General features: G+C 42.8%; 2 protein-coding genes and 1 long non-coding RNA gene across 5 annotated transcripts; 1 reads left to right on the forward strand and 2 right to left on the reverse strand.

Annotated features, from left to right (window-relative positions):
- Positions 1–1,317: 1,317 nt before the first annotated feature.
- LOC133883652 (GDSL esterase/lipase At5g45910-like) lies at positions 1,318–4,685 on the forward strand. Its single transcript, XM_062323025.1, has 5 exons — positions 1,318–1,933; positions 2,038–2,253; positions 2,383–2,531; positions 2,604–2,877; positions 4,214–4,685. Exons 1-5 carry the CDS (start codon positions 1,639–1,641, stop codon positions 4,438–4,440), a joined length of 1,161 nt encoding a protein of 386 aa, XP_062179009.1. The 5' UTR covers positions 1,318–1,638; the 3' UTR covers positions 4,441–4,685.
- Positions 4,686–20,966: 16,281 nt separating this feature from the next.
- Positions 20,967–23,820, reverse strand: LOC133930027 (uncharacterized). 3 transcript variants are annotated; one of them, XR_009911706.1, is made up of 4 exons: positions 23,074–23,819; positions 22,795–22,981; positions 22,126–22,211; positions 20,967–22,043 (listed from the first exon to the last, which is right to left on the reverse strand). It is a non-coding gene; the product is annotated as an uncharacterized LOC133930027 (long non-coding RNA). The 3 variants fall into 3 exon arrangements; XR_009911705.1 differs by having other exon boundaries at positions 22,126–22,225; positions 22,795–23,820; XR_009911704.1 differs by having other exon boundaries at positions 22,795–23,819.
- Positions 23,821–37,160: 13,340 nt separating this feature from the next.
- LOC133883653 (protein PLASTID MOVEMENT IMPAIRED 1-like) lies at positions 37,161–38,955 on the reverse strand. Its single transcript, XM_062323026.1, has one exon. The coding sequence runs from the start codon at positions 38,895–38,897 to the stop codon at positions 37,311–37,313; it is 1,587 nt and encodes a 528-aa protein (XP_062179010.1). The 5' UTR covers positions 38,898–38,955; the 3' UTR covers positions 37,161–37,310.
- Positions 38,956–72,089: the final 33,134 nt, after the last annotated feature.

A 72,089-nucleotide genomic window follows, 5' to 3' on the forward strand; every position in this document is an offset into this window, starting at 1 on the left:
TCAATTTCTGTTGATCTATCTGAACATAGCATCACATTGGGGGAATGCAACCTGCCAAATGGCAAGCGACATCACAACAGTAGTAGTAGTTGAGAAAAATAAGCATGTGAACACAAAAATTAACTATCGAACAGCAGCAACAGTTCAATTCAATAGTTCAAAAAATAGCAGTTCAGTTCAGCTTTAGCAGCTCTGTTTATCAGCAACAACAGTTCAGTTCAATAGTTCACACAATCACACTCACTAACTCACACAAGTCTTGTAGATAGAGATAGAAAACAACGATAACATGATTTTAACTTTAAATTCTAAATGACACAGATATTTAAGGACTTCTCCTTGATTTACTTATTGCTTCGTCTCAAAAGGTCATCAAGCCCAATTTACACCTTCAGGATAACAAGAAGTATTTTAGGTAAATACAGATTATAATATATGGTTTGAAACTTGTAAGTTTGAAAAAGAGAGGAGACATATATATTTATTAGTTGCTTGTGACCACACATGTTGGAAACTGCACGGACTCAATGTCATTGTTGTCAGCTTGTTTTCGGAGAGAATGCAAAATTAGCTGCTAATAGACAGTATATACTGATACCCCTAACTACATGCTATCGAAACTTAATTATATACTTAAAACTCCCAGTATTAGGGGAGATGAGCTGGGAGATGATAGGGGATTAGCCGATTAGGGGGCTTCTGCACTTGGGGTTGCTCTTTTTGAAATCTTGGGCTATTGGGCCAGATTGGTTGTAGGCTTATGGCTATGTAGCTGGGCCTAAGCGAATGTGCTAACTCGCAAGTACCTTGTTTACCTCGTGAGTTGGCTCGAGCCAGCTCGTTAATTTAAACGAGCAAAAATTCTGGCTCGACTCATTATTACTGAGGCATGACTACCAAATGCAATACCGAGTTCATTGCCGAATCTAGAGCGCCCATCAATGTATCCAACGGGACGGCTGCTGAGCGCTAGAGTGCGATGATCTCTAGAAGAAAATTCTATAGGACTATATGTAAAAAGATTTTTTAAGATCCTATCTATATATCTATCTCATAATTTAATAGCTGGACTGAAAAAAAAAAGAAAAAATAGACACGTGTTATCGTATAAAAGAGGAGAGTAGTATAAAATTAGGTTGTATAATCTCTCTCGAATCGGGAACTAATTTACTGAACGCCATTTACCACGCCCCTTCGTCCGCCCGGCCGTCCCACGGCCACATTCAATGCCAGTGGCACTCTCTCAGTCAATGCATCACGCACACCCTGTTCCTAGCTTCCACACGTGCGTCCGTCCAGCTCCAGCCGTAGCCCCCCTTCGCCACCTCCGCTTCCAAGCCCGTAACGGTATCAAACGCCCAGCAGCGCAGCGCCGTGCAAGCATCCAATCAGCCAGCCACGCGCAGGCGCAGGCGCAGCCGCAGCCGCAAGAAGAATCCAAGCTCCCCCACCCGAACTCCACAGTCCGTGGTCACTCGCAGCGGCCTACAAAGAGCAAGCGGACAAGCGCCACGGGTATCTATTGTGACCTCATTCACGGGCCCGGGCGCCCGGCCAAGCAAAGAAGCCAACCCAAACCGCCTTTCTTCTTCTCCTGCTCCGGCGTCCTCCACGCGCCAGTTCCAGGACTACCACGCCATGGGGGAAGGAGGAGGGGGAGTGGGAGTGGGAGTGGGAGTAGCGGCGGCGAGGCCGAGGAGAATTTACGCGGTTCTCGCGGTGCTTCCGCTTCTCGCGGCGGTGGCGGCGGCGAAGTCGGGGGGAAGGTACCGCGCGGTGTTCAATTTCGGGGACTCGCTGGTGGACGCCGGCAACCTGGTCACGGAGGCCATCCCGGACTACCTCGCCACCGCGCGCCTGCCCTACGGCCAGACATACTTCGGCTACCCCACCGGCCGATGCTCCGACGGACGCCTCGTCGTCGACTTCATCGGTAAATTATGCGGCTTGTTGGGTTCTCTAATCTTTCGCCTGCGTTCTTGGTTACAGAATTTGATGGATCTGTGCATCTCGGGTTTGTTTGGGTTTCTTCGGTAGCGCAAGAGTTGGGGCTGCCGCTGCTGCCGCCGTCCAAGGCCAAGAACGCCAGCTTCGCGCAGGGCGCCAACTTCGCCATCACCGGCGCCACGGCGCTCGACACCGAGTTCTTCGAGAAGCGGGGGCTCGGTAAGACCGTCTGGAACTCCGGCTCCCTCTTCACACAAATCCACTGGCTGCGCGACCTCAAGCCCTCACTTTGCAACTCCGCCCAAGGTACACCCAAAAATGGAAGATTCACCAATTCTTTACCTTCTTAAAGTGAATTCCGATTCGCTCAATGGATTTTAATGTGATTTTGATGTTGATATCTCCTCTTTCCCCTTAATTTCCTCGGTTCTGAAGAATGCAAGGAGTTCTTTGCCAAGTCCCTGTTTATTGTTGGTGAATTTGGCGGAAATGACTACAACGCACCCCTGTTCGCTGGCAAGGACATCAAGGAGGCCTACAAGCTGATGCCCCATGTAATTCAGGGTATCTCCGATGGCGTTGAGGTAACGGTCACGTCTTTTTTCAGTTGTTCATCATGCTTGTTGTGTTGCTCTAATTACTTGTGCACGCCGCAGCAATTGATTGCTGAGGGGGCAAAGGATTTGATTGTGCCTGGAGTGATGCCATCCGGGTGCTTTCCGGTGTACTTGACCATGTACGCTGACCCAAAGGAGGGGCATGGCTCGCGTACCGGCTGCCTGAAACGATTCAACACATTCTCATGGGTGCACAATGCGATGCTCAAGCGCGCGCTGGAGAAGCTCCGTGCAAAGCACCCTGGGGTGAGGATCATGTATGGCGATTACTTCACGCCAGTTATTCAGTTCATACTTCAGCCCGAGAAATTTGGTGAGTTCCTCAGTTTTCTGTTTTGTGCTATCATTAGATCATATAGATATAATAATGTGCATTTGTTGATATGATCAGTTGAATCACTGAGCTGAGGAGTCTATAGCAGACTGGTATGACTAAGGATAAGCTTTTTAGTGCTAATTGTCAGAGACAGGTCTAACGTTTCCGAACATAATTCAACTTCACTGTGGAGTCAAACTGTCACCCTTTCGTTCTATTGAGATGCAATAAACTTCAGATCTAGATGTAGGTTCACCAAAGTTCTTCCCAAGTGGAGTACAATTAATCTTCTATGTGTTAAAGATGGTAAACGAAGTTACTTAAGTTATCATGTAGAATCTCTTATCCACTTCCAGAACGACTAGTAATTACTGCTCATGCTACAAACTGTATGAAAGCTCGTGTTCTTATTTGTGGTACGGGTTTTCTTCCTCTTTTCTTTATAGCTACATGAACCAAGAGCTCACCTGAAAATGAAATATATATATGGAAATGTTTATGTTGCTTTGGTACCATTTGCAAGAGAAGCTTTAACCTATTGTTAGAAAAACTTAAGAGCTGTAAAATATCTACATATTTTTGTAGGGGGTAGTACATTAAAGAAACGTGTGCCATGCCCATACCAATATTTGCTGCATGGCTGTATTACTGAATTGGGAGTTTCAATGGAAAAATGAAAATTATTCAAAGCAACATCTTGATTTCGTTAACTGCAAATATTGAGGGCTATGTAACCCTGGGGCTAACTGTTCTCTGTTGCTTTTTTAACATGTCTGAAGAACATCTTTTCTTGAAGTCCTATCACAAGGAGTATAAAGGCTAGGAAATAATTCGACTAGCTGACCCATCTGTGACCGACCTATATTTTTGGTATCTTAGTTTGTTTCATATGTCGTATTTATTGCTACTCTGTTAGCTACTCATTGGGGCATCGCATCGTAGAGCCCCCCTTTTCTCCAGAAATTTCTGAACAACATTCTGAATAAATAGAAAGGCATTGGGCTCATATTTGGTGACACGTCTTCAGCATGGTATCATATCGGTGAGACATCTGTGTCAGAAGGAGAATCTTCCATGTTATGCATTGTTTTGTTTTTCTGGACATCAAGCCATGGGCAAATTTGTCCATCCTTATCATCTCTGTATGATTGGCACAAGAGCTGCGTGGCCATCCTTTATTTTCTATAAAATAGAGTTTTGTGTGACCACAAGTTGATAAGAAGACACAATACCGCATTTATAAACAGGATGTGCATTTACGTCTAGCGATTAACATATGATCTTTTTCTCTCAAGTGAATGAAAGATCCTAATAAATTCTGCTCTCAATGCAGGTTTTTACAAACAACTACCTAGAGCATGCTGCGGTGCTCCCGGTAGAGGCCCTTACAACTTCAACCTAACAGCCAAATGTGGTGAGCCTGGTGCCTCGGCATGTGCTGATCCCAAGACACACTGGAGCTGGGATGGAATTCACCTGACGGAGGCTGCATATGGACACATTGCCAGAGGTTGGCTGCATGGCCCGTTCGGAGACCAACCTATCGTACAGTCATCTTGAGCGCGCAACCATTTCTTCTGTTGTACCTCCAGAGTGTATTAAAATAGCACACAAGAATGGAGCTGATAAGGTAGTTCCATATACTTACATGTATATGTCCTTTCCATTTCTTCGATTCCGTTACAGTCTGGTAAAGAGCTAAGATAGAGGCTATTAAAGCATGATTTCTTCATTCATCAGATGGTATAAGTACAAAATGTAATGCACAGAACAGTTAAATATGATACAGATTGCATTCCTCGGTAGTCCATGACTTCCTAATTGAAAATTAGTATGGTCCTCAACTGCAAGTTTTGTCCAAATATATTCTGTACCCTTTATGCACTTTCTACACAAAGTGGACACAACGATTTCCCTTTGATGTATGGGGTGAACATAGAGCGGGCTAAATGGGCTGGGTCTAATGGGTTGGCACCTGGTTTGGTACTGTGGGCATGGATCAAGCACGGCACAACCCATTTATAATCGTATTGTGTTGGGATGGCATGACGAGCTAGGCCGTGCTTGTGCTGGAACAATGACACGTTGGGCCCACATGACATGGCACACGACATGTCTGGCACAGCACGGCACGGCTTGACCTATCAGCAATGGTCAGCACGACACAACTTTAGGCAATTGGGCTAGAAATAGCCATGCAGCATACCAGCACACCACGAGCAATTGGGCTAGAAGTGGCAGTAGCAGGGCTCATAGGGATGGTCCGATGGAACATGTGAGCCCGAAGGCTCAAAGCTTGGCCTATAAATAGGCCACCACACCCAACCATCCACCATGGTCATACATCTCTATCTTGCTATTTTTTTTTCTACTTGCTAGTCACTTTAACAAATCAATTCCATTCATGGATCAAGATACCGAGGACTCACGAGCATGATCATTAATATGATAACATTATGAAAATATCTACAAAGAAATAGACATGAAAGAGGTAAGATTTGCTAAGTATAATATATGCAGTAATGAAATATGTGCAAGGTCTACAAGTGGAATGGGGCACTTGAAGAAGCACATTGCATGTTGCAAGAAAAAAATTTAAAGTTCATAATAAAATTATGTAATTTTTGGATCATAGGTTATACTCTTTTTTCTTCTAGTAGAAAGGTTTTTAACTAGACAGCCAATCAATAAAGCTCATTTTTAACTATTTTTCATATTATCATTGATTTTTTTTGAATTTTTTTCTATGCTTTTCGTAAATTTTCTTGAGTTTCTTTGATTTTTTCTGATATTTTCCTGGTATTTTTATTTTTATTTTGATTTTTCACATCCTAATATACTTAGCGGGCCAAAATAGACTTATCGGACCTACCATACCATAGACCTAAATGGGTCGTGCCTTGGATCGACTACTCGACACGTGAGCTAGCACGATACAATCCGTTTAGCTAACGGGTCAAACCGGACCATACCTAAACGGATTGTGCCACTTTCGGGCCTGGACCATGCCGTGATGGTCCATCCCTTTGGCCAGCTATAGGTGAACATGGCATGATTCCCGGAGAAAATCTATATTATTAAACTTGCTAGTGACTTGTATGGAGATTGTGTTCACGCGTGCTCTTCAGTTGAAAGTTACAAGTCTGAACATGATCTGTATGGTCTCTATTATATTCCATGCTTACTTGCCATATGTTGAACAGCTCACAGCCTAGAGTTTAGTGGGAAGACAAGAAGCTTCAGTAGCAGACTACCGTGGATCCCACCTTTTCTTTTTCCTAAGTGATTAGCTGTAGTGAAGTTTATCACATACTGATGGTGCTCATGTTTTGATAACCTTCAGCAAACAGAGAAAACTACAACTTTATTGATTTTTGTTAGTGCGTGCTTAGAAGAAGTAAGGCTAAAATTATGCATGGGAGAAACGGGAGAGATGATCAAATATCAAGTTACAAAGCCCAACTCAATCGTTTTGAATATTTGGCAAGGTTGGTAGTTTCTTAATTTATTTTCTTCTTTCCCATAAAAAGAAATACTACCTTCAGTCATAAGTACATGACGTTTTGAAGAAGCTTATGGTCAAACTTTTAAAGCTTTGTATAACTATATAACTTTTTAACGAATCCAGCATCAGATTTGTATCTATGCATTATTACATAATAGAGAAGGTGATAAAAAAGGTACAAAGCGGTCGAGGTCAAGAGAAACAAAACCGAGAGAAAGGGGAAGGCGTAAAAAAGATTGAAAACTTAAAAAATATATGAATAGATTTGTCTTAAAGTGCACTTTCATAATATCATAACTCTATTAGATTTATAAATATATCCAACAGAAGTATTGATCAAATATATTCGAAGCACCTCTCACGACAGGAGATGGCCTAGAATGGGATTAAACAAGCTCGATACACCCTGACTCATCTCCTCATGGTTCGTGGACAAACCATACAGGTCGGTCAGCTTGCGTGGTCCCACTAGGGCTGGCAATTGGACTCGTGGGTTCCTTACCTGCGGGTTCTGGGTTTGACGGGTTCAGATTCGGGTCTAAATTTTCACTCACGGGTCTGAAGGGCCAGGTACAGAATAGGATCGGGTCGGGTTTGAGTTTTAGATTTCGCCTATGGGTACCCACGGGTTGCCTAATCAGGCTGTGTAAACTGGAAATCCAAGCCACCGTAGTTCTGCACGGAGCCACAGACGCACGGTCACACGGTCACAGACTCACACATTGCAGGCCTACAACCACCCACAGACCCACTCCCGGTGGTCGTCGCCCCATGTTCACCAATCATCGCCGCGTCGCGTCGCTTCCTCCCCTGTCCGCGCCTGCCCTTGCCCGGCGATCTCACATCGCCAGAAGCAACCAGGTGTCGAGTGGAGCCGCAGCCTCCCTCCTCTAACCTTGTGTCGACGGCCCAGATCTGCAAAGCTGTCGTCACCCCGCCGCTGTCGGAGCTCGGATTAGCCTCACCGCGACCCTCCTCACCTCTCCCCAGCCTGATTCCACTGTTTTCCCCACCGGACTAAGCTCCCCAGGGTGTTCTTCCCCGATTACAGTGGCTCTACTTTGACCTCACCGACGAGCCGCCATGTCCTAGCTCCTCCGCTCGAATTGAGAGCACGGTGAGCTTCCCCGTACCCTCCTCGATCTTTCACGCACGCAAATTCATCCTTGGCATGATGTTGGCCTGGCTCTCCACGGGAGCCGAGCACCACTACACCTTCATGCTCGCCTCCGGCCACTCTCTAGGTAGGCCTACTGACTGAGAATCCCCCAAACAAATTCCTCTCCTAGTGTCGAGCCTTCTGCTACCCTTCCCTAGCCCAATGGCACTCCTGCTCGCCGCCGACAAGAGCAGACCATGCCGACCTCTCTTGTCACCTGAACCTGACGAGCACCCGAAACCTGATGAGTTTGGGTGCTAGTTTTTCCCGTTTGGTAATTTAGGTTTATGTCAGGTTGGGGCTATCGGGTTTCTGGTCGGGCATGGTTTTGCTCCACCCGGACTTGACCCGACTGTAGTGAAAATGACCCTATTAGGCCATGATTATGATTTTGGTGATTAACAATAACATAGTCAATGGGACTAACATGTTTGTCAAGAATATATGTTGGTAGGTCTCATGGATGTAATACATGAAGAAGCAACCGCAGTCGGGACAAAGTAGGACTGAATTGGAGAAGTCACAAGAAGATTTGCCTCATCGGATAGTCCAGTGCTCTGGGTGTTAAATTTACTGGAGCATATTTTACAAAGAGGAGAGAGGCCTAAAGACCTCACCGGAAGGTCTGGTGATAAGAGAAGATACATACCAGAACATTTTGTCCAGAGAAGGTTGCAACAATTGAAGTTGAAGATCAAAGCACTGGATGGTCCGGTGATCAATGTGTTGCACACATCGGACGATGAACAGTGCAAAGAGGCAAAACGAAGTTCAACGCATCAGATGGTCCGGTGATGAAGGCTGTGTACACTGGAGCATTATTTCCAGAGAGGGTTGCATTGGCTCGGTTGGATGAAGTCAACTCACCGGATAGTTGGGTGATGAAGTGATGTGCACAAGATGCTTTCACCGGAGCAGTTTACACAGAGAAGAAGGGAAGACTTGGATGGCTCAGGATAACTCACTAGATAGTCTGGTGATGGAGATGAATTATACACCGGATTGTCTGGTGTTCACAGTGTCTTGAGTGGGGTTCCAACGGCTAGTTTGTGAGAGTATACTCATCGGATGACCAGGTGTTAGTACTATTGTTCTCACTAGATCATCCGGTGTTAACAACTTTTCTGAGTTGTTGGGTTAAAGGCTAGTGCGCAGGTTTGAGAATATAAATACCTATCCACTTAGTTATTTGAAGTTGTGGCACGCCGCTAGAGTCTAGAGTAAGCCCATACACACTTGAGAAGACATCCAAGCCACTAAAATGCTTAAAGTGATTATCCAAGGTGACTAAGCACAAGATCACAGAGTGTTTAGTGCTTATAGGCCTAGAGAGAGTGTTGCTAGGTGATTGCTGCCTAGAGAATGGATCAAGGAGTGATCCAACCTTGTACCAAATGGTACAACAGCACCTTGGAGTCTTAGTGACTCGTAGGCAAGTTTGTTGACCCTGCGACTTGGTCTGGAGCGGCGGCAAGGCAATTGTGCGGAGACGCGAAGACCCTTGTCTTGGTGAACTCAAGCTCCGAAGTGATCACGACGGTAAGGAACCGGAAGAGAGGCTAGTAGTGAGACCTTGCCTTCGTGGCTTGGTGGCTCATCTAGGTGGAGGCCTTGTCTTTATGACTTGGTGGCTCAAGAGCCGTGACCGGGTGCCGACTGGGAGCATATCCTTTGTGGAGCTCTAATATAGACTAGGGGTGACATTCATATCATCGATACCACGGAAAAAAAATCCTTGTGCGGAGTTTACTCTCTCTACCTTATTTATGTTTCTACATTTACATTCTTGCAATTTACCTTCTTAAACAGGTTACAAGTACTTTGATCAGCAGAGTAGACACACTAGATAAACCTAGAGCACATTTAGATGGAATTTGATATAGGTTTATCTTGTATTGTTTTTGGAGCCAAAATAGTTATAAGTGTCCTAATTCACCCCCCTCTTGGGCCATTCTATCCCTTCACCGACCCATTGCCAGCCCTAGGTCCCACCCACTACGATCGGTCCATACTATCGTCTATCCCAATCCCTCTTAGCTTTCAGTGCTCGAGAATCATTTGGTCTGTATGCTGCTCGAAGCAGTTCACTGCACTGACACACCCCCACTTTAGTGCCTAACAGTTGATCCCGCTTAACAACTGTCTTCCTCCTCGCGTGATGGCTTGCCGCAGAGACGTCGTTGCTTGAGTTAGTTTTTTAGGTTAGGGTTATAGGGCTAAGATAGGGATTACATGGGTTAGGATGTAAACTGAGCATAACTTAGCCTTAGGGACCACTCGGTTGGTTGTCAACTTAGTATCAGGTGCATCAATGTGATAGGCAGATGGTAGGGCCTCGGTGACCAAATTGTGACTCAAAACATAACTACCCTTGATAAAAGAATGAGATACTCCCGAATCAAAAAGAACAACTATGGGATGAGAGTTCACAAGTAGCATACCAACGAGCACGCTGTAGTCCTCTCGAGCCTTTTCATTGGTGATGTGACGCACTTTGGCACGTTTGGGGACAAGCGTAGCCTGGGAGGCTTGAGGAGTGGGTTGAGTGGGTGGCGGCCTTGGGGCAGTCAGCATGGCTCCCGGCTTTAGATAAGGGCAATCTTGTGTAAAGTGGTCGATGCACCCACAGTTGTAATACGAGCCGCTGGGGCCACTGGTCACACTCCCCTAAGAACCAGTAGGTCTTGGAGGTTGTCCTTGTGGAGATGAGAAAGATGGGCATCACACCATCCACATTGATCGTGGAGCAGTCAAGGTCGACATGTGAGATGGAGGAGGCTGACTCTCTGTTCGTGCACATTGAGAGCTCCCGCCCGTGGAAGGTGACAGAACCCTCTTGTGCTTCTTATCCTCTTGGTGGTTCTTTAGCTTGAACTCCACTGTGAGACAGGTGCTCACTAGCTTGTTGAAGCTGGTGAACTCATGCACTGACATTTTGGAATTGAGGCCATTCACAAAGCGATTTTGCTTCCACTCGTTAGTGTTGACCTCATCCTGAGCATACTATGCAAGGTGGTTGAACACCTGCACATACTCCATCACTGATCTACCTTCTTGCATGAGGTCTAGGAACTCCTGCCTCTTGATCTCCATAATCCCCTTGGGGATGTGAAAATAATGAAAGGCTTGGCGGAACTCTGCCCAAGAGATGTAGTGATTGGTGGCGTGCTTGGCCAAATAGTTGGTCCACCATGCACTGACCACACCTTGGAGTTGATGGGTGGCGAAGAGTGCCTTCTCGTGGTCCTCGCACCAAAGAAGAGCGATCTTCTACTTGATAGTCCGAAGCCAATGATCGGCATCAAGAGGATCCTCGGCACATGTCAAGGTGGGTGGCTGAGTCTGGAGAAAATCCGAGAAGTCATCGCGACGCCCGGCTCCACCTCCTCCTTGGCGGGCCATGTTATGCATGAGAGCTTCGAGGAGCATTGTCTGAGCTTGATGGCACTGTTCAATTTGCATAAGCACATCCTCCATACTTGGCGGTGAAGGCGGTGGTGGGTTGTTCTCATTATATGCTATGATATATAATAGTACGTCTGCACTTTATGTATTTCTAAGTGAAACAACATCAAGGGCATGTTTCTCTCACACGAAATAGATAGTCTTGCCTGACTTGCCTCCTCACAATCTCCAGGACAAACTGGGATCTTCACAGAAAGACTCTTGAAGCCATCCATGAGATCTTCAGATGACACAACCAAAAGGAGTGGTGGTCTACAAGACCTATAACCAACTCGGGGGCATGCCAAGAATCGATGCCCCAAAAGAAGTCATGGAGGAACTCGTAAGTCTCCTCGAATACGAGAATGCGTGGATGGATCCAATCCGCAAGTTTATTCCAGATCGAGTTATGCCTAAAGATGATACACTATCCGAGCAAATATCCCATTGATCCAGGATGTACACCTTGGTGGATGGTGTCCCCTATCAAAAAGCTGCCCACGAGTACTCATGAAGTGCATCTCTCAGAAGCAGGGTAGAGAACTACTCGAAGAAATCCATGGAGGGTTATGTAGAGCTCATGCTTCCTTTTTAACCATGGTCGAAAATGCATTCAGACAAGGTTTTTATTGGTCTACGACTCTCCTAAGCCTTACAGACCATCCCCTTGGTGTGGTCATTCGTGACTTAGGGTTGGATATTTTGGGGCCCTTCCTGGTAGAGCCCGGGGGATTCAAGTTCCTTTTTGTCATAATCAATACCTTCACCAAGTGGATTAAAGCTGAGCCGGCCTAGAGGATCACCTTAGAAGCAGCTAGGAACTTCATCATGAAAAATTTCATGACAAGGTTCGGCATCCTGAGTAGGATCGTCACTGCCAATGGAACTCAATTCTAAAGTGGGGCCTTCATCGATTATTGCGAGGGACTTGGTACTACGATTTGCTTCGCGTCTGTAGCTCATCACCAGAGCAATGGACAAGTCGAGCAGGCTAATGGTCTAGTGCTGCAAGGAATTAACACCTACGTCTTCAATCACTTATCCACCTACTCTAATGCCTGGGAGTCTGAATTGCCTAACATACTCTAGACACTCCGAACAACATCTAGCGGGGCAACAGGTGAAACACGTTTGTTAATGATTTGTGAACATCTGATTTAACAAACTTGTTAAACAATTGGGGATGCTTTGAGTAGACGAATCACAAGGGAACACACAAGATTTTTTTATACATGTTTGGGCCTCCATAAGGATAATAACCCTATGCCATGTTTGTATTTTATTGATTGGAGTCTGTTATAAGGGGGTTTGTGGCTAGCCTAGATAAATCTAAACCTAGTCGGTGACTTCCTTGCTTGGCTTATGTTGGCTTGTCTTATCTTGTGTAGCTCATAATGACTTGTCCTCCATAGGGCACCTTGACTTCTTATATATATAGGGGTGTCGTACATCCTCTAGACTCCTCCTTCCTATTTTTGGAGATAAACTTTCTCGGTTACAGGACACTTTAGGTATCTATGGGTAGTTTCTTTCATTTATGGATCCCCTTCCAGAGATATAGATATGCTCCAAGAGTTATGGGGAACACTGGGTTGCCTGGATATGGTAACTATCCATTATTTATTGTCAAGCCCCCCATCAATACGTGAAATGGGGCTCCGATGGATTAAGTACATGGCTAGCAAATATAAGTTTTTTGTCCGACCATGCCATTGAGTAAGACTCGGGTCCCTGATTAGGTTGAAGCATCTAACTGGGTTCTTAGGGTACTTAGATCACCTATTCAGGATTTTGAACACCTCTAAGTTCTCAAGTGAATCCTTGATAATGTGTTCTATTCGAGTAGATTTTCTAATCGGCCCATAAATATTATCTCGTCCTTGCAAAGGTACGAGAGAGATAAGACCCATCGCTAGCCAAGCTCAAAAGTTGAACTGTTGTAGCGGAAATTTTATATAGTGGCGAAAATATTCTTTCCTCCTTTTCTGGCAAAAGATCATGATATAGTGCACATTTGTCGGTGTAGTGCACCAGCTCTCCTGGTATTTCGTACTAATATCCTCCGCGAGCGGTGGAAGAGATCTCGAACAGAAAATGTGATGGGACCCTGGCAAAAAAGATCGAATGGCCCAAGGGGGTGAATTGGGCAATTGAAACTTCTACCAAATTCTAGAACAATTACCAACCTTAGCCTAGAAGAAAGTAAATGCGACTACATGAACAAGCTAGGAGAACACAACACAACTAGCAAGCAAAGACACTATGGAAATGCGAAATTGAAAGCTTGCAAGATTGTAAATTCTCAAATTAATTTGCAAAATGGTAAAGAGATGGACAAGAGAATACCAAATTTTTTCCCAAGGTATCAAGGAGTTGGCACTCCCCCTAGTCCTCATTGGAGCATCCACCAATGATATCGCTCACCCTTGAGTCACCAAGACTCAAGTGCTCCATCAGGATTGCCACTTCTCCATCTCCAGATTGGCGGGCATCCAACCAAGTACATAGCTCTTCACGGGGCTCTCACAAGAACTCCAAGAGCTCATCGAGACACCACCAAACACCAAAGACTAGCTAGGTGTTGCCAACCACTAAGAGTAATAAGCTAATAGTGTTACTTGACCAAGATCAAGCTTAGACTATTGCTAGATGGACACTTGCTGCTCTCTCTTGCATCTTGATGACAAACTAAGTGTATTAGCTTCTCTGAGTACGCAAGAGAGTAAACTAAAACCAAGTGAGGGGATATTATTAGGATAGAGATCGAAATCTAGCCATTGCGCAACAACCCAACTTTCTGTGAATGCTGGAAGGTCTGGTGTGCAATGGCTCACCCACGCCAGACTATCCGACGTGTACATTTTCAGAGCCCCAAACTGTGCCAGCTAATATTAGCCGTTACTGCGAGGAATAGTCTAGCGAAGCCTCCGATTCACACGGCGGACCATCCTATATGTACAAACACATAAACCAATATGAAATTTCTTTTCTGCAGAAATTGCTCTGACGATGTCATCCAGTGAAGGCCAGGCCATCTGGCGTGCACACTCAATTCTTCTGCCAAAAATCCTATTCTGTGTAAAATGCTCTGATGTTCTTCATCCTCAATGCCGGACCATCCGGCGTGTAGACTCGAAATTTGCCCTTCTGAGTGAAAACACTCCAGCATGTTCATCCCACAGAGCACCAGACCATCCGGCATGAACTTGTTGTTTTTCTGGACACTTCACCCAATAAACGCTTCGGTGTAAATGACTTTGTATCTCAACGGACCATCTGGTGCACTCAACAACTTTCTAAACTAAACCAAGAATACTCCGTCAAGTTCATCTTCAAGATCACCGGACCATCCGGTGTAGGTATTTTCTTCTGAACTCATCCAATTCAACCAAGTTCGAGTTCTAACTTCTCGGCAACTTATCCATGGGCTTCTCTGAGCTACTTGGTGCTAGAGTTTCACAAGTGTGCATCAACCATGTCTAGACTCACCTAGGTCAAGCTACTACTCTTAGCCCCTCTTTATAGTACAGTCAAAAGACTACCAAAAAAGGAACATATACTACTCTAAGTGTTTTTCATCTCCTTGTGACACTTAGAACTAGAAGATTATTAATCTTGATACTTAAGTCTTTTGATCGTCCATGAGTTCAACTTAGGAACCAAGAATACCCAATTAACATTGTGAACTAAATTTTTTATTCCCTTCAAAACATACATGTTAGTCACAATGATATGATTATCATTAATCACCGAAACACTTACCACTTACCTAGGAGCCTAAATGCTACAATCTCTCCCTTTTTGGTGATTGATGACAACACATATAAGAAGATAAAGATATAAAATGAAGTACACCCTATCGTACTAGGCAATTTGATAGCATATAATAATTAAGCAAGAGAAAAACTGTAGAACAACCTATCATGCAAGATGAAATAGAATTAAGCACACATAAAATTTAAACACAATGTGATGACAAACGAAACACATCCAAAGAGAGAGTCAAATAGCCTATCGTTACATCAAAAACAAAAAATAATATCCAATAAGCCGAACCAAACTACCCAAGCTCCTAAATTCCCCTGAAACTAACAAGCTCACTAGACACTCAAACTAATAAATCTCTTTCCCAACTCCTCTGAAACTAAGACTCTCCAAAAACACTCTCCCCCTTTGGCATCTAAGCACCAAAAAGGAGACACCTAAGACACATCTAAACATCTGAAGCTGGAGGAGAAGAGGAGTCTGGCACTGTAGAGATCCTGAGCCGGACTCAGAGCTAGTAGTATTGATCTCCTCGAAAGTGAAATACTGGTCAACCTATGACTATACTGCCTAAAGAGTAGAATCTACCTCATCAAGCACTGGCTACACAGTTGGAGGAGATTGAGTTGGTGGCTATGGAGTAGGGGCTGTCGGCTACGGAGAGTCCTCAAAACTGAGAGGTCTAGTGGTCAAAGGTAAAGTTAACAAAGGAAGCATTGGCCTTAAAGACGTCCTAGTAGGCTGTGAGAAAACTCCAGAGCTTAGGAGAGGAAACTCTGACACCAGAGTACCCAAAAGTCCACTAACACTACCTAGGAGTGGACTAAGAGCTAGAGCAGGCGCTTGAGGGGCAGCAAGTAGCTGAAGTCTGGTAACCTGGAACAAGAGCCCAAACAACCGATCGTTGTTCAGCCTGTCCAACTAAAGCACTAAAATCATGACTTGCTACTACTATTGAAGAGACTATAAAAGAGCCATCTGCTGCTCCTGCTGGTGTGCAAGATCTGCCTAAACCTTCGCCTGAGCCTCATCATGACGTCTCTGTGTCTCAGCTTGGAAACCCTACTGCTGTAGAAGCTGTTGCTGCTGCATCATCTATGGAAGAATAGCTGCGAACTCTGAAGGCGGTGCTGCAGGAGGTACAGGAAGTGTCGAGTCAGGTGCCAAAGGAAGCGGAGCTGAAAACTGAGGAGCAGCCTGAGAGGAACCTCTTGCCTCAGCGTCGTGTGACCTAGCGATCAGAGGAACATACTCAACATCGTCTGAGTCATTGTCACTGTCCAAGTCAAAGAGCACCTGAGGTAACACTGCCTCGGCCTCAGCTAGTATATGGTCCTCAACTACAACTCTCTCTCTCTCTATCCTTAGCTATCACCTGCTACTAAGCATAAAACATAGTATGTTGACCTGTACATCTATCTATTGGTGCAGTGGGGATGTACTGCCTGAAGGAGTGAGGAGACTGCTCGTACGTGTGCAGAAACTGAGGGAACCTGATGGCATAAGCAAGCAAGTGGGAGATGATATGCGCATAAGGCTGCTGTTTGACCATCATCATCCCATCGGCGATCACATCCTCAATCTCATACAATATCAGATCAACAATATCAAAGTGCTAGTGACTGACAATGGAAAGGAGGAGCCACTGCTGCAAACTCGTGATCGACTTTGCGTATCCAATCTGTTGCAGCAAATTGCATCTCATAGCCATGTGAATCACCTTCGCTTCAGGTGTAAGCATATCCGGCATGTGAGGTGAGCCTAGGACGAAGGGCTGTCTGAAGAGTGGCCTAATCTCATCGTCAATAGGGAAAATTCCTCCAACGAGATCACAATGAGGGGGGTTGGCGTTCAGATGAATGACCTCATGCAAAAACCTCTGACTCACCTCAACCCCCAAGGCCTCTAGCATGTTGCTCCTGTACAGCCTCATCTGCTCTCCCTCACACATGAACTGAATGAAGTTACATTCAGACTCTATCCACACTATAGCATAAAAGACCTGGACCTAGTCCTTAACATATCGGTCAACATCTGTCAGAAGAGTTGAGAGTCCAGGAAAGGTGTCAAAGTGAGCCTTAACATCCACACCTCCTGCTGCAAGTAATACCAGTTCAGTGTCTTATGCTTGCTCAGGTAGACTTTCTTCTTCTTGTAAGATGCATGGAAGCTCATCTGCAGTAACGTCCAAAACCTAGAATTTACCCCCTCATCTCTGTCCGAGGTAAACCACTCATCGACGGGCATAAAACACAACTTCTTAATCTTTGGTGACTTGAAGGAGGTCAAGTCACGCAACCGTATCTCTCTTTGAGCAGGGGGTTGCTGCTCTGACTGCTGCTGCTCCGTCTACTCCTCTGTCTACTACTCCTCCTTATCCTCTAACTCTGACTCCTAACGAGCCCTCTTCCAGCTAACCAATTGTCCAGAAGGTGTCGAGCCAAACCCCATGTCAGAACGAGTGCGACTGGACCAACAGGGCGTAGAGGAGTCATCTTTGATCTGAAAGCCATGCTGCATATCTGACGCATTGGCTGCAACAAAAGCTCTATCCCACTCCTTATGTGCCTTCGACTTCTTCTTCTTCGGCTGCTCAACAGCTTTGCCCTTGTCGTGGCATTCATGACCCGTATAGGAGATGAAACAAATGAGAAGAGATGAGCGAACGATTCAAGTTTAAGAAATTTGACCCAACTTTGAATCCTAAGCAATAATTTGTGGACAATATTGTAGAACATGCTGTGGATTTAGGTTTGCGATAGTAGGCAATGATCAATTTTAAAGGATTTGACTTTAATTTGAGGGAATTGATCAAAGGGCATATGAAATTGCAAGATTTCGACCCAAATTTGAAAGAATTGAGTAATTTGAGCACAATTTGGATCAACATGCATTAATACAGCATCAATGTAAAGGATATGGCTCTAATTGCAACAATTGGTCAAGTAATTCTCGGATTTTGGCCTGAATTTGAATGAAATTAGAGCAAAGTTGATGAAGTCAAACTAGGGCATGAGCAATTTGATGTTTTTGCTGAAGATTTGTGCTCACCACGAAGGATTGAGGGAGTAGAGGTCAACGCTGAGCTCTAGAAGAGGCTGGTGACGGTGAGAACGGCGGCAGTGGCTAGGGCACATGGCAATGATGGCTCTAAACGCTAGAGATGATGGCACTCAGTGGCTTTGCAGTGGTTTGGTGAGCGACGGTGGTGAGGGGAAGGAGCTGGGCGGTGGAGCTTGTTGGCAGAGGGAGGCGCAGGGGCGGTGTGTCAGCGGGTGACGTGAGAGGTATGGGTAGTAGCAACACAAATCAAGAATGAGAGAGCAGGAGTTGAGCGCGAAAGCTTATATGATAGGTGGGACCCGCGTAAAATTGTAAACGCCGGAAGGTCCGGCGATAATCCATTTGATCGCCGGAGAGAGTGCTGAACTAATTTTTGCAGAGAGCATGCAAACTGACCCAAAAATAACTTCTGAACGCCAGATATTCCGCTGAACATTGCACTGAACGTCGGACCTTTTCTTAGGAAATTTTCAATTTTGAACACCGGAAGGTCTGGTGTTGAACTTTTTGTACACGTCAGACTAATTTATAAAACTTCTGATAAGCTGCCACTTATATGAGCACCGAAAGGTCCGGTGATGACCTTAAGTAGATGTCGGACCATTTTCCATGGTTTAATAGGAGTGACAGAGCACTGAGTGTCAGATGATCCGCTAAGAAGAAAGAAGAGAATGCTAGATCATCCAGTGAGAAGAAAAACTTTCTGCTAAACTAAAATCTCTCACTGAGTCTCATTTTCAAATAATCAATTAACCAAAACACATATTTGGGCCAGTTTGAGTGAAGCCCTTACCTCTCAAAAACTCATTTTCAAATAATTGCACAAAAAAGGCTATATTATACATAATTTTCGCAATAGGCAATAAGAACAAAAGAAAGAGGGAGAAAACTCCAAAGGAAATGTATGAGCCATATTGCTTATGAATTCAAAAATTAAGGCTTTAAATTCATTAGGACATGACTCAATAGTTACAAAGCACATACATCTATCTAATCACACTTATAGATGTGTATGTTCACATCGAGAGCGAACAACAATATCAAAGATTGATATTTTCCTTTGTGAACTCTCTACCGCCGATGCACAAGCAATGCATGACATATGCATGAAGGTAAACATGAGTGCATACTATATGACATGCGAATGTATAGCATTAAAATAAACTATCTTTTCATATTACTTCCTTTCTTAAGCTTTTTCATGGTGAACCCAACTACATGCCTTGAGTGAAACAAAGGGGCCACCAACTCAAGCAAAACCAATGTTCACCACTATCTTGAGAAAGTTAGACAAGCGCCTATCATGAATGCATATATATGACAAATAATCACATGACGTTAGAAGCATCTATTACGTTCAACTCACTCTGCAATCTACAAAATGTGGCTTCATCTAGAGGTTTTGTGAAGATATCCACCAATTGATCTTCCGATCTTGCACCACTAAGAGAGATATCATTATTATCATGGTGTCTAAGGAAGTGATGGAGAATATCAATGTGCTTTGTGCGAGAGTGTTGAACGGGATTATTTGCAATTTTTACGGCGCTCTCAATATCACAAAGAAGTGGAACCTTCTCTAGATGAACACCAAAGTCTAACGAGGTTTGCTTCATATAAAGGATTTGAGCACAACATGCTCCGGCAGCTATGTATTCGACTTCTGCGGTGGACAAAGCTATGAAATTTTGCTTCTTAGATGATCAAGAAACTGGGGACCGTCCCCTAGCAAGTGGCACCCACCCAAAGTACTCTTACGATCCACATGGCATCCGACAAAGTCCGAATCCAAATAACCTAAGAGTAAGAGACTAGCACCTTTGGGATACCATAAGCCTATGCTAGGTGTATGCGTAAGGTATCTTAAGATTTTTTTTACGGTGCTAAGATGAGATTCTTTAGGATTAGCTTGAAAGTGAGCGTACATGCATACACTAAATATAATATCAGGCCTAGATGTGGTAAGGTAAAGAAGTGACCCAATAATAGAACGGTAAAGCTTTTGGTTAACCGATTTACCCGATTCATCCAAGTCGAGATGTCCATTGGTAGGCATTGGAGTCTTGATTGGCTTACAATCATCCATCTTGAATTTCTTGAGAATATCCTTCGTGTACTTCTCTTAATGGATGAATGTCCCTTTCTTCAATTGCTTGATCTAAAATCCAAGGAAGTAGTTGAGCTCGCCAATCATTGACATCTCGAACTCGCTTGACATAGGGAACTGAAGGTGTGGCGGCGACGGTAATTTTCCTTTTTTAAATCTAGGAATATTAGTGATATAGGGAATTTAGCAATAATAGAGAAACGTAGGTAGGAAAAATAGGAATAGATAGGGACTAGATGTAGGAAAAATAGGAATAGTTAGGAAATAAGAATAAATGAAGAAAATAGGATTATTAGAGACATAGAGGCTTAGATAGGAGATTTAGATAGGAAATAGATGTAGAAAATTTAGGTAGAAACATAGGAATAGAGATAATTCAAAATAGACATATGGATGTAGAGTAGTCCACAGATTTAGAAAATTTAGGGAAGTACGAATAGAAAAATAGGAATAGTTGCATTACAAAAGTTATAATTTTTTAGTGTAATGTTTGTTTTAATTCGGTTATAACATTTTTAAATAGTTAGATATATGCTTAGCGTGTAATTGTTATATTAGAATATTTATGAAAAATACAGTATAATGTAGGTAGAAAACCAGTTCAGAAATAAAATTTTAATATTTAGAAAATTTAGGTACAAAAGAACTATGGACAATAAATTTAGAATATGATTTTCACAGTTCATATGGAATTGGATATTTAGAGTATAGTACTTGAATTCGATTAAATAGAAATCTAGGATTACAATATTTATAGGATTTTGGAGAATTAGAGAACGATGTTTATAGTAGTTACTAGAAAATAGCGCAGCTTTGCTGCGCCGTGTGTCCTGTCACCGAGATCTATAGTTAAATTTATATTGACAATGTTACATAATGTTCGTAGAAACAGACCTGGACTTACACTATAAAAAATAAGATAATATTTTAGATTTATGTAAGTACTTATATATATATTTTTAGGAAGTACTTATATTTTTTTTTAAGGAAGTACTTATATTATTTAGAAAAGGTTTACATTTTCTCTGTCGTGACGTTATATTTCTTGTGTCCCCCAAATACACTGGTTATGCATTTCCACAAATATTCCCTTGTTGCTGAAGATTCACAACCATAGATTTGTCCTCTGGTCTGATGGTCATAGGTTTGTATTTATAATACCATTCAGGTGTAAATACAAAAGTATATCCTTACAGGGATAGTGATACAAGCTATCACTATACCACAGGGACCTACGACCAGTTGAGTCACACAGCCCAGGTCCAGGTAGAATACTTTTTACCCCTACTTAGAAGATATTATCTATTATGACAAATACAATAGTGTTTAGCCAATCGTAGATTGCGGTGCCGCACTGCCGCAGATGTCAGGGGGGCTTCATTTGCACTGGGATGTCATGATAGCCACCACTTGCACCAGTATTAACTACCGGTCACCTTGTGCCAGGCCAATTTGCAATGGATGTTCTCCTTTGCTGATATTCTTTACGGAGGCCAACTACTTCCCCCAGACTTCGCCGGTAGCAGCCCGAGGAGGCATGCAGGACTTCAGAGGTGTGGTTCTGGCGAAGGCTTGGGAGGCGTGGTCCTAGGAGAGGCTTGGGAGGCATGGTCTGGGCAGAGGCTTTGGAGACGTGGTCCTGGCGGAGGCTTCGGAGCCAATGGGCTCCGGAGGGGGTCCTTAATGGCGACCCCTTACAATGTCTGTGGGCTGGGGTATTTCTCCCAACAGAGTATATTTCTTTTGTGTTGGATGAACAAAGGCATGGAGTTAACTCATTCGTACAGTAAGTACAAATTAACCAAAGCATTAAGTATATTTGAAGCTTAAATTTTTAGGGTTCAAGATAGCAATAGCCCCATGCATTTTTTTTCTGATGCATACTTCAAAATCCTTATCATAACAAGGCCATGTCTTATATCTTGATCCCTCTAAATCTACTTCTTGTCTTAGCCTATTGAAAGCAAGTAGAGAATACTGCATAATTCGATCACAGAATATAAACTCTGACATAGAACTTTACCCAATTCAAAGAACATACATTTAACAGAGTAGTAACTTTCACAATTGGGGAAGCTCGTCATACTCTTTTGTCTTCATCAACAGCCTTCGCTCTATGTCTAGAGACAGAGAGGAATGAATTTTAATCTAAAAGAAATTGATATGAACGAACATATTTCCATGTGCAACATATATGCTTACCTTGCAATCTCTGCTAGAATGCGACATCAGAGGTCTTGAAACCACCTAGGAAATCAACACTTCAGGATTCGACTCCAGAAAACCACCTAGGAAATCAACACTTTAGCAGGAGAATGTTATGGTGTTGCTTGTTAGCAAGGCTGCAATACTATAAATTAGCTTTTAAAATCTGCATAAGAAAAACCACGTGTATAAAGAAAAATGTTAAAAAGTGTACTCAACAGGTTAAGCGACACATGAACATTTTGTGTCATGAAAGAAAACCAAATGAGATGTGCACTGACATCAGTTCACTTTGACAACTGAAATTTGTATGAAGCAGTCTGCTGAGGTAATGAAAAGAAAATTAAACTCTTTAGTAGAAAACATATATATGTTGTTTTATGTAATGTGCATATAGGATGGGGAATTCACGCTATGAAAAGTAACAATTTATACTAAAAAGTTACATGCTTGTGTTTTTAACTGAGGTTATTGGTGTTCTAGGGAGGCCACAGATTTAAGTAATGGAATAGCAATTGGCTGTGCCATATTGCATTACATTCCAACCGATGGCCAGTGCAACTTACACAGGATTATATTATACTTTTGACATCCATGAAAGCATACAAAATGCTAGAGAATCTAAAAGGATGAAATGACAGGGAGTTAAAAGAAGCAGGATCTCACCTCAAAGAATAATCCAAATAATGTTTCAGGGATCTTTTGAGCAAGTCTCAACGAATTATCAACCTCTAGTAGTCCTGCCTCGATCCATTCAAATTCTGCAGGCAAGCTTTTGCAGCTCACGAAGATTAAGAGGTAGGAGCAAAAGATGGCACAGAAATACACTTCTTTGTAAGCTATATGCACACAGCTGCATGCTCATAAAATGTTAATTTAGTATGTAGATTGATTGCTAAAAGCTTGTAGTAAGCAAACATCAAAGACTTGGTTACTGAGGTATACCTGTTGCTTATGATCTTACTTCATTCTATAGCAATCACTACTAAAGTCATTGCAATGAATTTGAAACACTGTAGCTAAAGTAGCTCATTGCGTTAGAATAATTGTGAAGGTTTTATGGCAGTTACTTGTTACCTTGTGAGGCATTTGGTCGAACAGGCAGTATGCACACGTCGCAGAACAAAATGGATAGCTAAATGGAAATGCAGCTTGGGAAGGGGAAAGAAGCAGCGGTGGAGGTGCAGGCGTCATCCGTGACAGAACTGCTCAGGCTGCCCAAATCTGGCGCTGCTATCTCGAGGGAGGTGATCGAGTCCGGTGGCAAAGCAGTGCTATTTCGGCAAACCGTGGAGGAGCGATGAGGTGGTTAACAGAGCACCAGGACCAAACAGCAACCGTAATGCAGGGGACCGCCGAGGTCGAAGCCGAGGAATGCCATCACCATGGAGCACATTCGGCCGAAGTAGCGGAGCGCCGAGACCCTCTACCGTCTCGCCGGCACAGGGAGGGGCGGGGCAGCGCAGGGAGGGGAGGGGAGGAGTGGCACGAGGCGGGGAGGCCGGATCGGGGTGGTGGTAACGCGCAGGCGCGCGGCTGCTCCTTCCCCCGTGGATCGGGTGCAAGGGGGTGGGGCGTCGTGTGTCAGTGTTGGCGGAGGGGAGGAGGCTACGGCGCGTGGGTCCCGGTGGCCAAATGAGGTAGGCTGGAGAGGGCGGTGGCGCTGGAGCGACCGAGTGAGGAAAGACCGAGAGGCGGAGGTTTCTCGAAGGACCGAGCGCAGCAGCTCCCAATTGGACGGTCCTTAACTTCCGCAGCTAGATCCGACGGTTTCCAGTCCATGTGATGACGTGGATAAGCTGGGAGGACGTAAATGCGACCAGGTTGAGACTATGTATAGATTAGATTTATATGGCAACGATAGGTACAAAAATTAGAGAATATACTGTAGTATATTTAAAATTGGATTTTTGGTTGGAATATTTAGGTAGATGACAGAAGAAATTTAAGCATTTTATATTGATACTTCATCCGATCATAAATACTTGTCTCTTTTGACTTTTTACGTCTTTGATGTGCAACTTTGACCATTGTTTTCTATTAGAATATAGTTATAATATCTAATAAAATATAATAGTATGAAAGTATTTTTCAAGATAAATTTACATATATGATTTTTATATTTTCAAACTAAATATTCTGGAAGCTTTTGGCAATCAAAGTTTTAAAAGTTTAACCAGATCTTGGTCAAAGCGACAAGTATTTATGACCAGAGGAAGTATTAGAGTAATTTGTAAGGTAATTAGAGTTATTTTAGCTCACAAAATATTGGTATTGAATGTTGAATCCGGGATGTCGACTGTAGTGGGGTTCCGGTTTTTTACGGGGCCTGTATATGTCATGCATTGTGACAGTGGGCTGGATTTGAGTAACTTCCAGTATGTAGACTAGATTGAATAGTCCGAGATAGATGAGGCTAGCCGAAGTGTTAGGTTGGTTGTATAATCTTCTGCAAGTTAGTCTAGCACATCAGCGGCTGACGGTGATGTAGGACTGAGAATGGCGACTAGAAAGGGGTGAATAGACACCTCACAAATTTTCTTTAATGGCCATCTCCTATTCTGGTCATCCAATGTACTCAAAACAAAACGGAAGCAAAAACTAGAGATAACCTAGTTTCTACGAAAAACTCCAAGCATGGCTCTCATGGGTGCAAATGAACTCTTAGTTTCATTGACAGGTATCCCACAAGTCATTACCACAGAAAGATAGCAACCTGAAGAAAGAAATATTTGCTCCAAACAAAAGATCACCGGAAGAAGAAGTTCTCCGAGTAAAGGAATTCAAGACCCACTTGTATACATTTGTATGTAATTTTTATGTCTCTAGCAACAAGAAGAACAACTTCTCAAGGTGAGAAAATCTCAGCTCATCAAAAAAAATCACAATCAAAAAAGAAAAACTTGCAACAAAGCACGGGAGGCAATAGAAGGAAACTAGAAGGAGATGGATACAAGCATTGGAGGAAACATGTACTTAATTTCTTGCAAATGTTAGCCCTTTTTCGGTAGATTACAAGGTATTTTCCTCACAAAAAGCTCTCACCTATTACAAGGCTAAGTTATCATCTCTCCTTTCCTCTAAAACCTAGCACTCAACCTTCCCACATAGCCTTACGCCTCTATTTATACGCCTAGGGAGGTAGCTTAGCGCTTATGCTTCCTTGTTCCTAAAATACCCCTCTTCCAATGGCCTCCTACCGACCACCGGAGTATTTTGGTCTATTTTTCGCTCCATTCATCAAACGGTCATAGCGCCTTCATGACTTAGTTTTTTCTTGATGCAAGTTTCACGATGATGCCACATCCTCTCAATCCTTCCACGGCTTTGAGACCAAACCGCGAAACCACCTCTCACGCTTCTCAAAGCATGACTTGCTGCCACTTGCTTTCACCTCAAGCAAGTATCCTGATGTCGACGTGTGTACTTTGCCTTGTGAGTTTGATCGTCAGCAAGTCTCTCCCACTCCCGATCCCTTGGGCCTCCTTGTCACTTGCACCAGCATCCCATTTGCTTGACTTCATCCTTCTTTCCTTGCTTTGCTTACCTCCAAGTGCATAGCCAAGATCACCCTTGACTCCGCTCGGCCCCCTCAATCATTCGGCACGAAGTACCCTGCTTGGCCCCGATCATCCCGCTGTCGACCGCCAAGTTGCATACATCACCTACACATCATGAGATAAGCACACACATATCTCCAAACATTCTCTAGTTAGTTCCAAATCGACATCCTCAGTTAAAGCATATCTCAGAAAAATCATGAACGCCGGATGATCCGTTGCTCATAGCTTCTGAGCGCTGGACCATCCGGCGTGTACTACTTCCCTGGATCAGCCATCTTACAACCTCTCTGCAAGAAATGCTCTGGCGAAGCATCCGTTGTTCATCCTTTTGAACACCGGACCATCCGGTGAGTACAAGTTCACTAGAGCTAGTTTGCAACCTCTTTGCAAGAAAAGCTCCGGCGTTCACTTCACTCCATTGCTGGACCATCTGGTGTACACTTCAATCTTTGCCTCTAGGATGAAATACTCCGGCATGTACATTTGCCTATCGCCGGACCATCCGACATGTACATTCTTACCAGAACTCATTTTGCAATCTCTCTTCAAGAAATAGTCAGCATTCTCTTCATTTAATCACCGGATCATCCCGTGTGTACTTCAAGTTTTGCTTCTAAGCTCAAATGCTCCGGCGTGAAGTCTTCCAATGGGCCGGATCATCTGGCGTGTACAAATTGCCCGGCGTCGGACCATCCGGCATATGCAATTTTGTTGGACTCAGAGAGACTTAGAGACAAAAATGTCAACCCCATTTTCCCCGTAATTTTGGTTAGTCAGAATCATAATTGCAGTGCATAACCGTGCTCATGCAAATCACAAATCAAAATAACAACATTGTCAATCACTCATCATATATAAACTAAGGCACATTTCAACTTGGATTCTCAATCTCCCCCTTGATGAGTGCATTGGCAATCCTCAAAGCACAAAGATTTTGGTTTGAAGAAATTTAACAAGAAAAGCGCGTCCAAGTGCCCAAAATCTCAAGAAAAAGCAAAAGATGTCACTTGGCATAAGAAGATTGCAAAAGCTCGAAGAGAGACAAAGACAAGCCGAATATGCAAAAGCTCCCCCTTGATGAATGGACTGATTTCAGGATTCTTCTTCTTTGTGATTTAGTGCATAAGTTCTCCCCCTTTGGCAATGCAAACATCAAGGACCTAAAATGCTATGAAATCAATATGCAAACCTAATGAGCTTTTACAAGTATACCATAAAGCATTTGCACAAGCTAGAAACATCAAAGAGCTATGGAGAGTAGAATGTGGAGCTCACAATCGTGTAAAGGCTCAAAAAGAGACAGTGACATAAGAGCATGAAGCTTTACAAGCAAATCTTGAAGAATTGTTGGCGCATTTAAGTTCAAGTAGCCTAATCATGTTAAAAGTGAGCACCACATAAGCATCCACTCATGTCGAGGCAATACAAGCATCAAGAAGTAGCAAACTTCAATCTCAAACTAGGCAAGCAAGTATTCATAATAGTAGGCTTTGCAAACGCTGACATATGAAACCAAGACTTAGTTACATCAAGTGATTAAAACAAAATTGATCATTTAGGCACATTTCTTTGCGATTCATGTTATCCTCAAGTTGACTTTAGCAACCACGGGTTTGTTCCTTTGGCAAACCACACAAAGCATCAAGACAACCGTATAGGATCATATTTTCGCACAAGAAACTTGATTGCTCAAAAATATTCAAATTGCACAAATTATCAAGTTTTCACTTAGATCAAGTCAAGTAGTGTCTTTGCGACACAAGGAACATATGTTCCCCGAAGGTTCTATCATAAGCTAAAATATTTGACAAAGATAGAAAATATAGTGCCAATCCACTATCTTGAACCAAGAAGCCTAGAGCAAGATATTCATCAAACTAGTCTTAACATAAGCATTGACTAAGCCAAAGCAATTATGAACATGGTGATCAAGAATGTAACATTTCATAGTCTACATGATTCATAAAATTGTGACGCTAAGGAAAATTCGACGAGCCAAGCTCGATTCGACCAGGCCCAAGCCACGAGGAGCTAAGGAAGGGGTCGTGCGACGCTCCACCGACATAATCCCGCCGGATTCCCCTTCTTCCGTGGCCGAAATCGGGTGCAGGCGCCTTCTTCCCCATTTCCGGCGGCATTCGTCGCCACATCTCCATCGAGCCACCGCACTGTTGCTTCTCTAGACGAATCGGTCCCGCGGTGAGCTTCCCCACGATCTCTTGAACCCTTTGCACGCATAGTTTTCCATTTTGCCTATCGCCAGTGCTTCTCCGCATGAGCCGCCCGCCGCCACCACCTCAGCGCATGCTGCCCGGCCAGGCCACCATCGGGCCCGTCAGAAACTAGTCACACCGTTGAATCCACATACCTGTGTAGATGCTGTGGAGTGCTCGTCCAGCTAGATTGCATCGTCGTTTAGCTACCAGTGAGCCGAGCCGTGCCGCCGCCGTGCTGTTTCCACCGTGCGCCATCGCTGCCATCCTTCGATCATCGCCGCCGGCCACGTGTGTGTCAGTCAGGACCGTGTGCACGCGCTGGTGCCACTAGTTCCCTTGGATGGCCGAGCTGCGCCACCACTCGCCGCCGGCGATGCCTGGCCGTGCCGCCGGCACTGTGCTGCCCTGCCCTCACTTGATTTTGACTCGAGTCAAACCTACTGGGCCCGTTGTCAGCGACTATAGCTAGCTCGGCCTAGGTGCAAAAAGATTTGGGGCCCTTTTAATCCGGATATTCCGAAAAATGCGAAATGGATTTAGTGTATAACTAGTAATTCAGCTGAAAGTTGTAAAATGCATAGAAAATAGAATATTGCTCCAAAAATAGTGAAACTAATTTTGTTGGATTTATATGATCATAATCTACATGATAAAAATACTGGGAGCTATGAAATATGTATTTAAATTGCATGGATTAATAAAATAGGTTTGAGCTTCATTAATCCATAATTAATTATTGGTAGCTCCAAAATTGATGAAATAAATTTTTTAAATCTTGTTAATTGATGCCCTATTCAGTAAAAATACACACACTCATGCTAAGCATAGTTAATTTTCTAATTAGGGTGAAGCTTGTTTTAAGCTTAATTAATCCAGAAAATATTAAATGTTTAATAATAAGTAAAGTTAAGCAAATCGTTATTGCTTTAAACTCATGTCATGAAGCATTGCACCTCCTTCATGCTCATCATTGCATGCGTTCTTGTTTAAGCGAACAAAGGTCCAGAGCGTGACGCGAGTGTGATTGAGGGCGACACCGAGGCACACCACTTCTGCGAGTTCTGTTCGGAAAGTATCGGGCAAATCCTAGAGTAGAAAGGCAAGCATCTAAGCATACTACACCCTTTGTTCAAATTAAATGGAGTCTAAATTGATAAATTATACTTTATGTATGTTTGCATGTGTTGAGTATAGTGACGGGCTGATATGGGTAGAACCTATGTTCATGCATTATCTCTACCTTGACTTACTGATGAATCCTTATCCTTGTAGCCTTGATGATATAGTTTTTATCTAGCTTCAAGGTTTATTCGAAATGCTTAGCAATGCTTAGGCCCTCGGTAGAAATCGAGCGACAGTGTTGCCGTTGTTCGCGAGCTTAGGTCTTAATCACTGTTTATAGATACAAAGATGAGGTTGAGATGAATGATTGAGATGTGAGATTGAGGCGAGATGTGGGCGGTGTTAGGGGTATCTTCTGCCCAGGAGGAGTCCTCTGGGTAGTTCAGGAGAGAAGCCCAGATGCCATAGACCGCTTGTATCATTTAAGGCCGTTCGTTGGTACAGTTGGCTCTAGCACTTTCCGTACTCACCACATTCTGATCCAATGGTAAGGTAAGCCAATTATCCACTTGCCGTGCTGACACTTGCCCTGCAGCTCTATGACGTGTAAGAGAAAAGAAAAGGAGAAGCAAGGTGGCGGGGAGCTAGAGGTGTCTGGGAGATGCTCACGGTAACCCCGGTGCCACAGGGGCATTGCAAGTGGGTGATTCCGAGTATGAGAAAGGTTGACTCTAGTACCCCCTTGTGTGTACTTTCGTGAGTAGCACAAGCCGAATGGTCCTCGAGTCGTGTGGGTAAAGTTGTACCCCTTGCAGGGTGTAAAAATATTTCAAAATGCTGCGCTCTCGGTCATGAGCATGCTATTGTTTCATTTGTGTCGGTCGTAGAGTTTACGAATGTGGGATAAGGTTATGGTATGATGGAATTGGTTGGTAGTTTGTTGATGAGATACTATGGTTGCTATACATACATGTTCAAGTTGTGGTTTACAGGGTAGAAATGTAGTTGTTTTTGAGTTAAGTATAGATGCTCACACATATGTGTCTAGGTTGCTTACCTCATATATTTTACTTAACCTTGTGGCCTACTCTTGCTAACAGCTCAATGCATAATCCTTGGAGTTGAGCTACGTATATGTGCTCTATATGGTTTAAGTCCTGCGAGTATCTTCGTACTCATGCCTGCGCTTTCAGGTTCTGCTGGTGAGGGTGAGGTGGTGTTTGACTACTTCGTGCCCGCCGATGCAGGTGGTGGGCAAGAGTAGTGCATCCTACTATGGTGAGGCGTAGCTTTTGGGGTGGAGCCTAAGGGCATATGACTCCACTCTCCTTTTGTTATTGTTAAAGTTTTAATCTTCTGCTACATAGTTTCTCTTTGTGTAAACTATTACAAATGGTTGTATGCTTAAGAACTTGTATATAACTTTAATTACTCACTCTTTCTTAATCTATGTTGTGATGTACATGTTGAAAATGCATGTGTTCTGATCTTGGGCACAAAACACATGCTGGGACTACTGGGATGGTATTCTGGTTAATCATTGAGGTTGTATTTATGAATAATGATCCTCCTGATGATTAATTAGAATATTATTTGGACAGTTCCTCACATGGCTAGTGTGCGGGTTTGAGGCTACAAATACCCCCCTCCCCCCACTTGGCCATTTGAGTATGCTAGAGTCCAAAGAAGCACATATAAACTTGAGAAGACATCCAAGCCACAAAAGTGCTAAAAGTGATCATCCAAGGTAATTAAGCACAAGATTAGATAGTGATTAGTGCTAATAGGCCGAGAGAATGTGTCTAGGTATTACTGCCTAGAGAGGCGTATAAATTAAAGTTGAGCTGTTGGGGGCAACAACTAGTCCGTGGGGTTAAGGCTATAAATACCCCTCCACTCTGTCATTTGAAGATGCTGGAGTTCAGAGGAAGCTTATATACACTAGTGAAGACATCCAAGCCACCAAAGTGCTAAAAGTGATCATCCAAGGTAATTAAGTACTAGATTAGAGAGTGATTAGTGTTAATAGGCCTAGAGAGAGTTGTGTCTAGGTGTTGCTGCCTAGAGAGGGGATCAAGGAGTGATCCTATATTGTACCAAGTGATACATTGACACCTTGGAGTCTTGGTGACCCGCTGGCACCGTGATTCTTGGTGGCTCATGCTTGTTGACCCTCAAACTTGGTATGGAGCAGCGGCAAGACTCTTGTACGGGGATGCGGAGGCCCTTGCCATAGTCGCTCAAGCTCCGAAGTGAAGACGGCGGCAAGTGACCGAAAGAGAGGCTTGTGATGAGACCTTGCCTTGGTGGCTCAACCTACTTGAGACCTAGGTGGCTCAAGGGCCATGACCGTGTGTCGTTTGGGAGCTATAGCCTAGGTGGCTACTCCATCGTGGACTAGGGCTTTATGCTATCGATACCATGGGATAAAGATCCCTTGTGCCAGTTTGCTCTCTCTACCATCTTTACGTTTTCGTATTTACATATTTGCAATCTACCTTTGGATGCTTATCTTCCCAAATTAGTTTTCTAGAATTGGATATAGTTTGCAAACCTTTTTAAATGGTAGAGTAGACACACTAGATAAGCGTAGAGCACATTTAGATAGAAATTAATATAAGTTTATCTTGTGGAGTTTTTGGAGCTAATTAGTTTTAAGTATCCTAATTCACCCCTCCCTCCCCCCTCTTAGGACATCACCGATCCTTCCAATTGTTATCAGAGCCTCGTACTCTTAATAGGCTTAACATCCTTGAGAGTTGTGTCATCCAGGGTAGGGATGGATATCGGTAGTGCTCTATGTTTTGACAACACTCACTTCCCTCGTTGGAAAAATCTAATGACTTGTTATTTGCAAGCCAAAATTTTATATATTTGGAGAGTCACCGAGGAGGGGATGAAGGAACATCTCACAAACAAGGAGAGGTAACTCGATGCTTTAGTGAAGAGTATTCTTTTATTATCTCTAAGAATTGATGCATTTAATCGAATATATTCTCTCACCAATGTTCATGATATTTGGATTAACCTTATTGAAATACATGAAGCACAAAGGATGTGCGCAGTGAGAAATATCATGTGTTAGTCTCTAAGCTCAAAAACATTAAACAATTTTCCCACGAAAGTGCTAATTACATACACTTGCATTTGAATATTATTGTCAATGAGATCAATTGGCTAGGTTTGACATCAATTGGAGATGATATACTTCAAGCTCTACATCCGAAGTATAAGTTCATAGTATCCATCATCTACGACAAGGACATTAACAAGATGACTCCAAGCTAAGTTCTCGGTAAGATCACCGCCCATGAGATAACCATGAATATAGAGGTTGAAGCTTCCTCCTCATCTGGTGCCAAGAACCTTGCCCTCCAAGCAAGCAAGCTCATTGACCACACATAAAAGAGAAGATGAGAAGTCAAGAGCAAGATTCAAACACAAGCGAAGATGATGATGATGAAGATAAAGAGAGCGATAAAAAAGATGAGCAAAGCACCTCAAATGTTGAAGAAATAGATCCCAAGATCATCAAGCTCATCTCAAGATTCGAGAAGGACATCAAGAGGATCAACATAGAGATTAATCATCCAATCTCCATGAAAGACTTAATCAACACAATTGATCATATCAAGAAGGAGAAAAAGACCAAGAATAAGAGGGAGACAAGGGGAAGAAGTAAAACATTTGCAAGCATAGGAAGATGGGTGAGTGAAGATGAAGATTCAAGCTTAAATAATGAAAGCTTAACCATCCACTCCTCCAAGAGGAGCTCTTTCTCAAGGTCGTCATCACGCAAGTCGTCATCACACAAGTGCCTTATGGTCAAAGGTATAGAAAGTGATGTAAGTGATGATGAATCCGATTAGGATTCACCTTCTCAAGAAGAACTTTTTGAATTGATAATTGAGCTACAAAGGGCCTTAAAGAAACAATCTAAAGAATTTAAAAAATTCAATTCCATTAATGACATTCATGCTATCTTTGTTTTTAATTATAATCAAATAGTGAGTAAATTTGAATTGCTAAACAAGGAGCATGAAGAGATTAAGGCAAAACTTGAGCATATTGAATCTCAATCTAAGGTCCCTTTGAAGCAATCTACCTCTCTCTTTAATTTCAACTCTAAGGTAGATGCTTCCACTTGTTGTGATGATTTGATTCATCTATTTAGCTCACCCCCTTACAATGAGGCATGTGTTGATAATTTTTTTAGAACCATGTAATAATCTCATTGCACAAAAGAATAATGAGCTCAAGTAAGAAGTGGAGAAGATCAAGAATGACTTAGCAAGATTGAAGGGCAACAATCATGTCCAACCTCCATAAGATAACTATGATAACATGGTAAACAAGCTTACGGAGGAGTCCACCGTGACATGCTTCAAGCGTCATCAACAAGGTCATAAGTCCTTCCATTGCAAGCAAATCAAGAAGGATACCAAAGAGAACAAAAAGATGGTGAACTTCTCAAACAAGACCCCCAACTTCTACACCAAGCCCAACTACAAGATCAAGATCAAGATCAACCACTATAAGCGCAAGAAGAAGGATAATGGTGAAGTGGATGCACAGATGGTTGGGAGAAAGGACCAGAGGTAGAACCAACCTATTTGGGTGCCCAAGGAAGTAATCACCAACATCAAGGCGTCCTAATCAGTTTGAGTTCCAAAGAATACTTGAAGTCCATGAGTCAGCTAGAGGGATTTAAAGACTTGATTCACAAGATAAAGTGAAGGTTCAAGCAAAGAAGTCAAATGTATAAGATTGGGCGCATTGATGAAAACCTTGACCATCACATACCCAAAATCTCCCATCCAAAGGTAAAAGAGTTAATGGTAGCTAGAACTTTTATTCATGCATTTTGTTTTTACATCTAGTACATTTGCCTTGTATAGAATTGCATGTGCATATTTTATTTTCTTGCAATGCCTAGTGTAGGTTTTTCATATGGTAGGTTTCTTGTGTTTCTCTCTAACCCATGAGCAACCTACACGGTTTATTAGTTGTAGGTTCTTTACATGGCATATTTCTTCAATAGTATCCTTTATATGCCATGAGTCTAATCTATAGGATAAATTTCTCATTGTTATCAATGACAAGTGCATATCTCTCACAAGTATTCGACACTTGTATGCACATAATTAGAGGGAGCATATCCTATTTGTTGTGATTTTTAGATCGACATGTCTTTCAAGTGGTATCTTTTGTAGTCTCATGAAATAATCTACAAGTCCTCAGAAATATGCAATGCTTATCCATTAATTAGTATTATTGTCAATTCATTCGTACATTTAAGTTATCTCTATACATAATATGGTGTAAACTTCATACTTCTACATATTGCCTAGTAGTGCATAAATTGTTACATACCTACAAATGGATCTCATCATATGTATGCACACACATAGGGAGAGTGTAAACCATATTATGTGATTTTTCTTGAATTGTGATACATGTGTTTTCATTTCAAATGATATCCACATTGCTTATTTTAATTGGATTCCTACAGTTGGCATGCATAACTACGATTTGTATCATTTACCATACAGTTCATATCATTCATTTTAATTGGATTCCTACAACTGGTATCATCTTTTAGGATCATGGTTCATGAAGATCTCTCCCATATGCTCTAATGTTTCTTTTGAGTTTAACATGTTGAAATGGGGATAATTGTCTCCATGACAGTCATAATAAAAGGGGGATAAATTGAAGGTAAGAACAAGGTATGATAAAGATGGGATCTTTCCTTTACAATTGATCCATCTTCAGTTGGTATCAGTGATTCATTTTCAATTGGTATTATCGTTGATTTTCTTACAATTGGTACCATTTGTTGTTCTTACCATACATCCAAGCAAAGTGGTAAGTCTTCATGCTCTTTATAATTGTTGTCATTCATTTTTTGTGCACTTATACACTTTATATTTAGTATCATTTATATTTTACCACTTGCTTTGGTTGTGTAATCATCAATCACCAAAAAGGGTAAGATTGTAGCGAACATGGCTCTTTTATGGCATATATGTGATTTTGATGATTAATGATAATATAGTAAAAGATATTAACATATTTGTAAAGTATATTCTTTATTAGGTCTCATGGATGGAATATGTGAAAAAGCTACCAAAGCCGAACTCAAGAAACTTTGAATTGGACGAGTTCAGGAAAAATTGTTAACACTGGATGGTCCAGTGATCATAAATCTATACACACCAGAGTGTTTTCGACTCAGAAGAGAAAGTTGAAGACTACACCAGATGATCCGGTGCTCAGCAAGGTGTACTCACCAGATGGTCCGGTGCTCATAAAAAAAACATCGGAGTGTTTTGACTCAGAAGACAAAATTGAATACTACACCGGATGGTCCGGTGTTGAGGTGATAAACACGACAAAGCATTTTCCAGGAGGTGTTTCTCGGTGGTAGAAGGAATTCTACACGCTCGATTGTCAAGCGATTTAAAGGCGCATACACTGTAAGCTTGACCAGAGTATTTTCCAGAAGATGTTGCAATGGCTAGCGATGTTGTATATGCTGAATAGTCCGGTGATTAGAGCATTATACATACCGAATAAATGGACAGTGAAGTGGCTTGGTCGGCTCAAGTCTATACACCGGATAGTCTAGTGTTGGAGTTGAAGGTTACACCGGAACATCCAGTGTTCACAAATGAGTTTGAGTGGAGTTCCAATGGCTAGTTGCAACTGTTGTACACATTGGTTGGTCTGGTGTTTGTACTGCTGTTGATGCTGGATCATTCAGTGTTCACAGCCTTTTGCGACCGTTAGGGCAACAGCTATTGCGCGAGCTTGAGGTTATAAATACCCCTCACTCGGCCATTTGAGTGTGCTGGAGTCCAGAGAAGCTAATATACACTTAAAAAGACATCCAAGCAACCAAAATGCTAAAAGTGATCATTTAAGGTAATTAAGTACAATATTAAGGAGTGATTAGTGCTAATAGACCTAGAGAGAATTGTGTTTAGGTGTTACTGCCCAGAGAGGGGATTAAGGAGTGATCCAACATTGTACCAAGTAGTACGTCGACACCTTAGAGTCTTAGTGACTCGCCAGCATCGTGAGTCGTGGTGACTCATGCTTATTGACCCTTAGACTTGGTGTGGAGTAGTGGCAAGATTCTTGTACGGAGACGCGGAGACCCTTGCCTTGGTGACTTAAGCTCTAAAGTGAAAACGATGGTAAGTGACTGAAGAGAGGCTTGTGGTGAAGATTTGTCTTGGTAGCTCAACCTACTTGAGGCTTAGGTTGCTCAAGAGTCATGATCGGTGTCATCCGGGAGCTATAGGCTAGGTGGCTGCTCTAACGTGGATTAGCGGTGGTGTTTATACTATCAATATTACGAGATAAAAGTCTTTTTTGTCGAATTTGCTCTCGCTACCATCTTTACGTTTCCGCATTTATGTACTTACAATCTATATTTACATGTTTATCTTTCTAGAGTAGTTTGCTAGAATTGGATATAGGTTACAAACCTTTTTAAATAATATAATAGACACACTAGATAAATCTAGAGAATATTTAAATAGAAATTGATATAGATTTATCTTATAAATTTTTTGAACCCAATTAATTTAAAATATTCTAATTCACCTCTCTCTTAAGACGTCACTGATCCCTTCTCTATAACCTAGCCCATTGCCATATCCGCATGCCGATAGGTATTTTCGGCCACACATGTTTGCCGACATGTCAGGCTCACTACCACATACGTTGTATTGTTGCAATTTTATGACTTCAGATATTATTTTTGTAATTTTTTAATAAAATAATATTATTAAAAATTCCACATGCAGTGAGCCAGTGACCCAATGCTGAGTGTGTTCCGGCTTCGGAATCCCAACGTGTTTGGGATCGAGTCCGCGGCCGGAGCGGACTGCCATCGTGCTGTCCGGGCGTGCGTCCCATTCCACGGCGCGCGCTTCTCGACTTGGCGGGCCGCGAGAGGCGTCGTGTGGGGTTGGGGGCAACCAAGGCTCAGCCCACGGTTGGTTTCCTCCTCGGAATGACGTGGCAGGCGAGCAAGATACAAGACTGTTACTGCTCAGACTTTCACACTTTCTTTTTCTTTTGCTTTTCTTCTTTTTTTCCCTTCCCTATTATGAGTGGATCTGCAAGGCACAAATTGAAATAACTGGTGCTAAGGAAGACCTGAAATGGCTTGACAAGATTATCCACTATAATACCGGTATGCATTATGCATCCTTTTTTGTTCGTTATGTTGAACTACTACAGATTACATATGTTACAATGAAGCACTTATACACCATTGTGGCAAACAATATACGCATACACCACTTTGAAACGGCTCCTAATATTTTCAGCGCGTTGTGACAAGAGCTTTGCTTACGAGGACTGCTATGGGGGTGACAAGGATGGCAATAGTTCGCCACCCAATTCGACCCGGCGGCGACTTGGCGGTCGCGTTCTTGTCTTCTCCTTGTTCCAGCACCTGCAAGGATTCTCCGGTCACTTCCTCCTCGTTGGCGTCGGGCCCTGCCGCCTCGTCCTCCAGCTGCTCCACCGACTTGGCGGCTGCGTCTGACACGTCGCCGAGCATGGTCAGCTCGAGGGATTTCGTCTGGCTTGTAATCGCCTCGAGCTCGGTGAGGCCTCCAGTGTGCGATTCAGTCTCTTCTTTCTCTTCATTCTTCACTTCTTGCCCTTCAACTCCCTTGTCTACGACGTCAAACTCCGGGATCTCCGAGTCATCATCGGCTTGCGCTTCTTGCGGCTCGTGCTCTGGCTCTTTCGGTTGCTCCTCCTTGACCTCGGCCACCGGTGTCTCCTTGACCACGGCCACCGGTGTCTCCGTGACCTCGGCCACCGGCGTCTCCTTGACCTCGGCAACTGGGGTTGGCTCGTCGAGCTTGAAGTTGTCGATGCCCTTTAAGTCCGGGGACGACACCCCCATCTTCGGCGTCAGTGACGACACGGTGCGAGTCATCTTCGGGCTCAGCATGACGCTGAACGATGACCTGCTAATCTTCCGTGCAAACGAGGACAACGACGACGAGGAGCTAGTCTTGTCTGCTCCAGCTGCTTGGGTGTACAACCCGGCGCCCCCGTCGTCGATGCTCTGGAACCCCAGTTTGATGACGAGCTCACCGCCCTTCGCCTTCCCGGCGAGCGGGAACGCCATGTCCCATTGCCGGACGCACTCCCCTGCTTGCTGACACTTGTCCGTGAACTCCTTTGCAAACAGGCTCAAGTCCACGGCGCTACGGCCGAAGTCAAGCTCCGGCGCGTCCACGGCGACCACCGACAGGACGAACGGCCGGGGCTCGAACCGCAGCGGCTTACCCGTGGTGCCGCCGCCGCTACGGTAAAGGTGGCACTGGACGTAGAGCGTCTCGTCGAAGTCGGCGGCGCCCTGCTGCACGCGGGCCGGCATGGTCTGGACGGCGCCGTCGCGCGTCTCCTTCTTGCGTAGGGCCACCGCGAGGCGGAGCCCGTTCATGGACGGCAGCAGGCCCTGCGCGGCCACCACCTCCACGGAGAAGAGGCAGCCCACTCGGTGCATGCCGATGTGCGACAGCGCGCGGATCGGCCCCCAGCGCCATATCCCCTTCTTCTCCCCGTCAGCCATGGCTGCCTCCGGGGTCACCGCGGCGAAGCCCTGGCTCTTGAGCGGCGCCGCATCGTCGTCCTCCTCCTCATTATCGTTGTCCTCATTCTTGTCCAGCTTAGACCTGGACCGGAACGGCGACATCAGGGACAAGCGGCGGGACAGAGGGCGCGCCTCGGCCTCGACAGCGTCGACGCCACTGGCATCTTTGCCGTCGCCGGCAGAGCGAGGGAGTGCGAGGGAGTTGTTGCGGCGGTTAGCGCGCGCTTGGTAGAGCGTGTGGCTGAGCGCGTCGAGCGCCTGGAGGATTTGGTTGGTGGACTTCTCGTCCTCAGCCATGGCGTTGCTGCAACTGCAATAGTGCTCGACCTCACCGGCAGCTCGAAGCAAGTTAAGGCCGTCGAGTAGATAAGAGAGGGAGAGGAGAAGGTGAAGTGTATGGCGCTGGCGCTACGGGGTGACAGTTTTGGAGGGATTTGGCGCGAGCGCATGGAGGAGACGAGGCCGGGTTACTCTGTGGCGTTCTTTTTTTAATTACTTTTTTTTTATTGAGATGGAATGGTGTTTTCCATTTAACTTGAGGCACAGACAAATCCCAAATCACTGGCCACCAAAGCAATTACATGCATCTGGTCGAGCATTGTCCAGCAAACACACACCAGACTCGGCTTCCACAGACGCACCAAACCCAGCAAGACAATGAGCAACTTTGTTACAACTTCTTGGTCAATCGATCGGCTATTTTTGTGATCCAAGATTACTCCAAAACTCAAGGTTTTTTGTGGCCTCTAGAGCAACATGCTATTTTTTTTCCAAAAGATGCTTTGTTGCATAGAAAATGGCAGGGAAGTCTCAACGCTATTTTTGTGATCAGAATGAAGCAGCCAATGCATTCATCTTTTTTCTGGCAGCATTGTAGCCAAAATGATCTGGGATATAATAGGGAGTTTTTTGGGTGCTAATACTAGGCCCACATGTTTACACCAATATTGGTGTTGGATAGATGATTTGCTGCCAAATAACAAAGATATTTGTGATATCTGCTCATTTCTAGGTGTTTCAGCACTTTGCTGGGCTGTCTGGACAAACAGAGTGTTCCGACAGGAATATTATTCGACACCCATGTCAAATTATCTTTCATATCTGTTCATTTCTTCAGCAAGACAATGCACAAGTTTCTTTCTTTCTTTCTTTTTTGCGAGGACAATGAGCAACTTTGATACAGTATCTGGGAGCAATAGTGTGAGCTTAGAGGGGCAGCCGAAGCACAGCAAATCTGTGAGCTAATGTGTCACAAGCATTTTATCGAAAACTTTGTGGGTATGAACAATAATAAAGTCTTAAGTTTCAAATTTCTTCACCACAAGCTATCCAATGAATCAACAAGCATACACTTGCAACTATTAACTCACTAGAGCATCAATTCCCATTATCCCAACATAACCACATCAAAGAACACTACCATACTTCATATGCCAATCAACTATACACCATAAACTTGAGAGATTACACCAATAGCAAGCAAGATGACATCCAATCAACACATATGATAAGAGAAATATCAAATCAAGTATTGACACCAAGATTTACGTGGAAACCCTTTTGCGGGGAAGAACCACAAGCGGCGGTGAGCAAGTAATCCACTATAAAGATGAAGTACACGAGGTGGGAGCAAACAAGAGAGGTGAGGCTCCAAATCCTCCACTAATCTCACTCTTTTTTGGTTCGATTTAGTGGATCTAACTCTCTCCCTCAAGTCTCCTAACCCTAGTTCTCTCTCACAAGAACTAACTCCTTTTTACAAATGAGCACACACTCCACGGGAGAATACCCCTTCGAGTTTGAGTCTGAAGATCGCAGGTTCCAGTGATCAGACGGTCAAAGTCCCGGTTAGACCGCCAAAGGCATTTTGCCTTTGCACCCAAGCGATCCGACCGCCCAACACACCGGTCAGACCGCCAGAAGGTTTCGACGAGGTCCAAACCATCAATGGCCTCTAGGAGTCTGATTGCCACACGCACTACAGTCTGACCGCTGGTATTTTTCTGCCTAGACTGAAGCAACACGTGAAAGAGAAGCTTGTGACATCCCAATTCTCCACCTCAATGACAATTGAACCATAGAGCCAACACATCAAGTTCTTTGGTGCCAAATGTTCAAACTTCAAATGCATCATCTTTAACCAAACCAATCAACATGCCACATGGAGCTAACTCGAGCAAGCACAAACACCAACCAAGTTCAAGCAATGCTCAAACTTGGCTTTTGGGACCACCTTGGTTAACATATCAGTCGGGTTGTCTTTTATGCCAATTTTCTCAACAAACAAAGTTTTCTTTTTCACATGAAGCCGAATAAAGAAATTACGCACATCAATATGCTTAGTTCTTTGACAAAAAATTTCATCTTTTGTAAGGTGAATCACACTTTGATTATCACAAAAGACAACACGATCAACTTGCTCAATGCCCAAATCACCAAGAAAACCATGCAACCAAATAGCCTCCTTCACTGCCTCAACCAAAGACATAAACTCAACTTCTATGGTGGACAATGCAACTGTATGCTACAAAGTTACCCTTCAACTAACACAAGACCCACAAAGCTGAAACATATAACCAGTGAGGGAGTGCCTCTCATTAAGATCACCGGCAAAATCAGAATCAGAATAACCAACAACCTATCCTAGATTTGCTACCCTTTGATCAAACATCAAACCATCTTTGCCTGTGCCTCTAAGATACCGGAGGATCCACTGAACTACTTTTAGATATTCTTTCCGTGGCTTTGACATGAAATGGCTCACAACACTAACTACATGTGCAATATCAGGACGTGTGCAAAGCATAGCGTACATCAAAATACCAACTGCATAGGCATAAGGGACTCTAGAAATGTACCTTTCCTCCTCTGCATCCACTGGCCTAGATGAAGTAGACAACCTAAAATGAGCAGCCAATGGAGTAGAAACGGGCTTCGCCTGTGACATGTGAAAACGATGCAGAACTTTCTCAATATATTGACTCTGAGAAGCCAAAGTCTGCCATGAGACCTGTCACGACGAATATCCATACCCAACAACCTCCTAGTTGGACCCATATCCTTCATCTCAAACTCACTCTTGAGCATAGCCTTAGTTTCCTCAATAGCAGAACGACTATTTCCTGCAATAAGGATGTCATCAACATAAAGCAACGTATACACCCTTGAGCCATCTGCAAGGACCTACTGAAACACACAAGCATCATATGAACTTCATTCAAATCCATGGCTACTAACATAAGAATTGAAACGATGGTACTATTGCCTTGGAGACTACTTCAAGCCATATAATGACTTCTTTAGCAAACAAACGTGGTTTTCTTTGCCTTCAACCACGAAACCTTCTAGTTCTGCCATAAAGATCTCCTTCTCAAGTTCACCATAAAGAAACGTTTTCTTCACATCCATTTGCTCTAATTCCAAATCAAATAGAGCCACTAGAGCTAACAAAGTCCGAATCGAAGTATGCTTCACAACTGAAGAGAATACCTCATGATAATCAATTCCTTCCTTCTGACTAAAGCCCTTCGCCAAAAATCTAGCCTTGTACCTTGGAGCATCAACTCCTGGAGAAGCATCTTTGAGTTTAAATACCTATTTACAACCAACAATCTTGCACCCTTTGGGCGGCAACACCAAGTCCAAAGTGTAATTCTTGAGCAATGATTCTATCTCCTCTGTCATAGCCTAGACCCAACTAGCTGCCTAAGGACTGCGAACTGCCTCTCTATAAGTGCTAGGCTCATCATGCTCAATATCCCCAACAACTGTCAAAGTGAAAGTAGTTGTACCTCTGCCTCTCGCAACTGGTGTGACCCACTCTCTATAGTGATGTGGTGGTCTCCTTAATCGCTGAAGACGATGTGCTATAGGAGAGTCTGAACCCTCTGAAGATTCACCTGAAACTGTATCCTCTGACTAACTATCACCTGCATCTGACTAATGATCTACCTCATCAGTGTAATCCTGAACACCCTCTGTAGACTCTAACAATAATGGTTGTTGTTGTTGCTGACTGTCAACCGTAGTACACTCAGTCACTGGAGTCTCCACCTCAAATGTTACCCTCTGTGCTATCTGTTCAGCCTCTGAACTACCACCTATAGAAGCTCCACCTGAAGTGGAAGCCTCTCCCAACTGTCGACAAGCTAGAATAACGATCATCATCTCATTGAAGGTCACACACACCTTAGAATCTTTACACCACAAATAATACCCCTTAACTCAATCACCGTAACCAAGGAAGACACACTTCAATACTCAAGGTTCCAACTTGATCTAGCAAATGTGAGCATATATCAGACAACCAAATACTCTCAAGTGATCATACTGAGGTGGCTTGCAAGACCACACCTCCTCTGGTGTCTTACACTCAATAGTTGTCGAAGGCGAGCAGTTTACTAAATAGCATGTTGTGGTTACCGGCTCTGCGCAAAGACTCTGTGGTAGCCCGGCATGACAGAGCATGCAATGGGTCCTCCCCAATAGTATCATATTTATACGTTCCATAACTTCATTCTGCTATGGAGTACCAACTATGTTGTAGTGTCGAATAATGCCGACATCCTAACAAAACTTCTCAAAATCTCTCGACTCAGTGCCATTGTCTGATCTCAAATATTTTACCTTCCTTTCTCTATGTGTTTCCACCATAGCCTTACACTGATGGAAATAAAGAAATGTATCATCCTTGGACTTTAGGATGTAGACCCAAACCTTCATGCTGAAATCATCAATAAAACTTAGCAAATATTTTCCACCTCCAATAGAAGTAACCGGTGCCACACCCCACAAATCAGTATGCACATAGTCAAGAATGGCCCTAGTCATGTGAACAGACCTACTGAAACTCAAATGAGTTTGCTTCCCAAAGATACAGTGCTCACATAATTGCAAACTACCTATCTTTCGATTGTCCAACAGACAACGATGACTAAACTCTGCCATACCATGCTCTGACATGTGCCCCAATCTCATATGCCATAATGTAGTCATAGTGTCATCATCCATCTGGAAACAAGAAGCAACTGCAGCTGACCAAGTAAGCAAACTACCCTACAAGAATTACAAATCATCTGTATCTGGAGTAGTAAGATCCTTCACCACACACAAGGAGCCCCAGAACACCTTGATATGATATCTATAAGCCACAAACTTGTAGCCTTTCCGATCAAGTGCCTTGAAAGAGATCAAATTCTTTTTTTAGCCCAACCACATGGCAAAAATCTATGAGTGTGTGAACAATACCAACAACTCTGCACTTTGTGTTGTTGCCCATAGAAAATGAACCACCATCCATAGGTTCATAAGTGGCAAACCGCTCTCTGTGCAGGACACATTTGGTAAGAGCAAGCAAAATCAAGAACCCAACCAGTGCTAAAACTCATATCACAATCAGCTGAAGCACTAGAAGCACAATGCCCAACTGATGAAACATCTGCACAGACAACAAGTAACTCATCAGACTCAACGGAATCGCCATCTGCAACTTCCATAGTAGCTAAAGAATTTTCACTCCTGTTGCCATTATTTTGTTTGTCCCTCTTCTTCTTCAATTTAGGAAAATCTCATTTGATATGGCCCAAATCCTTGCAATACTTGCAACATATACCTTTCTTGCCAGAACGTGACTTTGAATGGCTCTTTGATTTCCTTCTAACACTGCTACAAGAATTACCACCACTATAACCACGGTCTATGGACCTCCCACGTGACACAACAAGACCCTCACCTTCACCATGACCCTCCATGCGAGTCTTCTTGAGCAAATCCTTTGACAGAAGGATAGAAGTAGCATTATCCATGGAGATAGAATCAGTACCATAGAGAATCTGGTCTCTAATGCCATTATAAGAATCTGGGAGTGAACACAAGAACAAGATAGTCAAATGTTCCTTGTCCATAGAGCTACCGATATTTTGATAGTCAAGCACCACCTTGTTGAACTCATCAATATATTTCTTGATAGGAGTGTCTTCTTGCATACGCATCCTAAACAAGTGCATCATGAGGTAGAAACAACTTGAGAGTGACTTGTCCAAATAAAGAGCTTAATTTCTTCCAAAGAGCCATAGCAGTCTTCTCCTTACAAACTTGCCTCAATACATTATCTGTAAGAGCCAAACGGAGCACTGCCAATGCTTTCTTATCGATCTTCTTCATCTCACCTCTTGAAGTGGCTGCTAAATTTGGACCACCTTCTTCTAGAGTACTGTCTAAACCCTTGTCAACCAACACAAATTGTATTTTTACTTGCCATAACCGGAAATCACCATTGCCATCAAACTTGCTCACTTCCAAACTTGACATTTTGAAGCAAGACAACAACTAAACAAGTGTCTTTTATATAATATGGATTTGATACCACTTGTGAGCACAGAGGGGTAACGGAAGTGTAGCAAATCGATGAGCTAATGTGTCGCAAGCATTTCATCGAACACCTTGTGGGCACGAACAATAACAAATCCCTAAGCTTCAAATTTCTTCACCACAAGCTGTCCAATGGATCAACAAGCATACACTTGCAACTATTAACTCACTAGAGCATTAATCCCCATGATCCTAACATCAACATATCAAAGAACACTACCATGCCTCATATGCCACTCAACCATACACCATAAACTTGAGAAATGACACCAATAGCAAGTAAGATGATATCCAATCAACACATATGACAAGAGAAATACCAAATCAAGTGTTGACACCAAGATTTACGTGGAAACCCCCTTGCAGGGAAAAAACCATGGGCGGCGATGAGCAAGTAATCCACTATGAAGATGAAGTACACGAGGAGGGAGCTAACAAGAGAGGGGATGCTCCAAATTTCCCACTAATCTCACTCTTTTGTGGCTAGATTTGGTGGATCAAACTCTCTCCCTTAAGTCTCCTAACCCTAGCTCTATCTCACAAGAATTCACTCCTTTTTACAAATGAGCACACACTCCACAGGAGAATGCCCCTTTGAGTATAAGTCTGGAGATTGCAAGTTCCAACAGTCAGACCGCCAGAGCCCAGTTAGACCTCCAGAGCCATTTCGCCTCTGCGCCCAGGTGGTTCGACCACCCAACATACCGGTCAGACCACCAGAATGTTTCGACCAGGTCCAAACCATCGATGGCCTCCAGTAGTCTGACTGTGACATGCACGCCAATTTGACCGCTGGGATTTTTCTATCTAGACCGAAGCAACATGTGAAAGAGGAGCTGGTCACATCACAAATAGCATATGTTATTATCTTACTAATTGTCCAACAAAAGAAACTCTTCCTTCACTCTCAAAGATTAGAAATAACCACGTTAATCAGAGAGAAAAAAAGCAAAGTATCCCATCACTGTCATTACGAAAAAGTAAACCCAAGATACCCCTACGAAAGCTTCTCTATTGCCCACCTTTGCCATCAGCTACTACAGAAATAGGCTTATATGCCGGCCCATCACTGTCGGTTTCTTACGAGCCAGCAGTGATAAAATATCACTGTCGGTTCGTATCAAGGACTGGCACTAAAAGACTATTAAAAAAGAACCGACAGTAAAAATCCACTACCACTGTCGGCTCATAACACAAACCGGCAGTGATACTATCATTGCTGGCTCATGGCTAGAGCCAACAATGATAATGGATGCGAGCTTATTTTAAAAAATTCATAATTTTTTCATACAAAGTTAGACGGGGACAAACTTTGTATCTAAACTATAGCCCTCGACGAGATCTACAACTTTATAGTTGAAAACATTTTCATTTGATATCATTTAGATATCCAAATAATCGTTTCAAGTTTCAGATAGAAGATATCAAAAGGATTGCATATGCTAATGTTATCACTAGTACTTTTGTCGTGAGATGGTAAGGACATATCGGCAGTGAACAGATTTTTTTTAGTAGTGATCTGTTATCTATTATGTTAGTAATTGATGAAGCCTCCATATCTTGATTGATTGAAGTCCACATAAGAATTGGAGGTCCACGATGAGAGGCCACACATTGAATGCTGCCCGTCTCCACCATGCATTAACAAAATGAGCCACGTACTTTCGCGAGCGGTTTGGCCGGTAGTAAGATTTTGTTGAGAGTAGAACTCCAACTCTCAGTTCTACATCAGATTTTATATTTGTAGGCTGAGATAAATTGGTTTAAGTCACTATTTTAAACTAAAATAAATATTAAATGATGCATCCAAATATCCTCGGTGTATCCATAATTTTAGCTCCACGAATTTATAGAGCTACAGAAATAACTAGCTTGAAGGATTCTTTAAGCTGGATCTCCACCAAACATACCCTAAAACTCCATGATGGCTAAACTCCAACTTACATCCCTCAACTCCGTACTAGGCTGGCACGTGACCATCGACGAAGCCATGCAAGGCGGCGACGGAGAATAGTACACCCGAGGGAACCAAATTCGTTGGTCAGAAACAGATGTGATGCAGGTTTCAATAGCCATGGAGTGCTTCATCTTCCCCAAAGCTCCTCCCATGGCTTCCTCTGCTTCTTTTGAATTTGTTGCACAAGAACAAGAGGAGGCCATCCATCCTAATCGGGAAAAGGATAGACCTTTGTTGGGCCATGAGGGCGAAGGATAATCGTAGTTACTATTGTTGAAATATGATCTGAATTCCAAACATAGTTGGGGAAAGCTAGATCCGGTTTCTATCTTTGAGGTTTAGCCATTGACATATGGAGGACAATAGTGACGTGGATTGGGAGATGGGAACGGTGGTAAAACCGATGAAGAAACGGAGTAGAAGCGACATGCATCAGGAGATATAAGAAATAAAACTGACGAAGACGTAAGGGAAAGAGATGACGGGTTCTACGAGATAGGTGGTTCAGGAGGCCATAGTGACACCTAGGGTTAGCCTCGCCGGCCCATCGTTGTCGACGAGCTCAGCCCGGTGTTTGGATTTCACCCTCCTAGCATTGGATGACGATGAAGATACAGAGTTGGAGTCACCAGGAACGTCTCTGAGTGGTCACATGCCACCGAGAGCCCCGGTGGTGAAGGATTTTGAGCAATTGTTTCATCTGTATTGACAGAAACATGCAAGCTACAAACAAGGTCCATCAGCCATCAGTTTACACCGCCCATATCAGTATTGCCTCCGCGATCGAGTCCTTCAGCCATAAATTCATGCAGCCACTTGTTGTTGCAGCCGACAATCGACTCGTCCTGCAATCAGTTGCTCTCTGATGAAAAACAGCGAACTGCCAGATGAGCTACAGTAAATTCAGAACTCTGAAGGTTTGAGGCTGGTTCTTTGGTGCTGGCTTAGGTGCCTTAGCAGAGTTTTCTTTGATCGATTAAATAGGCAAACAGACTGAGAATTACATGAGCAAGTTTCCCGACACTTTAGCATCCAATCGTTGCGGCCACTACTAACTAACTCCTACTGACCAGCTAACAAACTAAGACTCGGCTCTAACTGTCTAACTGAACGCTGACTAGCTCAGCTTCTAACTGACTAGCACTGATCCCAGGCTAACTGAAGAACCAGGCATCGTGCTGACTTATTTCAGAAACAAAGAAAGACATGATTAACTATCCTAATACCAGTACACCACTCGCTAGCAGGCTCAACGTCGCCTTGCCCTTAGCCGTGCTGTTTTTGGACGAACCAAGGGGCAAGGGATGCAGGCAAGAAGCAGATCAATTCCATGTCAAGCACGCAAGGATCAAGATGCACTCCCAATGTCCTTGCAACGTAAGCGCTCAACACGACCTTCCTCAATGCTGCGGCACTTTCCCAGGAGAACTGACGAAAGGGTCTATCTGCCAGAAGTTTACGCTTCCCATGTCAGTCTTGCCTCCGCAGATCGAGTCCACTAGCCATGCACAATCCACATCAATCTGAAGGTAAAAGGGACAGATAGAGCACAATGTTAGAAAAGAATTTGTTGGGGTCTATATGGAGTGTAGTATTCTAATAGAAATTTCACAGTAATTACACATAAGTTTTACAATAATTTCATAGAAAAAACACTTTCGATTCCGACAGGAATGGTGAGAAATTCACATTTTATGAAGTGTCCTACAAAACTAGCCACGCGAATGTGTGGGACACCTCGCTAGTTCCAAAGCATATATTTCGCAACTTAAAGCAAGGTTGCGAGTAACAAAACAGAAACCTATACCAGTGAATTCGTCCAAAGGATAATTAATATGCCTATGTTGTATTGTTTGGCATGTTTTCTTTCTCTCCCGACTTGTATTATCCACAAATAGGATCCTATTTGAATAAGTCTAAGTCACTTACTTATTTTGTTCTATACCAACTCACACCATCTTCAGCTAAATCTAAACTTATATAAGGCACCAAACATTTTATAGATTTTAATCTTTTCTATGATTAACATGGTGATTCCTAAACCTTAAAGAGAACGTGATGGCGTATTTTGTTGTCCTTTCACTAATATAAACATGAGCTTACAAGTAGAGTCTATTATTTTTACAGAAATATGCATCTATACCACCAAAACTGACCTGGTACCAATAATACCATCAAAAAGTCTTTTTTTTTTTTTTTTTACAAACTTTGCTAAAGAGTAGGTTCACAAACCTATACCATCATATGCAACTTACAATGGTAGACTGGTTCGATTTCCATAATGCTAACTAGAGGAATATAACTGCAAGACATTTTAGAAGGGGCTATCTACTGGTCACCCAAGTGGTCGGGTGCCTAGCATTTGACTTTTGTGGCTATTGGATCCCGATCTAATGGCTCACGCACCCCTGCCCTTGTGACACCCTTCGGCGAGACACTACCCTTCCGTGGTAGTCTCCTTGTCACCGCCTCATCACTCACCTCATCCTAGGCATCCTCCTCCCCTCCCCGACCCTGCCCATCGGCTAGTGGCGCCCCTATCGCCTCGTTGCTTTAGGGATCAGTGACGTCTTAAGAGGGCGAGAATTAGGACACTTAAAACTAATTGACTCTAAAAACTTCACAAGATAGATCTATATTAATTTTTATCTAAATGTGCTCTAGGTTTATCTAGTATGTCTTCTCTATCGTTCAAAAGATATTGCAACCAATCTTGAAAGGTAAATTACAAGTATGTAAATGTGGAACCATAAACATGGTAGAGAGAGCAAACTCGGCACAAGGTATTTTTATCTTGTGGTATCAATAGCATAAACTCCACCTCTAGTCCACGTTAGAGCAGCCACCTAGGCTATAGCTTTCGAAGGACATCCGATCACGACCCTTGACCTACCTACGCCTCAAGTAGATTGAGCCACTAAACCACCAAGGCAAGGCCTCACCACAAACCTCTCTTCCGGTCACTTGCCGTCGTCTTCACTTCAGAGCTTGAGCCACCAAGGAAAGAGTCTACGCGTCCTCGTACAAGAGTCTTACCACCACTCCACACCAAGTCGGAGGGTGAACAAGCTTGAACCACCAAGGCATAAGGTGCTGGCGAGTCACCAAGATTTCAAGGTGCCGGAGTACTACTTGGTACAAGCCAGGATCCCTCGTTGATCCTCTCTCTAGGCAGCAACACCTGGACACAACTTTCTCTAGGCCTATTAGTACTAATCACTCTCTAATCATGTGCTTTATTGTCTTGGATAATCACTTTAAGCACTTTGGTGGCTTGGATGTCTTTACTATTGTATATGAGCTTCCTCTGGACTCTAGCACCTTCAAATGACCTAGTGTATGGGTATTTATAGGCTCAACCCCACAGACTAGTCATTTCCCTAACGACTCGACATTACTGTATACTTCAGATGATCCGATATAAACAACATTGTACTAACCGGACCATCTGGCGTGTACATCATCCAAAAACTAGCCATTGGAATCCCACTCAAACCTTCTGTGAACACCAGATGTTTCTGCGTGTTCACCAGCTCCATCACCAGACCATCTGGCGTGTACACTGCTTCTGCCAACCGAACCACTTTCTTCTCTACACAAAATACTCCAACGCGTATATCATCAAGGCGTCGGACCATCCGGCGTGTTGATCTTCACTCTTCAACACTTAAAATCTTCTCTGCAAGAAATATTTCGGCGTATTCAGCTCCATATCGCTGGACCATCCAGCGTGCTTTAGCTTTTCTCTCCATTGTCAAAAACACTCCAACGAGTACTGGCTTCATACGCCAGATCTTCCGGCATATATAGTTGCCATGAGTTGAAATGATCTAGTGTATACAATCTCCTTTATGCCGGATCTTCCGGCATGTACACTTTTTCTAGGACTTCTCCAATTTGATCATTCTTCATCCCAGCTTCGGCGGCTTCTTCATGTATTGCATCCATGAGACCTACTAAAGTATATACTTGATAAACATATTAGTCTCATTGACTGTGTTGTCATTAATCACTGAAATCATAGACATGCCCTAAATATGGTTGCTACAATCTCCCTAAGGGCATGTTTGCTACAATCTCTCCCTTTTTGGTGATTGATGACAACACAACCAAAGCAAATGGCAAATAGATAGTACCAAAAGTAAATGACACAAATAATGAACAAAGCCCTACCACTTTGCTTGGATACATGGTAAGAACAACAAATGATATTAATTGTGAGGAAACTAACCTTTGTTCGTACCTTTACTTTATATTCACCTTGTCCCCTTTTGTTGTAGCTCCCCCTTTCTCCATCGCCACTATTTCTATTGACCTATGCAAGAGCTTGTCTCCTTTGTCAACCTTAGCATCCTTAGGCATCTTGCTTTCTTACTTGTTCTCCACTTAGACATGTCATCTTGCACTTGCTTTGTCCATCAAAAATTTTCCCTTTGTCAAGAATCTTCAAAAGGGGCTACAAACACATATTGAACTCAAGAGAAAAACGTTAGAGCGTATGGGAGAGAGCTTTGTAAAGCATGATCCAATAAAATGATACCAATTGAAGGAGTTTAATACTAGGATATGATACCAATTAAAATAAAAACATATGGATCACAATTCATGAACTCACATAATATAATACAAACTCCCCCTATATGTGTGCATACATATGATAAAATAGAAACATATGCACAACTAGACAATTTGTCAAGATAAGATGCTTAAGCCATATTATGTACGGATGTAGCTTAAATGAACAAATGAATTGACAATGATATCAATTGACAAATAAGCATTTCATACCTTCGGGGACATGTAGATTTCTCTATAAGACTACAAAAAAGATCACTTGCAACACATGTTAGTCTCAAAATCACAACTCATAGGATATACTCCCCCTAAATACGTGTATACAAATGTTAAATACTTGTGAGAGATATGCACTTGTTATGAATAAAAATTGGAAATCTATCCTACAAATTGGATTCATGGTATATATAGAATATCAAATGTAGAAACATGGTATGAAAGGAACTTACGACTAATAAGTAAGTTGCTAATGGGTTAGAGAGAAACACAAACAACCTACCATATGAAAAACCTACACTAGGGATTGCAAGGAAATGAAATATGCATATACAATCCTAGATAGGGAAAATATACTCATTAATTGAAAGGATTTTGCATCTAGTACCATTACCTCTTTTACCTTTGGATGGATTTGGGTATATGATGATCATGATCTTCAATAAAGCACCCTAACTTGTACACTTGGCTTTTTTGCTTGAATCTTCACTCTATCTTGTAAGTCAAGTCTCTAAATCCTCGAAGACCCGTGGACCTCAAGTCTTCTTTGGAAACCAACTGATTGGAGCTCCTTCATGTTAGGGATGACTACCTTGGTCTCCCAAATGGGTTAGTTCCACCTTCAGTCATTTTCCCCAACCATGTGTGCAACCAGTTTGTCATCATCCTTCTTCTTGAGCTTGTAGTGGTTGCTCTTGGTCTTGATCTTGTAGTTAAGCTTAGTGTAGAGGTTTTATTGGAGAGATTCATCATCTTCTTATTCTTCTAGGTCTCCTTCTTGACTTAATTCCATTGGAAGGACTTATGGCTTTCTTGATGGCACTTGAAGCATGCCACAGTTGACCTCTCTGTAAGCTTCTTCACTATGGTATCATGATTATCTTGAGAAGGTTGGACATGTCCCTTGCCCTATAATTTTGCCAAGTCCTTCTTGAGATTCATCACTTCTTACTTAAGCTCATCATTTTCTTGTGCAATGAGATCATTAGATGATTCTACAACAACATTGTCAACACATGTCTCATTGCAAAGGGTTGAGTTAGTTAAATCGATTAAATCATCACAAGAAGTGGAAACATTTACCTTAGGATTGAAATTAAAGAGAGAGGTAAAATGCTTCAAAGGGACCTTAGGTTGAGATTCTATGCAGTCAAATTTTACCTTAAGCTCTTCATGCTCCTTGTTTAATAATTTGAATTTGCTCAATAATTATTAATAATTAGACACAAAGGTAGAATGAATATCATTAAGGGCATTTAATTTCTTAAGTTCTTTAGATTGTTTCTTTAAGGCCCTTTGTTGCTCATTGATCAATTCAAGAAGTTCTTCTTGAGAGGGTGAATCCTCATCGGACTCACCATCACTTACATCGCTTTTCATACCTATGGCCATAAGGCACTTGTGTGATGAGCTTGAATCTTCATCTTCACTTGCCCATCTTCCAATGCTTGCAAATGCTTTGCATCTTTCCCTTGTCTCCGTCTTATTCTTGATCTTCTTCTCCTTTTTGATATGATAAATTGTGTTGATCAAGTCTTTCGTGGAGAGTTGATGATCAATCTTTGCATTAATTCTCTTGATGTTATTCTCCACTTGCGATATGAGCTTGGTGGCCTTGGGATCAATCTCTTCATCACTTGAGGTGCTTTACTAATCTTCTTCGCCACTCTCTTCATTTTCATCATCATTATCTTCGCTTGAGCTTGACTCTTGCTCTTGTCTCATCATCTTTGCCTTCATATGTGAGTATGGTGCTTGGTTTCTTATAAGAGCAAGATTCTTGACGTCGGATGAGGAAGAAGCTTCCACCCCTATATTCATTGTCATCTCATGGGCGATGATCTTGCCAATTACTTGGCTTGGAGTCATCTCCTTGATGCCATTCTTGTCGTAGATGATGGAGAGTAGCAACTTGTACTTTGAAAGAAAAGCTTGAAGTATACTTCTTACCACTTGATCTCTCCAATTTGTGTCAAACCTAGCCTATTTATCTCATTGACAAGAATATTCAAATGAGAGTACATGTCATTAGCACTTCGTGGGTAAGTTATTTTATACTATTGAGTTTAGAGACTAGCATATGATATTTTTCATTGTGCACATCTTTTGTGTCTTCATGTATTTCAATGAGACTAGTCCAAATATCATGTGCATTGGTGATAGAATAAACATAATTAAAAGCATCAGTGCATAGAGATGATAAAAGCATACTCTTCACCAAAGCATCGCATTGTCTCTCCTTGTTAGTGAGACGCGATCTCATCCCCTCTTCGGTGACTCTCTAAACATCTAACCCTTTGGCTTGCAAATGATAAGTTATTAGAGTTTTCCAATGGGGGAAGCTAGTGTCATAAAAAACTGGAGCCCTACCGATATTCATCCTAACCCCAGATGTCACAACTCTAGGCGGTTAAACCTATCAAGAGCACGAGGTTCTGATACCAATTGTAGGGATTGGTGATGTCGTAAGTGTGGGGTAAATTAGGACACTTAAAACTAATTGGCTCCAAAAATTTCACACGATAAACATATATCAGTTTCTATCTAAATGTGCTATAGGTTTATCTAGTGTGTCTATTCTACCGTTCAAAAGAGATTGCATCCTATCTAGAAAGGTAAATTGTAAGTATGTAAATGCGGAAATGTAAAATGGTAGAGAGAGCAAACTCGGCACAAAAGAATTTTATCTCATGGTATCGATGGTATAAATGCCACCCTTAGTTTAGGTTGGAGCAGCCACCTAGGCTATAACTCCTAGATGACACCCGGTCATGGCCCTTCAGCCATCTAGTTGTCACACCCGGTTTTAACAGATAAAATTATATGCGGTTTATGTGTGCCCAGGATGATCTACACATATAAGGACGTCACAGGTGAAGTAACAAAAACAATATTTTTATAGAATAAACGTTAAACTCTTACAATAATTGACATATATTGTCTTCTATGTAGATATCTGCAACGGAACAGAAGCACTAGTGCCCAACAACATCGCATGCAACTGACCGGGAGACACGTGGCTAGAACGTCACAACCACATCTTAATAGTCTTCAACATCTTCACTCACTGTGCAACACAACACATGTCGCATGGCATAGGAAAAATAGCAAGTATGAGCACATGACGTGCTCAGCAAGGATGGGAAAGATAATGATATGTAAGCTTACAAAAAGAATAGGCTAACACATGGTATATTTGTGTAAATGTGAGTAATGAAAAGATATTTGGACTCAAAAAGCATTAAACAATTATTAAGTGAATGTAACCCATACAGTGCAATACCCAGCATACAAGGCTCACCACCTTGCATACCAAAACCGTCTAGTACCCCTTGTACTATAACCAAAACCACAACCAAACCTATAACCACAAACCACTAATTATGTGAGGATCCAAGTCTCACATAACTATAGGCACAGCTATTATAACAGTTTTACACTCTGCAGAGGTTGTCCAACTTTTAGCCACGAGTCGTGATTTGTATATTGCCGTGTTCACAAAACACTTAACAAACGCCATGGGTGTGCTGCCAGGAGGATCACTATGAAGCATGGTCCGTCAATTAGGTCCTGGTACTCCAACGAATGTCAGTCAGGTGTCTAATTGATATATTAAGCCTTACCCATATCGGCCTCGTGTTTAGTATGGTATTTCTTGGGTTGTCTCTCCACGAACCGGTCCTTATATGTGACACTTGGGCAAAGACTATCCAACAAGGAAATAACCAACAAAACCTAACACCTTTTCTTGGAACGTATCCACAAGCCCACCACACGAACCACCATTATCAAACCAATAGGGAAATAACCAACAAATTTCTTGGAATGTATCCACAAGCTCACCACATGAATCACCATTATCAAACCAACTCCTTGCCCAAGTCCTAGGGTTCCATGTTACTAACAAGTTCATCATCACCATTGCATATATCCTCTAAACATGTATAAGACACTTCCCAACATCCCAAAAGTATGGCTAAGCAAATCTACCGAACTCATATCAACTACCACTTAGGCTTCAAGGAATGTAAAGGAAGAACTAGGTAAACCCTACATAGGTGACTACCCATCAAGTTGACAGACATTACATGTAATTTTGTAAAACAAAACATTTAAAACATAGGTTCAATATGATCAGGGACACTTACCTTTTACTCAATGTTGCTTAGTGTTGTCGAAATCTTGGTCTTGAAGTCCCTCGAACTATCCTAAAATGCTATCGACTAATCGTAGGAACTATCGATAAACAACACAAAGAAAACACTAAGAAAAACATACCAAATATCATCAAAATACTTTAAAAATACTATGGTTGGATAGGTATGATTTTAGAAACATTTAGATGCAAGAATCATCTAAATCGAAGTTAGGATGAAAGAGAATGGGCTCTCAGAAGATGGATTAGGCTGAAAGGAAATACTAGTTTACTGGAGTTATCTTCCTATGGGAAAAGCATTTATTGTGCAATCATTGCGCCAAGCTAGATAATGTCATTATGCATGGTTCAAGACGTATAGGGCTGACTAGACTAAGAAGGATGATGTGGTGCTAACTTGGCATATTATGCAAGCATCGACTTGGATTAAAGAAGAAGTACGCTAAGGTCTAGTCTCGACCACCCCTGATCAAATGGCCGAGGTTACACTTTTAGATTAAGGATACTACCGGTGACTCTATGTAGTGTTGGTGGCTCGAGTTTCATTGGAGATGGTGATCGGGCGCGTAGCCGCTGACATCGACGTCAGGTTTCAATGGTATTTCAACGAAACAAGAAAAGCATGGCTTAGAACGCGCAAAGACTAACTCAGCAGTATGGTTGGTTTTGGATGCGGTCATCTGAGGTAGCGGCAAAATAGCGATGACTGTTGCTAGGTTTGGTGGTGACTGTGAACAAACGTTGCAATGAAGATGCTCACGTTCCAGGAGATTGGCTATGAAATTTGTGAAACTATTTGAACAGAGAAGTTCATATGTCCCAGTAACACAATTCTATAGAATGGGTTTGGGTAGATCATCCCCTGAGAGGAAGAACGATCAACAGAGATGAGGTAAGTGATGGTTGCAACATGCTATGGTTGGCAATCGCCTTCCGGTCGTGTCGCTGCGCAAATGGGGATGGTCTCCAAGGGTCACATAGAAGACTCGATGGGACATGTCGTGATGTGGTTGGTGCATCCATACGACTTTCAGATTAACAGGGAACGGAAATGCAAATCTGATACGCACGCAAAACACGTCCAGAAACCAGACAGCGGGCATGTCAACCTTGATTTCGGTGGTTTGGCTGCTCTACTGGTCGACTTGGTTGGTGAGGACATTGGAACATCATGGGTCATGCGCTGGTGAAAGGGCATGGCAATTTGACTTCTGGTTGGCCGGGAACATCGATGCCAATCAACAATGGCGCGGCTGTCCGCGATGGCGACGATCGTGGTGGTGTAGATCGGGCTTTGGCCGGGGCTAGAGCTTGGCTAGGAACTTAGTATGATGGTAAAACAGTAGTAAGGGAGGAGAAGAAGGGGTCCTCACCTTGCTTCGATGGTTGAGGAAGGAGGATTCGCGGAGAAGACAACGTAGCACATCACGGGTGGCGGTGGCGGCTCCAGCGATCAGCGGTGCACGGACAGGGCAGCAGCGGCGTCTAGGGCTTGGGGGTATGGAATAGGGATAGGAGAGAACATGCAACTCCTATTTATAGGGCTAGGGGCGGTTGGTTGAAGTGGAGTCCAAGCTGGACACGAATTAGATTCGAGTTCGAGTCGGTTAGGACTTGCTTTTTCGCAACTTTCTATTCCGATGATGATATCTCCACCGTCTAGACTCCAAATTGGTCGTTTCTATACACTAAATTGTAGTACTAAAAAAGATCTACAACTTTTGTATTTATGTGAACTTCTGAAAACGTCATCTTGATTTCCAAAAATCCACTATAAGATAAACTATTTAAACTCAGACTTATCTGCGCAGCACTGATTTTAGGGGTCATAACTCCTACCTCCATTATTCAAAAGGGGACTTCCATAGGTTCAAATCAAAGCTCTTGACGAGACCTACAACTTTGATATTGTCAAGATTTGCATTTTATGTCGTTTTAAACTCGGAAACTTCATAGGAAGATGAGGTTGTCTAGAACTCCGAGAAAATTTGCAGATTTTGTGGATTCTTTGTGTTGAGCCTTCTAGATGACTTGTGTGCTGGCCAAGGGCTTGGCCTTAGGTAGGATTAGGTCTAATGACACCTTAGGCATATATAGGGTTTTATAAATAAAACTTTTGTAGAGAAATTTGAATAGGGTTTAAATTTGAATTTAGATTTGGATAGAATTTGAGGAAAAGAAAATATTGACTTTAAACAAGGATTTGTATAAGATTTGAATTGAACAAGAGAATGATCAGGTATGACCAAGGATTGAATAGATGATGAATCCAAGAATTTTGAATTCCAACCATTAAGACCCTTAACTTATTCACTATTGAGTTTTGTAAAAACCTTTTTAAAACCTATTTCACTCAAAACACCAAAGAGAAAGAAAAGAAAAAGAACTTTAATGCATTTACCTAGCTCCTAACAAAACTCAGCATGCAATGCACACAAAATAATAACCTATTTTTATTGATTGATTAAGAAAATAGGTTTTAAACCTATTCTACTAGTGAAGCTATTCAATAATCTTAGAAAATATTAAAAATTTGAGAAATCTAAAAATCAAGGTGTGACACTAGTCCTCAAGTAGGTTGAGCCACCAAGCCACCAAAGCAAGACCTCACCACAAGCTTCTCTTCTGGTCACTTATCGCCATCTTCACTTCAGATCTTGAGCCACTAAGGCTAGGGTATCTGCATCCCCATACAAGAGTCTTACCTCTGCTCCAAACCAAGTCAGAGGATCAACAAGCTTGAGCCACCAAGGCCCAAGGTGCTAGCGAGTCACCAAGACTCTAAGATGTGAACGTACCACTTGGTACAAGCTAGGATCACTCCTGGATCCCCTCTCTAGGCAGCAACACCTAGACACAACTCTCTCTAGGGCTATTAACACTAATCACTCTCTAATCATATACTTAATTACCTTGGATGATCACTTTAAGCACTTTGTTGGCTTTAATGTCTTTACTATTGTATATGAGATTCCCCTAGACTCCAACACATTCAAATGACCAAGTGGAGGGGTATTTATAGCCTCAACCCCACAATCTAGTCATTTCCTCAATAGCTTAACTTTACTGTATACGCCGAATAATCCGATGTAAATAGCATTGTACTCACCGGACCATCTGGCATGTACATCATCTAAAAACTAGCCGTTGGAACCCCACTCTAACCTTCTTGTGAACACCGGATATTCTGACGTGTTCACCAGCTCTATAACCGTACTATCTGGTGTGTACATTGCTTTTGAGAACTGAGCTACTTTCTTCTCTGCACAAAATACTCTAGTGTGTATATTATCAACGAGCTGGACAGTCCGGCGTGTTGATCGTTGGATGTTCCAGCATGTACAGTTGCCATGAGCTGAATGCTCTGGCATGTAAAATCACCTCTGCGTTGAACCTTCCAATGTGTACACTTTCTCTAGGACTTCTCCAATTTGATCAATCTTCATCCCGGCTTTAGCCGCTTCTTCATGTATTGCATCCATGAGACCTACTACAGGATATACTTGACAAACATATTAGTCCCATTGATTATGTTGTCATTAATCACTAAAATCACATACATGCTCTAAATATGGTCGCAGCAATCTCCCTAAGGGCATGTTTGCTGCAAATGCCCCACTGACCAGCTGCCACCACTGCCACCACTGCCACATCGACCTACTGCCGCAGGCTTCCCTCTAAGCCTATCATACTCCTATGAACTCCCACCATGGATTCTAACCTTGTTGAGCAACTCACCGTCGACATCGCCAGAGAAGAAGAAAGAGGCCATCCAAACTTGAATCTTGAAGCACATTAAGAGGTTAAAAAATCAGGTGTAACGATAAAATACTAGATAATTACCATATCTGAGCACCCTATAGTTTCCGACAATTCTCGAGACATATCTCTATCTCTAGGAAGGGGGTCCCTGTATGAAAGAAACTACTTCTAGGTATCCATGGTATCCCGTAAACATGAAGGTTTATCTCTAAGAATGGGAAGGAAGACTCTAGAGGACGTATGACATCCCCATATATATACAGAGCCTGGGACCTCTGTGGAAGACAAGATCCATTCGAAGTCATTGAAGTCGCTCAAACCAGGGGATCCTTGGATGAAAGAAACTAACTATAAGTACCCATGGTATCCCGTAAATAGGAAGGTTTATCTCCAAGAACAGGAAGGAAGACTCCAGAGGATGTATGACACCCTCATATATATACGGAGCCTAGGGTCCCTGTAGAAGACAAGAGCCATTAGAAGTCGAAGAAGTCACTCAAACCTTTTGACGAGCTAGAAGACACCCCAAGTCAAGCAAGGAAGTCATCGACTAGGTTTAGATCCATCAAGGCTAGCCACATACCCCATTGTAACAGGCTTAGATAAATATAAGACAAATATAACATAGGGTTATTATCCCCAAGGAGGTCCGAACCTATATAAAAAAACCCCTTGTGTTCTCTTGTGACTCGTTTACTCAAAGCATCCTCTACCTTTTCAACAAGTTCATTGGATCGATAGTTCACAAATCATCGACAACTGGCATCATCTGTGGAGATCTTGATAATATGCGTTGAAGAGTCTACACAGAACATGTCATCGGCGTCAGCCAATCCTTCATTGAGAATTGATTTTTTCAGATGAGGGGTTCTACAACAACTTTACCACTCTTCCTGGCGATCTAGTGATCGATCGGGTGAATTTCGACGATGAACTTTCTAGCGACGATTCAAGCAATAAGGTAAGTCGATTTATGAATCAATGTACTAAAGATTATGGCATTGAGTTCAAACCACTCAGCTACTAAGACAACTGTGAATGTCTGATTCATAGCAAGTCAGGATGAATCCTCGCAACTTCTGACAACATGGATTCTCAAGACACCAACCCAAAGCAATTTGATGAAAAATTCATGATGGATCTGGACACTTTCTCTAGCGGGGGTTAGCCCGAGAATTTTCCTCTATCGGAGACAAGGGTGACGGTCTGGGTAATAATGACGATGACCCTACAAATTGGCAGGGCCCTCTGCTCTGGGTGCAGGCTACAATCAACATAAGATGAGCACACCTCCCTAGATCCTTAATGGAGAACTGATCTTACCGTCTCCCAACCATCAATAGGGGGCTGAATGCTTCAGATATGCAATCACTAAGAGGACCCTTCTTCTACAAGAGGCCCTCATGCATCCTCCCACCATAGATCTGGCAGCACCAACCGGTAAGGATTTGATGAACTCGATGATTGACTTAACGAAAGAGGTCATCATCCAGGCCGAGAGCTCTCATCTGGCCCTAGCCAGAAACAGTACTAATCGGGACATGCCATGCAAACCCCTGTCGCAAGACGTATCGGACTCGTAGAGGCATAACCTCCGGAACAAGGCTTCCTAGGATGGCAATCGGGCGAATAACTATCGTCAAGCCTCGCCATTCAAAGGTCATCCGAGCAATAACTTGTGTGAGGTTATTGACGGTTGGCGAAGGTGGCCAAGGACCTTCGAAGGGGCTTTGTCTACCTCTCAGCAATCTGATCGGAGGACATCCTGACACCGGTCAAATCTCGGTCGATCCTTGACCCACGTGGGAAAACTCCCGAGGCTACTGGAACCAAGCAGGTCGCCATCAATGGATGTCTAGCCTTCTTTCCAGATCTACAGAATGTAAGCTGACCAGCAAGGTTCCGCCCCAGGATGATCAAGAAATACAACAGAAGCACGAATCCCATTAAGTTTCTCCAGATATATACCACGGCCATCCAAGTGGCTGGTGGGGACAAGAAGGTAATGTCAAATTACCTTACTACAGCCCTTGAAGGGGCAGCTAGGAAAAGTTTGACCAACCAATCACCAGGGACACTCTACTCGTGGGAGCAGCTTTCCAACGTATTCTGAGCCCACTTCTATGGTACATAAGTCTACCCTGGCATAAAAAATGATGTCTACCATTGCAAGCAGATGGGGAATGAAACAATGAACGAGTTTGTACACCGCTTCAGCAGTATCCGGAACAACATCCCCAACATCAGTGACTATGATGTCAAATAGGTCTGTACTCAGGGGGTCAAGAGTCAGAAGTGTGTTGAAGTCTGAAGATGCACTCCTTTTCGTCAAGGAGAAGACTCAGGGCATCAAACGCCATCAACCCGGGCTCGAGGGTGACAGGGTCAAGGCCAAGCGCAAAAAGAATTTCAAGAGAGATATGGGAAAGAAAAATAATTCTGAGCAAGTTTTTGTAGATTTGTCTGACACCCGTCCAGACAAGCTTCCCAGTTCTTCTCAGGGTAAGAGCTTTACAACAAGCTTCGGTGAACATGGCTGTAAGCCTTTGTGTGACCTCCACCAGACCAACAACCACAGCCTCTAAAGGGATCGATGACATCCAAAAGGGGGTGAATTAGGACACTTAGAACTATTTAGGCTCCAAAAACAAGATGAGATAAAACCTATATCAATTTTCATCTAAATGTTCTCTAGGTTTATCTAGTGTGTCTACACTACCGATCAAAATGCTTGCAACCTATCTAAGAAGATAAATTGCAAGAATTTAAATGCGGAAATGTAAATAAGGCAGAGAGAGCAAACTCGGCACAAGGATTTTTACCCATGGTATCGATGACATGAATGCAACCCCTAGTCTACGTTGGAGCTCCACAAAGGATATGCTCCCAGTCGGCACCCGGTCATGGCTCTTGAGCCACCAAGTCACAAAAGACAAGGCCTCCACCCAAATGAGCCACCAAGCCACCAAGGTAAAGTCTCGCCACTAGATTCTCTTCTGGTTCCTTGCCACCGTGATCACTTTGGAGCTTGAGCCACCAAAGCAAGGGTCTCCACGTCCCCACAAAATCGCCTTGCCTTAGCTCCACACCAAGTTAGAGGGTCAATAAGCTTGCCAGTAATTCACCAAGACTCCAAGGTGCCGGCGTACCACTTGGTACAAGGTTGGATCACTTCTTGATCCACTCTCTAGACAACAATCACCTAGAAACACTCTCTCTAGGCCCATAAGCACTAATCACTCACTAATCTTACACTTAATCACCTTAGATAATCACATTAAGCACTTTGGTGCTTGGATGTCTTCTCAACTGTGTATGTGCACCCTATAGATTCCAGCAGCATGCCACTTCTTCAAATGATTGAGTGATGGGTATTTATAGCATCAAACCTACACACTAGCCATTAACCCAATGGCTCAAAAAAGTTGTTAACACCGAATGATCCGGTGAGAACAATAGTACTAACACCAGATCATCCGGTGAGTACACTCTCACAAACTAACCGTTGGAACCCTACTCAAGCCTCTATGAATATAAGACACACCAGTGTATACTTCAACTCCATCACCGGACTATCCGGTGAGTTATCCTGAGCCATCCAAGCCTTTTCTTCTTCTTGGTGTAAATTGCACATCACTTCATCACCGGACTATTCGGTGAGTTGACGTCAGCCAACCGAGCCAATGCAACCCTCTCTGGAAATAATGCTCCAGTGTGCACAGCCTTCATCATCGGACCATCCGATGTGTTGATCTTTGTTCTGCCTCTTTTCACTGTTCATTGTCCGGTGTGTACAACACTTTGATCACCGGACCATCCGGTGCTTTGATATTTAACTTCAATGCCTGCAACCTTCTCGGGAGAAAATGCTTCGGTGTGTATCTTCTCTGATCATCGGACCTTTTGGTGAGGTCTTCAGGCCTCTCTCTCCTTTGCTAAATATGCTCTGGTGAGTTCAACACCCGGAGCACCAGACCATCCGGTGAGGTAAATCTTCCTAAGGCTTCTCCAATTCAGTCCAACTTTATCCCGGCTGTGGTGGCTTCTTCATGTATTGCATCCATGAGACCTACTAACATATATTCTTGACAAACATGTTAGTCCTATTGACTATATTGTCATTAATCACTAAAATCACAATCATGGCCTAATAGGATCATTTTTTCTACAATTTGCCCCTTTTTGGTGATTGATGACAACAAAACCGAAGCAAGTGGCAAATAATACATGATACCAAATATAAAGATCATAAGCGAGCACAAAGTCTTACCACATTGCTTGGATGCATATTCTTACCAGTTAGTCACCCTTTGTTGTGGCTCTTCCTTTCTCCATTGCTACTATCTCCCTTGAATGACCTATGCAAGAGCTTCTCTTTTGTCAATCTAGGTGCCTAGCATCTTTTCTTCTCCCCTTTGTCAACTATGGCATTCCTAGATATCTTGCTTGTTGCTACAATCTCCCTACATTGTTCATCTTGCTTTCATCTTACTTTGGTTGTCAAACTTCTCCCTCTTTGTCAATAATCTCCAAAAAAGTGCTATAAACACATGTTGAACTCAAGGGAGAAACATTAGAGCACATGGAAGAGAGCTTCACAAATCATGATCCAATAAAAAGATACCAATTATATTGATATCACTACAAATAATGATACCAATTATAAGCTCTGAAAGCACATGCATCATAATTTATGAAACTCACATATTATAGTCTAAACTCCCCCTATATGTGTGCATACATATGATGAGAAATAAATATATGCACAACTAGACAATATATCAAGATAGTATGTTTATGCTATATTAGATATGAAGGTAGCTTAAATGAATAAAAGATTTGACAATGATACCAATTGAAGCATTTAAGCATTGTATACCTCTGGGGACATGTTGATTGCTCCATAAGACTACAAAAGATGTCACTAGAAACACATGCTAGTCTAAATATCACAACCTATAGGATATACTCCCCCTAAATATGTGCATACAAGTATTGAATACTTGTGATATATATATATATATATATATATATATATATATATATATGTGTGTGTGTGTGTGTGTGTGTGTGTGTGTGTGTGTGTGTGCACTTGTTCTCGATAACAATGGTGATTTATCATATAGATTGGATCATGGCACATGAAAGATGCCAAATATAAAAACTAGTGCCATGAAAAAATGAACCTACAACTAATAAACCATGTAGGTTGTTCATGGGTTAGAGATAAACACAAATAATCTACCATATGAAAACCTACACTAGGCATTGCAATAAATTGAAATAAGCGTATGCAATCCTAGACGAGGTAAATAAGCTAGAAGCTAAACAACAAAATGCATCAAAATTAGTCTAGCTGCACTTACCTCTTTTTCCTTCGAATAGGGATTTGGGTATGTGACGATCATGATCTTCATCAATGTGCCTATCTTGTATACTTGGCTTCTTGGCTTGAATCTTCACTTCATTTTGTAAGCCAAACCTCCAAATCCACAAGCTGACTTGTGCTTCAAGTCTTCTTTGGAACCAAAACCAGTTGGGACCACTTCATGTTGGTGATGACTTCCTTAGGCACCCAAATGGGTTGGTTCCATCTCCGGTCCTTTTTCCAAACCATGTGTGCAATCACCTTACTATTGTCCTTCTTCTTGAGCTTGTAGTGATTGCTCTTGATCTTGATTTTGTAGTTGGGCTTGGTGTAGAGGTTGGAGGATCTTGTTGTAGAGGTTCATCATCTTCTTCTTCTACTTGGTCTCCTTCTTCACTTGTTTGCATTGGAAGGACTTGTGGCCTTCTTGATGGAATTTGAAGTATATCACGGTGGACCCCTCCGCAAGCTTCTTCACCATGAAAGCACAGTTATCTTGAGGAGGCTGGACATGATTCTTACCCTTTAGTCTTGCCAAGTCCTTCTTGAGATTTTTAACTTCTTGCTTGAGCTCATCATTTTTTTATGTAATAACATCATTAGATTATTCTACAACAACATTCTCAACATAAATCTCATTGCAAAGGGGTGAGATAGATAAATCGATTAAATCATCACACGAAATGGAAGCATCTACCTTATGATTGTAATTAAATAGAGAGGTACCTTGCTTCAAAGGGACCTTAGTTTGAGATTCAATGCACTCAAATTTAGCTTTAAGCTCTTCATGCTCATTGTTTAGCAAATTGAATTTGCACAATAGTTGTTCATAATTAGAAACAAAGGTAGCATGAATGTCATTAAGTGCATTAAATTTCTTAAGCTCTTTTAATTGTTTCTTAAGGGCCCGTTGTTGCTCATTGATCAAATGAAAGAGTTCATCATAGGAAGGAGAATCCTCATCAGATTCATCATCACTTACATTGCTATCGATACCTTTGGCCATAAGACACTTGTGAGATAACTTGCATGATGATGACTTGTGTGATGACAACCTTAAGGAAGAGCTTTTCATGGAGGAGAGATGGTGAAGCTTTCATCACTTGAGCTTGACTCCTCATCGTCACTCACCCATCTCCCTATGCTTGCAAATGCCTTGACTCTTCCACTTGTCTCCCTCTTCTTGATCTTGGTCTTCTTCTCCTTCTTGATATCATCAATTGTGTTGACCAAGTCTTTAATGGAGATAGGATGATCAACCTTAGTATTGATCCTCTTCATGTTCTTCTCTAACTTTGAGAAGAGCTTAGCCATCTTAGGATCAATTTATTCATCACTTGATGTGCTTTGATCATCCTCTTTATAGCTCTCTTCATCTTGATCACCATCATCTTCGTTTGAACTTGACTCTTACTCTTGTCTCCTCATTATTGCCTTCATATGTTGGTATTGAGCTTGCTTCCTTGTGAGAGCAAGGTTCTTGGTGTCGGATGAGGAAGAAGCTTCCACTCCTATGTTCATTGCCATCTCATAGGTGGTGATCTTGCCGAGCACTTGACTTGGAGTCATCTTCTTAATGTCATTGTTCTCGTAGATGATGGAGACTATTAACTTGTACTTCGAAAGAAAAGCTTGAAGTATTATTCTCACCAATTAATCATCTTCAATTGGCATCAAAACTAACCCATTGATCTCATTAACAAGAATGTTCAAACGAGAATACATATCATTAGCACTTTCATGGGATAGTTGCTTGATGCCATAGAGCTTAGTAAAAAGCACATGATATTTGTTGTTGCACACATCCTTTGTGCTTTCATGTATTTCAATGAGAATAGTCCAACTATCATGTGTATTGGTGAGAAAATAAATATGATTAAATGCATCAACACATATAGATGATAGAATGATACTCTTTACCAATGCATCTAACTGCCCCTCCTTATTGGTGATGCGTTGCCTCATCCCTTCCTCAGTGACTCTCCAAATATCTAACCATCGGGCTTGCAAATGATAAGTCATTAGAATTTTCCACCAGGGAAGTTTGTGCCATTGAAAAGTGGAGTACTATAGGAATCCATACTAACCCCAGACATCACAACTCACTAGCCGATGAAGCCTAACCAATCACAATAAGAATAAGACTCAAATGTCACTTGAATTGGTAAAATCTTGTGAAAGGTGTGAAGCTCTAACACAAATTAAAGAGCTAGATGTGAGCTCTAGCTCTGATACCAGTTGAAGGGATCGGTGACATCCTAAGAAGGGGTGAATTAGGATACTTAGAACTATTTTGGACAAACCTATATCAATTTCTATCTGAATGTGCTATCTAGTGTGTCTACTCTACCGATCAAAGTGCTTGCAACCTATCGAAGAAGGTAAATTGCAAGAATATAAATGTGGAAACGTAAATAAAGTAGAGAGAGAAAACTCGGTACAAGGATTTTTTTCTGTGGCATCGATGGCATGAATGTCACTTCTAGTCCATGTTGGAGGTTCACAAAGGATATGCTCTCGATCGGCACCCGGTCACAGCTCTTGAGTCACCAAATCATAAAAACAAGGCCTCCACCCGGATGAACCACCAAGGCAATGTCTGACCACTAGCCTCTCTTCCAGTTCTTTGCTGCCGTGATCACTTCAGAGCTTGAGCACCAAAGCAAGGGTCTTCGTGTCCCCGCACAACCACCTTGTCGCCACTCCACACCAAGTCGGAGGGCCAACAAGCTTGTCGGTGAGTCACCAAGACTCCAAGGTGCCGATGTACCACTTGGTACAAGGTTGGATCACTCCTTGATCCACTCTCTAGACAGCAATCACCTAGCAACACTCTCTCTAGGCCTATAAGCACTAAACACTCTCTAATCTTGTGCTTAATCGCCTTGGATAATCACTTTAAGCACTTTGATGGCTTGGATGCCTTCTCAGGTGTACATGAATTTCTCTGGACTCCAACACCTTTAAATGGCCGAGTGGGTGGGTATTTATAGCCTCAAAATCGCGCACTAGCCATTAACCCAATGACTCAGAAAAGTTGTTAACACCGGATAATCTGGTGAGAACACCAGTACTAAACTGAATCATCCGGTGAGTATCCGGTGAGTACACTCTCACAAACTATCCATTGGAACCCCACTTAAGCCTCTGTGAACATCGGACACTACGATGTATACTTTATCTCCATCACCAGACTATCCGGTGAGATATCCTGAGTCATCTTAGCCTTTCCTTCTTCTCTGTGTAAATTGCTCCGGTGTAAGCATCCAGTGCCCATCACTTCATCACCGGACTATCCGGTGAGTTGACTTCAACCATCCAAGCCAATGCAACCCTCTCTGGAAATAATGCTTCGGTGCGCACAAACTTAATCAACAGAACATCCGATGCGTTGATCTTCATTATGCTTCTTTGCACTATTCATTTTCCGATGTGTGTAACACTTGATCACCAGACCATTTGGTGCGTTGATCTTCAACTTCAATGGCTGCAACCTTCTCTCGACAAAATGCTCTGGTGTGTATCTTCTCTGATCACCAAACCTTCCGGTGAGGTCTTCAGGCCTCTCTCCCCTTTGTCAAATATGCTCTGGTGAGTTTAACACTCAGTTCACCGGACCATCCGGTGTGGCAAATCTTCTTGGGACTTCTCCAATTCAGTCTAACTTTGTCCTAACTGCGGTGGCTTCTTCATGTATTGCATCCATGAGACTTACTAACATATATTATTCACAAACATGTTAGTCATATTGACTATGTTGTCATTAATCACCAAAATCACAATCATGACCTAATAGGGATATTTTTGCTACAGCCTCCATGAGTGCCACCTCTGGAAGAATATGGTCAAAGAGGAGGTTAAGAAAGTGGCCAAAGGAAAGAAGACCCAAGTTGCAGCCCAGAGTAGGGATTCCAGCTCCAGCCGTAGTGAGGATGACGTGGATCCGATGTGTTTTTAGCTAGATGAGAGGATGATCGACCACATGTTTTGTGGTTCTGCATCCTACGAGTCTAAAAGTTAGTATAAGATGGTAGCCCAAAAAGTCTTAGCCGCAATCCCCAAGGGTCGTCAGGCCATTAAGTGATTAATCATTGAAATGTCCTTCCGCCAAGACGATTGCCCTAATAACTTCATATGGCAAGGTTGCTTCCCAATAGTGATTGAGACTATGATAAATAATTATAGGGTCACCCGAGTACTTATCGATAGAGAGAGTTCCCTGAACATTCTCTTCGCTAACAAGCTCAAAGGAGTGCAGATCTCTCGATCTGCAATCAAGCCGATTTCTACAAATGGAGCCTAGACATGGCCCGTAGCATCAATTCGACAAAGAGATGAAAAACTCGAAACCTAAGGCCATCGTGAAGTCCCACGGTGAAGTTAAATCAGTTCCTCTAGACCCAACAGAACCATACAAGACCATTTAGATCGGCTCTAATATGGATCCCAAATAGGAACTCGCACTCATCACTTTCCTCTGAGCAAACACCGACGTGTTTGCTTGACAACCATCATACATGCCTGAGATCCCCAAGGAGGTGGTTGAGCACAAACTAGCTATCTGACCCAACGCAAAGCCGGTCAAGCAGAAACTCCGAGGGTTCATGCCCAATTGGAACGAAACCATTAAAGAGGAAACTGAAAGGCTCACCGAAGTGGGTTTTATTTAGGAGGTGGATCACCCCAAGTGGCTCGCAAACCCCACCATGATCAAAAAGTTAAACGGAAAATGGTGAATATGTGTTAACTTCACCGATCTCAACAAAGTATACCCTAAGGATGCTTTTGCTCTACCACGAATAGATCAGATAATTAACTCCACCTCTGGCTATGACTATCTAAGCATTCTCGATGACTACTCTGGTTATCACCAGATTAGCATGCATCTAGAGGATGAGGAGAAGATCTCATTTATCACTCTATTTGGAGTCTATTGCTATGTTATGATGCCCTTCGGATTGAAGAATGTTGGTGCTACACACCTACAGGGAATGTAGATAATACTCCATGATCAGATCAACCGGAATGCCGAGGCCTACGTCGATGATCTCATCATCAAAACCAAAAAGAAGGAAGATCTTATCTCTGATCTACAGGTAACGTTCAACAACATCCATAAGAATCGAATCATGTTGAACCCGAAGAAGTGCGCATTTGTAGTCAACGCGGGGAAACAACTCGATTACCTGGTGTCATACGAGGGAATAAAAGTCAATCCCGAGAAGATCAAATCTATTGAAGAGATGCAACCATCCAGGTCAGTGTGAGAAGTTCAAAGACTAACCAGATGTATGGCAGCCCTTAGCCGTTTTATTTCCTGGCTCGGAGATCGATGACTTCCCTTTTTCAAGCTACTAAGACAACAAGACAGGTTTGAATGGTGAAAAGAGACAGATGAGGTATTCAAAAATTTAAAGAGGTATCTTTCTCCCTCCCCCCCCCCCACATGCTAATTGCTCTGTACCATGATGAAGATATGCTCTTATACATCACGGCCGAACCGTGTGCTATAAATGCGGTATTGGTGGTGGAAAGAGAAGCACAAGACAAATGAGAGAAAGGCTAGCGAGCGGTGTACTACATCAGTGAAGTACTCCAGGGTCCTAGAATGCTATCTGCAGGTGCAAAAGCTACTGTATGCTGGACTGGTGGCCTCTCGCAAATTGTGACATTACTTCCAAGCTCACAAGATTACCGTAACATCAATATTCCCACTCGGTGAGATCCTGTATAACAGATATGCAATTGGCCAAATTGCCAAGTGGTCTATTGAACTCAGAAAATTCAACGTCCGTTTCATGCCTCGAACAACAATCAAGTCGCAAGTACTCGTTGACTTCGTGGCTGAATGGATAGAACCCAATCAACCCAAGGATGACTGTGACAACTTATCAGATGTATGGACTATATTCTTCAACAAATCACTTACGCTTCAAGATGTAGGGGCGGAGATTTAACTGATCTCTCTAACGGGAGAAAGCCTGCAATACACTTTGCAGACCAATTTTCCATGCATGAATAACGTAGCCGAATATAAGGGTTTGCTCGCTAGACTTTGAGTAGCTTCTGCTCTTAGCATCCGTCGCCTACTTGTGAAAAGGGATTCACAGTTAGTGGTGAAGCAAGTTAACAAGGAATATCAAATCTTGAATAAGACCATGATAGACTATCTCGTGGAGGTGAGGAAGCTAGAAAAGAAATTCGTCAGACTTGATGTCAAGTATATTCCAAGGAAGGACAACTGCCTCACTAAGACTCTTGCTGATATCATTAGAGGACACAACCAAAGGAGTGGTTGTCTACGAGACCTATAACCATCTTGGGGCTCGCTATTTACGGACACCCAAAAGAAGTCACGGGGGAACTCGTGGCTTAGCTCGAAAGTGAATTTTCTTGGATGGACCCAATCTGTAAGTACCTTCAAGATCAAGTTGTGCCTAATAATGATGCATTAACCGAGCAAATTTTCGTCGATCCAAGATGTATACCTTGGTGGACAGTGTTATCTATCGAAGAGGTGCTCACGGAGTACTTATGAAATTCATCTCTCAGAAGCACGGTAGAGAACTACTCGAGGAAATCCATGAAGGGGTGTCTAAAGCTCACGTTTCCTTCCAAACCCTAGTCGGAAAGGCATTTAGACAAGGTTTCTATTGGCCTACGGCTCTCCATGATGGGAGCAACTTAGTAAAAAAGTGTACATGCCATCAATTTCACAACAGACGAGTACATCAACCCACTCAGGTCCTACAGATGATCACCTTGTCATGGCCATTCGCAACTTGGGTACTGGATATTTTGGGGCCCTTCCCGGTAGCACCTAGGGGCTTCAAGTTTCTATTCCTCACAATTGATACCTTCACCAAGTGGATTGAAGCTGAGCCAGTTGGAAAAATCACATGGGTGACCGCCAAGAAAATCATCATGAAAAGCGTCATGACAAGGTTCGGCATTCCGAGTAGGATCATCACCGACAATGACACTCAGTTCTCCAGTGTGGAATTCATCGATTACCACAAAGAACTAGGCACTACAGTCTGCTTTTCATCCATGGCACATCCTCAAAGTAATGACAGATTGAGCGGG

The sequence above is a fragment of the Phragmites australis genome, chromosome 10 (genome assembly GCF_958298935.1).
Source record: "Phragmites australis chromosome 10, lpPhrAust1.1, whole genome shotgun sequence".
Classification (NCBI taxonomy): Eukaryota; Viridiplantae; Streptophyta; class Magnoliopsida; order Poales; family Poaceae; genus Phragmites; species Phragmites australis.

What these genes read in the sequence shown, in the direction of transcription:
- LOC133883652 (XM_062323025.1), top strand. Translation starts at nt 1,639, where the DNA reads ATGGGGGAAGGAGGAGGGGGAGTGGGAGTGGGAGTGGGAGTAGCGGCG. An exon ending in CCTCGTCGTCGACTTCATCG is followed by an intron (nt 1,934 to 2,037) that starts GTAAATTATGCG and finishes TTTCTTCGGTAG; the next exon opens with CGCAAGAGTTGGGGCTGCCG. An exon ending in GTATCTCCGATGGCGTTGAG is followed by an intron (nt 2,532 to 2,603) that starts GTAACGGTCACG and finishes TGCACGCCGCAG; the next exon opens with CAATTGATTGCTGAGGGGGC.
- LOC133883653 (XM_062323026.1), bottom strand. Translation starts at nt 38,897, where the DNA reads ATGGCTGAGGACGAGAAGTCCACCAACCAAATCCTCCAGGCGCTCGAC.